At 39.9% G+C, this 72089-nt stretch overlaps 1 protein-coding gene across 1 annotated transcript; it reads left to right on the forward strand.

The window, feature by feature from the left end:
* The first annotated feature begins 16454 nt into the window (after nt 1-16454).
* On the forward strand, nt 16455-40030 carry has2 (hyaluronan synthase 2). The gene is made up of 4 exons (XM_036130088.1): nt 16455-17101; nt 33324-33950; nt 35044-35145; nt 35257-40030. Exons 2-4 carry the CDS (start codon nt 33324-33326, stop codon nt 36184-36186), a joined length of 1659 nt encoding a protein of 552 aa, XP_035985981.1. The 5' UTR covers nt 16455-17101; the 3' UTR covers nt 36187-40030.
* Nucleotides 40031-72089: the final 32059 nt, after the last annotated feature.

The raw sequence follows: 72089 nt of genomic DNA on the forward strand, positions 1-72089 counted from the left end.
CTGTCTCTTTGACTTGTGTCATAAAGTGTCAATTCTCCACAACAATATGACCTTGACACAGGGAATATTTGTCAGTTAAAAATAATTTAGCCTCCAACTGAGAAATTACGTATAATGGACAGTAGCAAGCCATTAATCCTGTGTTACAGCTCCTGGTTGTAGCAAGTGATATGAAATACAATGTCAAACCCTCTAATTTATAATAATGTTCATGAAAAATCACGTAAACAATCCCCTTACTGGCCATAAAATCAGACAAAAGAGAATTTATTAGAATAGGTTGCAGACACAGGCAGCCCAAAAATGAAGCGAGTATCACATTTCACACAAATGACAACATAGACATAGCTATGTGATCGTCTGCTTTCCAAGAGGAGAACATAAATGTAGGAAGTGTTTAGACAAGGTAGCTGGGGGCGCATGAAACCAAAGCTAAGCTGATAAATTCTCCCAGTCAATTAATGCAAAGTTACCTTTTAAGATTAATTTCCTACTTTTTTATTTCCAAGCACCTCTTGGTGTGCATGTTATCTATACTGTAAGTAATAATAATTATTTTTTTTATCAAAATCCTTTTAATGTAATCAGAATATCCTATTGAAGTATTTATGTTGAGACAAAGATATTCAAAACCTACCATGACATGTACTGTTTTACAAAAGTCCTCATAAAGTTTGAGCTTGGTTTCATTTTTTCGCATTACAACTACAAACTTCAGAGTTAGAGTTTAGGGGGATTTTATTTTACACTCCAAAGCAAAATTTTGAGGCTGAAAAATATTCTTTGTGGTTTTCATTATTGTTTGCAGATAAAAAGTTGAAACGTGTGCTGTTTGTTTTCCCCCCCCCCCCCCTTCCCGTACTCTGAGAACTCCAAGTAAAACCTAATGCAGTCATTTCATTTTCCTACCGATGTCATTTAATTATTTCATAGAGTCAACACGTGCGTAATTTAATCTCAGTCTAAATACAGCTGCTCAGTGAATGCCTCAGACGTTTGTTAGAGAGCACTAGTGAACAAGTGAACAAACAGCATTTGGAGAACTTTAAGGCATGATTTGGTTATAAAACCAGATCCCGAACTTTGAACATCTCACAGAGCCGCATTTAATCAATCATGTATGGATGGCAAAGAGTATGCCCCCCCAAACCAGGGGGGCCGTAGTTCAGTCCTCGAGAGCTACCATTCTGCACCTGTTGGATGCATTCATTCTCTAAAACATCTGAATCAAATGGCTGATTTACCTCTTCATCATGTCATTCAGCTCTGCAGAGGCCTCGTAACTAACCTTACTTTTCATTCAGGTGTGTTAGAGAATTAATGCATCTTAGATAAGGAGTCCTCAACTCCAGTGCTCAAGGTCCAGTGTCCTGAAACCTTTAGATGTGTCCCTGGTCTAATGCACATGAACCTAAATGGCTGAATTACCTCGTCAGAACGCAGTCAAGTTCTCCAGCATCCTGTGGATGACCTGATTATTTGACTCAGGTGTGTTGATGTTGCAGAGCAATACCCCTGGACGCACCCCAAACCTAAACTGACGGGTTGGACAAGCAAAGCTTTAAAAAGAGAAGCTGCAGAGAAGTCCTTGATAACCGAAGGATCAGCTCAGGTGGTAGTGATGCACTCCACTAATCTGGCCTTTATGGAAGACAAGAAGAAAGTCATTGTTTAAGGGTAGTCCTGGTTGACGTTTTTCAGAACCCATGTAGGGAACAAAAGGAACATATGGAAGAAAGTGTTCTGGTCACATGTGACCAAAACTAAATTTCTTTAACTTACATTAAAAAAAACACAGATAATATCTATCTGATTTGGCTGAGCTTGACAATGTGCCAGATGTTTAGTTTCTGGATGTGAAAAGTTAGTACAGCCATCCAACAAATTAAAAAAAAAACAATAATTTCCCCTCCACTTCACAATTGTGCAATACGCTGTGTTGATCTATGACCTAAATTCCCAGTGAAATGCATTGAAGTTTGTGGTTGTAACCATACAAAATGCAGAAAGGTTCAGGCTGAATATGAATCTTTTTGCATGGGGTGAATGGTGCTAATCAGGGTTAGAATTTGCATTAGCAGGAACTCTGCGCTCAGTCTCACAGTGCAGGCAAAACTTGACACACAAAAAAAAAAATAATGGGGTACACGGAGTGCTGTCTTGCATGAAATATTATATTCGCTCTTTGTTGCCATGTTGCAAACATATGGAGCTGTTGGTAAATGCAGCTCATTGTATTGTCGGGGGGGGATTGATTGAGTGCATGTCAACTGTAATTCTCCCAGGTTGTGGCCCTGAGGTCTGTGTGACCTCAAATAACACACAGCACTGCCCTGAGACGTCAGACTGATGGGAACAGACACCGATACAGGAGAAGAGAAGAAAAAGAAATGTACAGAAAGGAGGGAGGGGTGGAAGCAAGGAACAGACAGAGGTACGGGTTATCCTCTAAAGCTTGAAGACTGTTTCTCTAATTCAAAAAGATCTGGTCTGGTTTTGAAAATCACCATGGTAACCGCAGCAAAACAACAAGATGGGTGGGGTATTCCCCATCCAGTCCCTGTTTCCCTCTCGCTTTTTGCCTCTCAAAACAACATCTTCGAAACACTCATGTAAAGCAGCCCCTTTAATGAACATGCCGTCACGGAGCACATCAGCACTAACGCCACGCCGATTGCTCCAATCTCCTGCTCTTTGTGTCTGTTCCCTCCTAGGTGGTCACACTGACGTGCACACATGGGTGTGTGTCGCGTCACAGGTCCTAGCCACAGATGATAGCAGCTCAGCGGGTCATCGTGTCGTTGGTGGAAACTCTGAGCCATTACCCAGAGGAAGGAGGGTGGGGGAGGAGGAAGAGGAGGAAGGCCAGGGAGATGCTTTCCTCTTGGGATCAAAGGTTACTTCTATCCGTTACCACCACTGCTCCATCTCTACTGACTGTGTGGTGGGAGAGATTAACGCGCCTGTTTATGTGCGTGTTGGAGGAGGGGGGGGGGATGTGTGTGAGGATTCACCCCTCGCGGATCAATCAGGTATGTGGAAGGCAGTAGAGAGGAGGAAAGTCAATCTGTGGCACATGTAGAGTGGAATGGCAAAATATAGGCAATGTCTTCCAATTCTGGGGCATTTATAAGCTGCTGTGGCTGACTTAGCACTATACATCCATAGAGATTTTTGAATTTACTAAACGGAATGCTCTGTAACCTTTGCAGTGAATTAGAAAAACGATTTAACCTCTCCTGTGTTTAACAATTATGGGAGGAAGAGGATACATGCTCTTTAAAGCAGCACTGTGTAAGTTATGATCCGAATATTAGCTTAATTAGAGATATACTGAATGATTTTCAGGTCAATATACAACACTTCAAATGCATAGATGCTCCGTTCGGGCTGCCCTTCTCAAAAACCGAACTATATAACTTTAGAGGGTCAGATCTGTCGCTTAACGGGTCATGTGATCTACAGAGCCGCTCTAGGTCACATGACTAATTTTAGGTTACAAATGCCGTAACAACAAAACAAAACAGATGTAACTCTTACCTGATCAGACACATTCTTGGTTCTCTGATGTAGGATTTAATCTAGAGGGGTGAATGTGGCTTTGTCTTTACAAGTAACTTTAATTTTGCGACAGTGCAGTGTTGCCAGTGGCCTTCAGGGGCGCTAAACCTGGAAGATACTGGTCTAGCACCTCTAGTGGCTAACAATTACACAGTGCTGCTTTAATTTACAGTTTATAAAAATCTTATTCAACCTACTTGACTCTGAAGCCACAAGATACATTATTTTATACCACAATGAATTCAAAAGTAAAAGGTTTTCATCCAGGATTACCCTGCATTTAAAACTAAATAAGCTAGCCTTTTTGCTGAAAGTAAAGCGACCAACAGGTGTTTGTTCTTTACTAATCTGGTTACTTATCAATTAATTTGGTTACACTGGGTTTTATTTAGGGGTATCGAGTCAAGAGGATCAAAATAAATGCACAAAACACTTTTTTACCTTTTATTTTGTTTTTATGTTCCTTCTCCTTCATGACTATGTTTCCTGGTGTTTGCCCATCACATAAAACCCAATAAAATATACAAAGATTTATGGTTGTCAAATTGGCAAATGTGTATTTGCCCCTTCTTAACTCTACTATACCTAAATGAATTTCAATTCAACCAATTGCCCTCATAAGTAACCCATTAGATAGATAGAGTCCTCATTGAGGTGTTTTGTCATAATGTCACAAAAAGGAAAATTCATGGGCAAGGCAATGTATGCAAGTTTGGTGAAACAATTTTTTTTTTACATGACAGTAGAACTGGTTTATTTGTTGTGTTGAAGCCCTGTTGAATTGCACTGCAACTTGCAGACTTGGGGCTTGAAAACGTAAAGAAGGAGATCTTGTGCCATTTAAAACAAACACATTTCCATTAGAAAAACACACTCGCTGCTTGTCAACTATTGCATCTTCCTTCAGCCCCAAGTAAGCTTCTGATGAGGTAAAGAAAACAATGAGTAGGGGTGGGATTTACCACATAGGAGAGACCAACGGAGGGGGAAGGGTCCGACACTACAAAACACACATTAAGACTATACACAACCCACATGCTCCTAAATAAAGGGGTCTGGAGGAGGGTCTGGAGTCTATTCTAGCTGTCACTATAGACTGGATGGGAAGGGGTACACACTGGACAGGTCAGCAGTCCATCACTATGCCAACATAGTCAGGTAGAGCAAAAGAAATTCAACATCTGCACAGACACACTCACATCTAAGGTCAACGTAGAGCCACCAATTAACCCAACATGCACGTTGTTGGACTGTGGGAGGAAACTGAAGCACCTGGAGAGGATCAGCAGCAAGCACAGAGAAAACATACAGACGTCATCGCAGAGCTTTTACATGAAGACCTTCCTGCTGTGAGGAGTTATTGCTAAAAGAGGGCAAACTCTGCGGCTCCTATCAAAGCTTGGAGAAGCTCCAACCGAATGCAGTCCAGCCTGCTTTCTGATTCATTTGGCTAATAATTATTGGCCTACTTGTGGGTACTCGAATGGCAATGAGCTTTCATCCTGAGATGTTAAGTTGTTCCTTAAATTGACACAAAAAAAAATTACCGGGAGCCTTATTACATACTATACATTTTACACCCTTGACCTCAATATACACATTGCACACACAATGGAACACATCAAAAGTCACACTCTTTAGTAACAAAGAAAACGAGTGCTAACTTTCTTCATGTGTGGATCAGTTCTAACAGGCATTTTTTTCTTGGATGACAAAGAAATGTAGAAAAGCTAGAAGAAACATTTGCCTTTCCCAGAACTTAATAGGATGGTTTGTAACTCAAGGCTTTTAACAGAACTCAATAAATTAGAGTAAATCCAACAGTATGAACAACAGAAATAAAAGTAAAAACCGGCTATAAAACCTAACATATGCTACAACTTTTTTTGAATTAGTCAATACTGGTCTAAATAGACAGAGAGACAAGGGAGTGAAAAGGCTAAAGAGGAGAAAAAGCAGCTGTTCCACTGGTGATAGGACACCGGGGATTTGGCAAGGGCCACCCACTGTGGTACAAAGCCTGAGAGCAGACTTGGAAGCCTGAGCGCTGAATGAGGTTGGGTGTCATGAAACCTTGCACATTCAACACAGAGTCATCTCTATTAAGAATGTCTCTCCAACCATGTTTGAGTCTTTTTGTATAGAGACTCGTACTGTCAGATTAAGCTAGTAGTTGTTTTAATGTCCTTATTTGCATGAAAATTGCAGTTTTATTCTCTCCTCGATTCATTTAGATATGGAAATGGTCTTGTTAAACTGCCCTGGGGCATTTCCAGTGGGGATCCTACCCTCTGTGAATCATCCACACATCTTGATCTTTTTCTATAACTTTAGATCATGTCTGAAGGCCAGGAACACATGGAAGTTTAATATAAAGCATTTGTTGCATTACAAGAATTTTGTATGCTTTTTAAAGTTTTTTAATGACTGTATGGGTTGGTCTGATCCTTGAACCAACACCACCCCCACCCCCATCCCGATACACACACCAGCAAAATGAGGCAGCTGCACACCATTATTGAGTCTCTTCCTGATAAAAGAGCCTTTTTTTCTCCAGCATCACCATCGGCTGTGGTCAGAATTGGGGATCAAGTCCAAGTTCTAACTTGGTTCAGTTGCATCCCCAAGCTTTTCAAAAAGTGGCACAATATAAATATTGCCATGCCAGAAAGAAATGTAATAATTTGATTTAGATTATGATGTTTATGAACTGTAACATTATTAATTTTTCCATGGGTCTTGGACATTCCCTCTCTGTCCTCCCACCGCCCAAAGACACACAGTTCTGGCCCAAATTGTTACATCCACTCATCACTGGCATAAATATCACATTGATTTTGGACTGTTAAAGGTGCACTTAAACCATGCTTTGTTCAGACTGGAATAATTATACAAAAAAAAACTAATTCAGTGATATTTAAAAAGAAGTATTGGGTGTATAAATTAGGATGTTCTTAAATTTACACAGGTTCAGAGTTACATTTGCAGGCTCAACACTATGCATACACACCCCATCCTATAGTTAAATGGCCCTTAGCAAGTTGCACCTCAACCACATGATTTTTGTATCCATTAGCAAGGGTCTTGCATGATTCTGGCTGGATATTTTAGCACTCATCTTGGCACAAATGGATTTGTTTTCCTGCCACGTGGCTTTTAGGCAACCTCCATAAATTTCCAATTGGGTTGAGGTCAGGACCTCAGGGAGGCCTCTCATGAAGTTTAATGTAAGCCTTCCACGTATAGCTTTGATGTGTAGGTGGGATCATTTTCTTGTTGGAACATTATGTTCGAGTTTCAACCATCTGACTGAAACCGCCCCCTTCGCATAAAAGGATAGTTTTTTCTTCTTCTTTTTTGTTAAAACAAACAATCAAAAAATGGTTATCTGTGTAGATTTTCTTTCAAAACATACAGAGATGGGTCTGTTTGGCCACTATGACATATGTCTGGAAGAGACACAGTTAATGCTTTCACACTGTGCCATCTACTATGTATGGTGGTGGTTGCGTCGTGCCTAGGGTCTGTTCCACATGCTGCTGGTATGTCATTCCAAATGAATGGAACAATGAATTTGGAGCCAACCTTTAGTTTTTTCCAACTTAATGTCAAAATAACAGCCGATTGATTGAAACTTCAACACATCTGAGTGTTGAAGTTTCAATAAATACATTACACTTCTAAAATGGCCTGACCATGTTCATATTGAAAAGGTATGGACTGAGCATGGTCCATCCCAGAAAACTAACCAGTTAAAATTAGCTCTACCATTTCAAATGTGAAGGGTGGTTGAATATCAGGCCATAATGATGCCAGGAACTTGTTGATGTTATTGGAAGCTTGTGGTTTCTTTGCAACTTACTGAGGAACACTTGATGCAAAATTCATGGGGAGTATGTATATATTTGAGCCTGTATGGAGGGAAACAAATCCACACTAAATTCTATTTTTACCAATCCTGGTTTGTAAAATACATCAAAGTTGTTTGTGGTATAATAGATACACCCTGAAAACAGAAGAGCTCAAATGAACCATCAAAATGATTGTGATTAATTCCCACGCTGAGTATAAGTGTGCTGTTTCAACAAGAGCATATATTTGTAGCAGCCTGCATTTATCGACATTAATGATTTAGCGTCTCTGTGTTGGCCCATCAGCTTGAGTTGGCTTTGTTCTGTTTGTAACTGTGAATTTGTATACACGTATAAGTAATAACTGGATTTTAAAGGATCAAGTCTACTTCATTGTTCATCAACTGATGGATCTGCCAGTGAGCGAAAGAAACGTGATTGGAGTTTAATGAGACAAAGTCGGTAGAAGATTTCTGCCTTCCCAAAATATTATTCCATCCTGATGAATGATTGCGTTTCTAGGGAGGAGGACAAGCAAGATTTGCCCAATTTTCCTAGAATCGGCGGAATGACAGTTTGACAGATAGCACCCCAGAGAGATGTAAAGCCATCACTAATAGAAGGTTGTGATGAATTTAGGAGAAGAGACACATGGTACCAATTCAACCTGACCTTCTTCGAGTAACACTCTTTAAATCAGGGAAGAGCCAAGAGATCCGCTGTGTGTGTGTTGCATGTCTCTGTATGGCTGCATCGCACCCAACCCAGCCCTTTATGTTTACGTGTGCGTCTGCCCACCATGCCTCTGACATAACCCCACCAGCCGCAAGTCTTAATGTCAACATCCAGTCAGAGGCCCGGCTTTGGTGCCGTTCTGATAGAGATTTGCACGCCCTAAAACCACACCTCCAAAGCGCCCCTTATTTTACACTCAGAGTTAACTACGCTCAACTCAGATTTATGCCAGCCAACTCTTCAACTCATTAAATCTTTAACATTCTCAGTCAAACAAGCAAAGCGATGCATTGGAGCTCCGCTGTAAATCATTTTATGTCAAAGATACACAGCACACAGCAGTGAACCCGTTTACAAGCAGTAAAAAAAAAAACAACAACATCCAATCTAACACATACACATTTAGTAAATATGGTTAGGTACCATGCCGACCACATTTTATGGCACCCTCGGTGAACGATGTGTAAAAAGACTGAAAGAATATGCATCACTTATTCCAGTAACATAATTCTTTGCTAATTGTTTTGGGGGGAAATTCCACCTTTAATTTCGGTACATTTATTCAATGGGGAAACGATTCCATGTCAAGAAATATGTGTTTTCAACCAACGGCCCAGTGGCCAAATTATTGGTACCCCTGCCACCTATATATAGATGGCAGGGGTACCTGGCAGTATTGAGAAAATGGGGCTGTAGAAAATATATTTTCTACAGCCCCATTTTCCCAATACTGTTTAGTCTTCACCTATAACAGGGTTTAGCGTGCAGAGAAAGGGATTTTTGTCCTCTCCTTGTTACACAGTCTCTCTGGCTGAATCAGAATCCCGTGTCCTCCTCTATGCTCTCTTCTCCTTAGCTCACCTGGTATTTCAGTGATTTTATGATGCCAATAATCCCAACAAGGTTCGGAGACCTTTTAAAGAAAGAGAAAGAGGTCCTCAGCATTACTGAGCCGTCAGCGTATTTAGCCATGAAGTGCTTTTCCTCGTATTTATCCTTCGTGTCAAACCAACCGAGAGAGTTTATAGCTATAAAGCTAAATATTAATCTCATCTGATCAAAACACATGGTTCCCAGTTAAAGACCCAGTACCATTTAGCTTATTCTGTGTGGTTACATTTGTGATAATATGACAGAAGAGCGGTTTTTTTGTATTTTGTCATAGGCTTTTTATGGAGACTTGGACTCCCGAAGCAGCAGTACAGACCCTGTACAGACGGATTGTTGTTTTGCCTATAACATAAAGGTTAAGTGCTCCCTTCAGTAATTGCACTGATGGACAGGCAAGTCTTCCAGCTTAGAGAGTTCTCCCAATTAAAGACATTCTCATTGTTAAATCAAACCAAGCATGGTTGTTTGCCCTGTGTGTCTCTGTGTTTCCTGTGATGGACAAAGACCGCTGTACATCATCGCGAGTAATAAACCTTGGAAAGATAAGCTGGTATAGCGAATGGATGGAGGGATAGATGGTAGTCAAACCAAATTAGTTCTCACACAAGGATACATTAATTATGGTACATTTACACATTAAAAGTCTCCTAGCAGTTTGAATGAATGCAATTAAACACAACACATTATTTTTGCTTAGGTCAAACGCTTATATCGTCACTATATTCTCATCTTAACAGCCTTCACATTGGTGCATGAAAGTGCATGTCCAGTTTATGAGGGTGAAGATCAACCAATTCTACCATGAGCTGTTCCATTTCCTTAATCAGCGGTTCTTACTTCTCCAATGTTCTTCCAAGAACAAGGGATGAAAGCTGTGTTGTGCAGCGGCGATGAGACATAAAGGTGCAGTGTTTGGAAAATGTTGAAACAAAACTGAGATTGGTCAGGTAAAATACTGACTCTACATACCTGTACCCAGTGCTCTAAGTGGAAAAATTAAGTCATACAAATATGGAACAGAAACATGGGTAATATTCTAATACAGATTTATCTATAGAGCTATAGATCAATAGTTTATTGTACAGAAATTACAAAGAACAGAGGCAGTTATAAACAAAATTCACATGAGCCAAACTCAAAGTGTCATGAAGCCACTTTTATTCATTTCAAGCTTCATGGCTTTAACTTGGACATGGAAATTAACATTTAAAAACATAGAGATATAAAATAAATGGTCTTGAAAACAATAAAGAAGTAATAAATCTGGCTTAAGATTTCAGTAAGTTCACTGCTGTTACAGTTTTCCTTCTGTAAAATATACTTCATGTCAGTATTAGGCCTGGCCTCAACAAAGCCAGGCCACTTTAGCAGTCTTATCTTATCCAGCGCTGGTGCTCTGCTCACATGCATCACGCACTGTGTGTAGGGCACCAACTTCCAGAGGGCACTAAAAAAATTAGGCTTGTGCAAAATCCTAAAAATCATTATAATAATAAATCATAATAACACCATACGTAAAATAAAAATGTGTAAAGCATATTATTAGATATAAGCAACAAAAAAAATATTTGCTCAAGAAAGAGATGGACATCTCTCTGGTGCCCCCCTCCATGAACCCAGTATGTAATTGAGGAGTTTAAAAAGCTCCGCTACAGATGATACTTTAACAAAGTCATGAATTGATGAATGGAAAACAGTCTGATAACGTGAACGTCGAACAAATATCCAACTAAGGGTGTCACTGTTCACCTATTAATGCGGGTTAACACAATTTCTTTTTAATATTGTTAACTTTGTTAAATGTGCGACTAACATACAATTTTTTTTCATAATAGGTGAAACAGTTATCTTGTGTGGAAGTATAGGCATCATTGTTGATGCAAAATTAGTTTGTTGTTTTATCAAGATTTGAATTTCTCTTCTTATTTATTGCAACCGCTTTCAAAACATTAATATTGCAACATTATTTTGGAAATAAAGAGAAGCGCATTGAAGTCCTGGTATTTGCCGTATGCTGAAAAAAAGTCCCGGTACGCTGAGGGGTCAAATTTAAAAGTGCTGGTATTGTGTACTGGTGCGCACCGGCCCACTTAAAACACTCCCTGCACCACACCACTTTAGAAAAAAAGAAATTCAAAACAAAATAAGCTCATGACCGTAACACTTAAACTGCACTGCAAATGCTTTTAAACTGGACAAGGCAGAACTGAAACAAATAATAAACTACCAGAATGAGAGATTTGTGAACAAAGGAGCAAACAGCAAACCGTACCCCCCGTGATGATCGCACCAACACTCTGCTCCTCTTTGGCTTTAAAGCAGCTGACAGAGTCTGTAGCATTCATATGCATCTGAGGGGGATCTTGTCCTGATTTTCTATGGAAATGCAGCGGCTGGACTTTTGTTGAAACCTTACACGGGCACGTACATCAACCAGGCACCATCAGAACAACCAGGCTTTAGTGTTAAGCGTGTTCAGATGTTGCAGCTGGTTTCCATGAGTCTCTGCAGTTTTCTGACAGAGATGGTCATCAGTATCAATAGAGAAAAGTTGTGGAATAAATGTTGCAATGAATTCATCACAAAACCAGCAAGTGTTCTGCATGAGTAACTCTACCAGATGGTTGTGGGAAGAGTATTTTGTATGCATACAGTGCCCGGAAAAGTATTCCTGCTACTTTTTTCACTTTTTAATTGTAGCTTTTATGGGGATGTTGTGTGGTAGGACAATGCAAGGACAAGTAGTAATATAGTATATTGGTGAAGTGGAATGAAAGGGATACATGACAAATATGAAAAATATAGGATGAATTTGTATTTTGGCCCCTTTACCCTGATATCCCTAAATAAAATAGCCAGTAGTAAATTAATGGAGTTCAGCCTTTTGTAATTTAATCTCAGCATAAATTCAGTTGTTAGGTAAAAGCCTCCGAGGTTAATTAGAGAACATCAGTGATCAAACAGCGTGATGAAGACCTGTGTCAAGTTCCCACAGTTGGTGGTGTGGTGAGCTCGTCCATATTCCATGTTAATCACAAATTAATACAAAATTTGGACATTAAATATATTAAGAAGAACAGATAACATAAAAACTGTATGACTTGATTAATTGTTTTCTTTTTATTAAAGGCTCAAGCACTTATGTACTGAATGAATTAAATAAAATAAGAATGATTGCTTTTAATAAAGTAGATATGTTAGACAGGCTGAAAAGAAGAAGTATGTTTGTAACGTGTTCAGAAAAGGCTGTGAAGCAATCTTTAGATTTATTTAGATTTATTTATTTATTTGAACATGAACATGATACAAATATAAAAATAAAATAGTGCACAGTAACAAGAAGTGCATAAGAAAGAAGAGAAAATACAGATTTTTGTTTCAGTTAACATATCATGCTCATATCATCTTGGGTTTGACCAGTAAAAGTTAAAAGAGGGGTGATGGATGACCCGAAGAGGAAGAAGCCTGTTGTTTACCACAAAAAGAGGAAACCTGTTGACTGTGGCTGGTCGCTCCCTGTTGCAACATTAGCGGGGACTTTTGGAGTCTTCGCAACTCCCAAACAACGGCTTGCAACAAACACATAAAAGCGAAACTATTTGGGTGTTCAGTGCTCAGTTCTCATCACAGAAGACACATTACACGGAGCAGAAGAAAAGCAGATTCAAGAAAGAAGATTTAAGAAAGAAGACCCAAGACAAAAATAAGAAGATCCACTGGCCAAAAGATGACCATGGAACCCCTTGTCTGTGAGAACCAGTGAGGCTGAGTCCGATGCCCTTTCTCCGTGTTTCCTCTACAATTCGGGGCCAATGATCTATAGAGTCTGTTAGAGGTGCCGCTGTGGCTTTGGACTGGTCGATGAAAACACCCTGAATGTTCCAGAGATGGGAGTCTCACCCACCGGATGTCAGAGCTGAAGCTGAAACAGCTTGTCAAGCCAAAAAGATGAACCTCAGCCCATGTTGTCAGGACAGAGACTCAAGCGGTGAGTCTTTGTGAGCAGAACATTATCTGGACATCAGTGTTGCCATCGAGAGGAGGAAAGTTTTTCATCCAATCAACTCCTTCACGCAGAAATCAGAGACACTTTGGGTTTCCATCTGCGGTATGGGTCAGTCTGCTCCTCTAAATTCAAAACATTTAGTAAGCAGCCTTAGACAGAGTTAGGAAGTTGGTTAAATTGTAATTTGTGATTTCTGTAGTTGATTAATATTGCTGTTACTAATTCCCTGCTAAACACATACTAATTAAAGAAGCATTTCAGTTCTGTAAGGAGTTGTGGACATTCAATTATTGAGTCAACATTTATTGAGTTCTCGTAAAACAGACATGATGCATGGTTCTAAAATTATTGAGGAGGTCTTTAAAGGTTATCTGTAGCACATTTTAATAAACAACACCCTTGGGGACTTTTGAGTGACTAAAAATGAACCGATCCAATAAGAAGTGCCATTGTGTAAAAATAGGAGCCATCGTTAACTAGGGTGGTGGACAGGAAATAGGTGGCCTCAGGCTACTAGGTTGCCCAACATGTCTAGGGTGGGGCCCTAGATGGGAATTGGTTAGTAGATCGGTCGTGTCCTACCTATCTAGCTAAAAAGGTCTCACAGTAACTCTAATTACAGGGTAATAATCAGAGGTCTTTAGAACCCTAGCTAGTATGAGCTTTAACTCAAAACAGAGAAGGATGGTGGAGGGGGTTTAGTTCAAGTCGGACAACAACACCTGAGCTGCACAATATATCAAACTCTAGCTGTTATTGCCATCTCTAATGTGCTGTATCGTGATGGCAATGGACTGCTTGGAGAAAATATTAGGAAGGCAATTATATGACAAGTATCTTGCATCTACACACATTGAAAACAGGCTGGCTTTATGGATTCTACCCTCCCTTTACAGCCACCATAACGATAGGATCATGGAACCTGATATTCAAGCTAAACGCGGAGTCCAGTTTAAAAAGTTTAATGAGAGAAACAAAGTAGATGACTGGCAGGAGATGGCAACAAAGGCAGGAAATGGTTGATGGCAGGCTGGACAGGTAAAAGGACTGAGATTCACTGACCAGGAGATGAAAGCGTGGCTGTGCATGAAAAACATTGCGGTCCGTTTCGGTCAAGATCCAGTTCGGATCTTGACCAGAACAAGCAGGCCGATGGCTCACCAGAGAAGGCAGAGCTAATTGCAGAACCTCATAGGAACACAGACCCGACAGATGAGCACCCAGTCACTGGAAAAGCTCTATAAGTTAGGGCAGATCTTCATGCAGGAACATGGGGTCTGGCAGGTTGAGCAAACCCCAACTGGGAGCAACATGCAGGCAGTGCAAGCAAGACGTTCTAGCAGTGAGTGACTGTGGAGGGCAGGTATAAATAGGTGGAGTGACAGGCGAACTGGCCTGAATCTGATTTACTGCAACAGGTAGAACTCATCAAGGTGAACTGAGTGGCGGATGAGGAGACTGGAATAGATAACAGGGAAAAACAGTCAACAGTCCAAAAGACATAAACAAAAAGCCCAAATCATGACACCCACCCTCGATGTTTAGTGACTGAGATGAGGAAGCTCACTTTGTCTGAAGGGCACGTTGTGTAAAGGTAAAGAGAAAAAAAAGAGTAATTGCAATTTTCAGCGATGGTATCGTTGTTACCCTTTTCCTGATATTGTGAAACCCTAACTAGGACCAATGAACACGAACACGGCACACAGATCAGAGAGGAGTTATACAGCCATAAACCAAGCTCTGACCAAACCATCTCCAAATGGTAAAAGTATGGTACAACTTAACAAATCATGGCAGCCCATAAACAGAGAATTTGGGTGAATAGAGTGTTAAATCGCAGCAACAATCAAATCATCATGGGAACTCTGGAGAAGCTACAGAGACCAACAGCTGTCAGAGGGGCAGTCTGGTGACAGGGTAAGTACTAACTGTGCACTCCACAAATCCAAATCTGTATTTATGAAAAACTGGAAATAAGAAAGACATCGGGAAAAAAGAATACCCGAGAAGCAGCAACCATGTGAAATAAGTTGCTCTGATCAAAATGAAAACAATGTTTAACTCCTTTGGCCTTTGCTCAAAGAACTATGTGTGATGGAGAACTGACACTGCCAATCAACCTGAACCCTCCATTACTATGGTAAAACTTGTTGGCAGGCAGCATCCTGCTGGGAGGCTGCTTTCTTTCAGCAGGAACTGGGGAGCTGATGAGAAGATGGATGGAGCTCAGTACAGAGATATACTGAGAGAAAATCTATTATAGCCTGCAAAACAGTTGAGAATGAGGTGGATGTTCTCCTTTCATAAAAATCTAGTTAGTGTGATTATTCTGAGTATGTCTTACTTACTAACCATGGTCAAAACCTGATAATAATTTTTTGTACGAGAGGTGAAACGTCTTCAAGAAAGAGGTCAGGATGCCTTCTACTAAATCAATAGGATGCTTGTGTCCTAGATGATTCTGCATCAGCGTAAGTTTAGTTTCACTTCACGATAGGTCTGCAATATACTAGTTTCATTAAGTAACAAGTATATTGTTATATAATACATGTTTTCTGTCAGAGAAAGTAAAAGTTGAAAGCTAATCCTTTAGTTTTGAACCAATTATAAACAGTGCAAATGGACAAGGGGTTCCCTTGCTTTGATCCAATTCCTATACAACCCTTTTGCTTGAACAGTTTTCACAATTACTGCGCAAAATCCACTATCTTTGGACTGATGGAGTTAGACTTGAGAGATCAGATTTGCTTTTATTTTTAAATGCCACATGCAGCCTTGTTGTTGTGCAACATGTACATTTGCAATGTGCGAGGATAAAGGTTATGATACTGTGTTTGTGTTTCTATGATGCCCTTTCAGACTTGAGCAGCGCTACTGAATTGTACAAACTGGATTCCCTGCACTGCGTTCTGTAGGAAACAGCACTACCTGCTGGTGAAACCCCTGTACTGCACGCAGAGAATCAATGAAATGACTGAGATTCCGCCTTCCAGCTCACACGTGCGCAAGTGCGTCTCCCATACAACTCACACGGTCTTGTTCTCGCTCTGCTTTCAGAGCCTCTTCCATTGACAAACAGGTTTATGTTCTGGGATGATATATATTCACACAATACCCAGCATCCTCCACTGCCACTTTGCCAAATCTCCTCTGTTTTTCCCCTACTATTATGATTAAAAATCGGAAGGGGGGTTTCATTTGGGTGCATGGTCGCCCATTGTGTTGCCACCACTGGGAGTCTGAATGAGTTTAGATGGGACTCTTTTTTTTCTCTACCCTGCCGCCTTTTTATTCACCCCATGCTCCTCCTTACACCCCCCCCCCCCCCCCCCAAAAAAAAAAAAAACCTTCCCCCCTCACATTAAAACAACACGCCAATCTGCCTCAGCCCGGTAAAAAGGAGATTTCGAGCCACAGCAGCCATAAAGGAGGTTCCGCACAGACACACATACACACGCACCAGTCTGGAAGGAATTAGACAGCTGAAACAGCGGCTGAGAGAGACTTTGGCCACTTCTGTGCGCTCTGTGTAACCTGGATACTTGGGGAGACTAAAATACTTACCTGGATGCCGCCCCAAGAGAGCCGAAGCCGGCTGCAGAGATTTAATTACTGAAAAGTAACTTTTTTTATGCTTTTAGATTTTTGTCTTCTAAATTTCTCTGACTTTTTTTTTCAACTTCATTAACTTTTTTAAAACAAAAATATGACTGAAACTATCCGAAGTTGGTGAGGATTATTTATATATTTTTACAGCTTTGATTTTACATAAACTTTCCATATAAATGTTGCCAAAGTTGACTGACAAGCTGTTTGCACACTAGAGATGAATGTGGCCCCAGACTGATTAAAGGACACGCTGACTCTCTCATTCCCGAAGATAAGGATTGTTTTTGATTTTTTTTATTATTATTATTTATGAGGGCATCGTTGAGTGGATTCATGAGAATCGCTCAAACTTATTTGCCACTTTCTTCGCTTGTGGACCGCTACCAGAGCTGACGGAGGTGACCGCAACCCTTCTGCGGACCAACTAGCGGACAGCAGCTGCTTCAAGGTAGGCGGCCGCAGACAGTCATTGCGGTGGAGTCACCATGGTCCCGACTGACTGATAAATGTCAACTCAAGATAATATATATATATATATATATATATATATATATATATATATATATATATATATATATATATATATATATATATAGTTTCTATTAGCTTAATTACACATATAAAATACTGATTCTCTGATATGTTGTCAATCCCTATCATTTGAAGGCCTTTTTATGTATGTAAATATTTAAATATCGTCTGATATGAAAGTTTAACCAATGCTGAAGCTGAAAGCTTAGGTGAGCTGGTTCACCTTTATCTACCACAGCAAATAATGTAATAGCCATCACCATATCTGGAAAATAACCTATCTCTTTTTTTTCAATACTTTTAATTGCTTTATTTATCTGTTAGTGTTTATAGTCTCGGAAGCCTACTAAATATTCCGAAAGAATCACGGACCTTTGGAGAGTTTGGTTGAGAATAAACTGATGAGGAGTTGTGCGTCATTCCGCGATATTTCCGATCCAATGGGAAGGCTAGATCAGAGACTTATTCCACGGGCGCGTAATTTGATGTTTAATATCGGTTATAAACACGCGAGTGAGCGTGTCAGCAAAGCCTTAAAGGGACAGTGCCTGGATTTTTGAAGTGCGTTCAAGAGTAGGGAAGTAACAATGCATCCGGCTCACAGGAGGAGATAAGACACTACACTAGCTTCGTGAGAACCAGATGAGATTTTATTGATACTTTTGGATAAAACTAAGAATCAAGTAGCCAATTTGTGTTTCCTCAAATAAAGCAAAACTTTCAGAAATCTCCAACTTTGTTTCAAAGCCCTCTTGTTCAGTGAAGGATGATCAGGTCTAATTACTTTAACTACTTCTCTATTTTGAACTAGAGCTTTTGCAGATGCCGACTTTAGCACCATTAACTGCCAGTTGCTGGATTCTTTCAGGGCTTAGAAATCCCTTATATTTCTATGTAAAAGTTTTGGATGTGACTTTAGTGCTTTAGTAACCAAGGTGTTGGCATGTCTACACAGTCCTTATTAGTTGAACATATTCTACATGCATTTTCACTCTTGACTCTGATACTGGTAAACATGTGCAGTATGTCTTTGTTATGTGCTATAAAAAAGACTGGCTACCAGTTAGCCTTAGCGTTCAGCATCGGCATTAAAATGTGAGTCTATTTCGCAGTTTCTGTTTTCTTTTCTTTCTTTAGCATTTATCCAACTCCATCTTAGACTTAACAACAACTCAAGAACTGTTTATTCAGAGTCTCCAACACAGTACCAGAGCATCAATCTACACTTTCATAGTAATAGTTTGGTATTAAACAGCAACTAAGATAAGATAAGATAAGATAGGGCTTTATTGATCTCACAGTGGAGAAATTTACTTGTCACACATTGGCTTAATAAACAAAAAAGAAGGTGCCAAATGGAGGAAAGGTGCATAAGGTATATGTTATATACAGTGTGTCCACATATGTACTAGTAGATATCGCTTGAGGCATACTTCAGTTTAAAGAGAAGTACTGTGCTGTTTTAGGACTTCCATGATCTTGTTATACCGCTACAGCTGAATAATTTTAACCATTTAATATCTTACCTTATGTAAAAAGCTATCTTGGCATCTTTGTTCATTTTAAACTCAGGTTATTTGGTCCCAGAGGACAAAGCTAACAGCTAATTCGATTGGAACTAAAACCAGAATGGATTTCAACTGCGGTCTCAATATCGCCACAGTAGTTTATGCTAACACCATCTGTTGATGGATTTGGCTGTATCCGGACAAACTTTAGCCGGATAGGGGGTTCTGCCCAGGTGAAGTGGCCGTGAAACCAACAACATTCGAAACTGTTTCCCAGAGGGGAAAGTTTGAAGCCACGACCCCCGCGGTGGCTTCGTCTGGGCACCCCTATCTGCATATCTGGCAACAAACTAACTAACGTCTTTGAGCATTCGAGCCTAAGTAGCCCTCACCCCTGCCCTAACATGCATGTGCTAACTAAATTAACACCCAATGCAAATGTGGCAACAGTTTAAGGTAAATAAAATAGCATAAAAAAAACAGGCAAGAAGATGGACAAGAACCATTTGACATCTTTAACGTCAGGGTCCAACTAATCTGGATTTATGCAGAACATGGTCTACAGCAGTTAAGATGTTGACTTCTTAGACATATTTAAGAGGACCTCTTTTAAATGTTTCTGAACTATCAACTAAAGTAAAATAGACTTATTAATATTATTATATGCATCTGGGTTTCTTAATAACACAGGCGCCTCTTAGCACCCCTGCATGTTCCTAACTCGTGACAAAAAAATAAGATATGCTTATGACAGCCACACACACGTTATAGACATCTATGCACCATATATGCACATGAAAATGAACGTCTGTCACGCTCTGACCTATTCACTTCCTTTGTCCACCTACTGTGACGTCTCAGTGCCCAGATAGCCCACCACCATTGGCTCATATACTGTGTAACCCACACAAGGAATGCCCATCTGTGTGTTGGATGCCTAAGCATTCCTGACATTTATCCACGATGCACAAAAAAAGTTTCCATCCTACACATGGAATCTGCTTCCTACTGACCAGGGATATTGTTCCTTGATGCAGCTTAAATCCTCGAATGTGCACCGTCAGCGCCTGATGATGCTCACTTTTTAATAAAGCCGCAACTAACGACCCTTGTTGTTTTGCAAAGTACTGGTCAAAAGAAGATGCGCGCCGAATGCTCTGTTCTTTAACAAGTGCTGCACTTTTCAATTGACACAGAACAAAAATATGTTGATCCTAATCTCGGTCCTCGGGGGGAGTTCCCATGTTGAGTGCAGTCAGGAGGACTATCCCACTGTGATGCTTTTGAGATGAGTGATTTAGCCTAAGTTTGTTCCATAGGATATCTGGTAAAGGTAAAGTTGCCTACCGAGTACAGAAAGTTGAAAGAAATGTAGAAAAGTAGCATTTTGCTACCTGGCACAGTTATTCAGAAGTGCAGACTCATCAGTTTTCTGACTTGCAGCACTAAGCGCTTTACAACCCAACACAGGAAAGCAGGCCATGGCTGCCCTCCATTAGGCTTTGCAACAAGACTCACGTGCCATTTCTGCTCTCAGCAAGGGTCCTTCAGTGCACATTGCCTCTGGGTTTCACACTGCCAGGGTATGACTACTGAAGTTGGAGGACAAGAGTGCTTGTGTGTAGTCCCTCCCCTCTACCAGCAGCACCAGCTACCTCATGTACTGCGCCATAGTTTTCCCCAGCTTTTCATTGGTGAAAACGCAGTGAGGCACCACTGCCACCAGCCAGTAAAAAGGAAAATTTGGACGTGAGTGAGTGTTGGACCTGTGTTCCCACTACGTCATGCTGAGCCACGGGGAGCATCACAGGGAGGGTTAATGCCGGTTCACATTAAAAGCTGTACTGAGGTGTGTTAATTCATAGCTGCACATGAAATTTTGTTGGTCTCTTAGAACACTTCTAATATTGAAGGTTTTAAAATGTTTTTTGCTACAAGAAAGAGAAAAAGAAAAACTTCCTTAAATGTACCTGTTTGCAAAAATTAACCGTTGTTATTTGAGTTACTGTGAGTAGAGCCTTCTAGCCTGTGGTGGTGGTGGTGGTGGTGGTGGGTATGGGTGGCATCTGTTGAAGAGCACCGCCTATCTTTCTTTGTCCAGTGAAGACATATACAATGTTGATAAAATCAGAACTTTTTGGAAACTTTCATTGGTTTTAGAGAGATGAGTAGGAGAACCAACTGGAGTCATATTGCTTGAACTTATCAGAATTAAAAGGCTTAGTCAGATGCGTGTTAGGAAGGACGAGCAAACAGCTGTCCGGACAAAGACATTGCTATAGTAAGAAAGATTCTTGGCCGCACCACAGCTGAACATCTGGCTTCTCAGAATCTGCCACAGTGCTGTTGCTCCTTTGCCACAGCTGGCAGTGAAGAAACTACCAGGGCTTCGACCCCCTTTCACAACAAAAGATTAAAAACGAATCTCTTGATTTTTGTCCAGACACAGTTTCATCTTCTTCCCCTGTCGATGTTTAATGTGTGTAGAGGGTCAAAGAAGAACACTGCAGTGAGTAGAAACATGATAAAGCAGGAGGATTCTTCTGGAGCGCCTATGTCCGTCTCATCTCAATCATCTAGTAGCACTGTCACTCGTTGGGAGGTGCTGGCAATTAGTTCTGGCTCTTGTAATGACAAAGATCTCACAACAGCAGCACACTGTGACCACAGAGGGGGTTTATGAATGGGAATGCAGAAGAAGAATGGGATAAATGGTGTGGTGTGGGGGGTCTGCCACTGTCTGGCTCTGGCTTTGAAAACCCACTTGACCTTTTAGTTCACTGTGAGATGTCCATTCACAGTTGAACAACCTGCATAGTAATGCAAAGCTTGCTCTATAGGGCTGTTAAAGAACCAATTTTAAACTGGATCTATGGGCACTTTGAGACCAATAACCTTTTCGAAAAAGCGGATGATTCTGATTTCATATATGTAAATTTACAAGGACAGCTCATTTTATGCTTGAGCGTTGTTGTTGTTTTTTGTTTTTTACACATTAAGGGTGTAGGATCTGCATGTGCAGCTTTAGAAGCATGTTTATGAACAGCAGATCTCATCACAAAAAACCTTCTGCCTCTATTCAAAGATAGTCATAGTGGGGTTATAATATATTCCCTATACAAAACTAGGATTGAGTGATTTTATAGTTTATGATGCATTTTGCAATACTCAATTACCTTCAGTGATTATATTCAGCCAAACAGATGCCTGTAAATATAAATCTGATTGCTGGCTCCATCCTGCTGCCCTTCCTGTTGTGCACAAGAGTATTTTAGAAGCAGGAAATATATATCTCTTTGGGAATTACATTCTCTAGGAATTACATTGCAATTTTTTTTTGGAGTCAGCTGTAACAGAATCTGTTGCGCATTTAGAAAAAGGGAAGCTGTGTAGCAGATGTCAATTTGAGTCTTGTTAACAGCCGACGGTTAGCGGGTGGCTATATTTCCCGCGGTGCGTCGTTAAGATCTTGTCTGTCACTCTGTTATTATTTGTATTTTTTTCTACTGAATGCTGAAGTGTTGCATCATGAATGATTTAAAAGTGGCAGAAAGACTTGTTGAATGGGTTGTCAGCCACAGCGACGTGCAACTAAAGAACTGCTTCCTGTCTGACTCTAAAATAAGAGTCTATAACTTAGATGTAGGGTACCAAGCCTATAGCATCTCCATATTCAGGGCCCAAAACGACTGATTCAACTGAAACTGCATCTAGAGCAGGGTCACCAACATAGCACAATTTTGCATCTAAAGTGTTATTTAATTCAGTTGCTCCTCCTTTTTAATCATACTTGTATTTACATAGATTTAAAAATGATGAAAGCATTAAAAAATGCATATATTACATAGAGTTAAGGTGAGCATGGACTCATATAGTTCAAAGGTCAGTACAGGTAGCCCTTCGTATGACATCGTACCGATGAAGTAGCTCTCAGTTTCAAAAAGGATGGTGACCCCTGATCTAGAGAGTGCGCTGAAAAAACTTTACTTTCAGGAGAAATGTTTTGGCATTTAAAACAGTTTCAGATCTACTACAATTTTGTTTTCCAACTATATATAATAACATGATGTTTAAAAGAATTATTACCTGTGGATTACACATGAGATGTATAACAATGTCAGACACTTACTACTGGGATTGATTTTAAATCTATACCTGGGATCTTTGTATAGAGGCAACCATGAATGAAGCAGGATTGTTTTCGCCTTAACTGCAGCTAGTAATTGCTTTCTGTAGACAAACAGCACTGGGTGTTTATTAGAAAACGTTTTTGCTGTGGCTGTAACTTACTTACATCAGCCTAACAATGGATTGCTTTCTAAATATGTATTTTACCTTGTTTCATTGTTTGTGTAGTAAAGGAGCAGTGCAGAGTGATGCTGTTTGCTTGGCACCACATTTTGAGACACAAATATCCATTTGTAATGGCTTTGTGAGTAAGTCAGATGCAGGAACATCAATGAGCTTTTTAGGTGACGATTGAAGGGTTAGCATTGATGATATTGATAAATTGAACCACACTCAAACTCAATTGTAATTGTTACATGAAGCGTTGCACCTGGTCCAGCTTTAAGGTTTCAGTCTCTCCACATTCAGCTGAGTTTTTTCTTTCCTGATGTTTGTCATAATGCAGATATTTGATCTTGCAAACAAAGTAGCAAACTATCCTGTAGTGTGGTTAATATGTGTGAACCAGATAGCAACACATGCTCAGGTCATTCCTAACTGTGCACCATCTTGACTTTTGCTCCAGGACATCCCATCCTTTCACGCACCCCAACAGCCGTGGGAATCAAATTCATATTCAATCTTCTTTTTTTTTTATGCACCCTGGTCTTTTGCAGTTAGGTCCACACACACATTAATGCTGTCAACTCAGTACTCAAATCAAAACAACCTGCCATTTTTTTATTTTTTTTGCACACATGTTTTTTGTGTTGGCAGAACTGTGATACACTTGAGATTCTAAACATGTTCCAAAATGTTCTTCGTTGATCAAAACACTTAATACAATTGACTGATTCAGTATTTTTGGTAGTGCATATGTATTATAACTTGCATGTTATTGCTGAATACTAATAGCATTTAAACAATTAGATTACTTTGCCTTTCCCTTTCAGACCGGCCAAGATTTCTGAAAAGTTCTCATCTGGCCTGAGTTGTTGATTTGCGAGCTTTCCACTGACTGCTCTGAAACAAAGGTCCGATCAGCCTTCCTGAGACCAGCAAGATGTCTCTCTTGGCTCTGCCTCAGATTTACACCCTGTGCAGACTATACAGTAATGATACATACGCTCACATACATATGTGACAGGAACCACGTCCAGACACATGCACAAATTCTGGTGAGCCTTGTTATATTTTACGTTCCATCACAGCCCTTGAACTGGAACCCTGCTGAAAGAGACTGCCCTGTGCTCCTGTGAGTTGAATTAAATGGTCTCCTCTTTTCTGCAGCACAGACACAGTACATTTCCTCAGGTATGCATGTTCACACAAGGGCCACAACATAGACTTTGTGCAGATCCTTGTTAGATACATTTATTCTTGCAACCCTTGCCAGTGCTCTGTAGCTGTGAGATGTGATGACTTTCACTTTTACATGCCCTGTATATTTGACAGTGGTCTCCTGTTCTGTAGCATACTCGCATTACAACATATGTTTATTGTGTGCACACTCCTTTTTGTAACATTTTGTCACATTACAACCACAGACTTAAGTGTATTTTAGTGGGATTAAACTGACACTGTACTGCGTAGTTGTGACGAAAATTTTTGGTCATCTTTCAAAAGCATTTACTAGCAAAAAATCCAAAAAGTGTGAGGTGCATTTGTAGTGAGCGGTATTAGTTTTCCTCCACACATCGTAGGCCACAAATTTCAGTAATAATCTCTTTGAACCTGAGAACGTTCTTCCACTAAATCATTCATGTTTAATGGTTTTGTAACTTTGCCCCATTATAAACGTTTCTGCAACTCACCGGTCTGCTTGCTTGGTCTTCTCAGGTCACAGAGTCTACCACATAACAGTCCCTTGCAAAAGTATTCAACCCTCTGGCTTTTTACCTATTATGTTACATTCCAACTTGTACTTTCAAAGTTTTATATATATATATATATATATATATATATATATATATATATATATATATATATATAAAGATAAGATTGACATTTGCATATGTCAGCACCTTTGCTATGGAACCCCTAAAAGGTTTTGGTGCAACCAGTAATTTTAAAAGTCACATAAGTAGGGAAATGAAGTCCACCTGTGGCCAGTCTCAGTGTCACATGATCCGTCAGCGTAAACATAGCTTGGCTGAAAGGCGCCAGAGGCTGCAGCACCACTAAGCAAGAGGCATCACACCATGACGACCAAGGAGCTCTCCAAAGAACTCTAAACTTGCCAAGAGAGGGCCGCCAACCAAAGCTCACAGGCCGGGCAACAGGGCATTAATCAGAGAGGCAGCACAGAAACTTAAGGTAACCCTGAAGGCGCTGCGGAGCTCTACAGCAGATACTGGAGGATCTGTCCATATTACCACAATAAGCCGTATACTCATTAAAGCTGGTCTTTTTTGCAGAGTGGGCAGAAAAAAAGCCATTACCTAGTGTTAAAAGGGATGTTTTGAGTCTGCCAATAGGCACATGGGCAATTCCCGAAAGCTCTGGTCAGATGACACTAAAATGTAACTTTTCGGCTACTCTATGTCTGGCACAAGCCCAACACACCCCATCCCACCAAGAACACCATCCCCACAGTGAAACATGGTCATGGCAGCATCATGCTGTGGAGACGTTTTTCAGCAGCAGGGACTGGGAAACTGGACCAAGTTGAGGGAAAGATGGATGGAGCTAAATACGGGGCTATTCTTGAGAACAATCTGTCAGTCTGCACGTGATTTGAGACTGAGATGGAGGTTCACCTTCCAGCAGGACAATGACCCAAAGCACACTGCTAAAGCAACACTGTAGTGGTTTAGGGAGAAGCATTTAAATGTGTTGGAATGGTATGGTTTCAGCTGCAATTGCTGCAAAGGGTGACTCTACAGAGTGGTGACTTTAGAGGGAAAGAACAGGTGTGCATGCTGAAGTTTTCTTTTATTTTGTTCTACTTGTTGTTTGATTCATGATAAAAAAAAATAATGCACCTTTAAAGTTATAAGCATGTTATTTAAATTAAATGGTGCAAACAGCCAAACAATCGATTTAAATTCCAGGTAGTGGGGCAACAAAAAAGGCCAAATGCAAAGGCTGTTGGATACTTGCAACCCATTATATATTGACACTGTATACCCAGTCCTCTGAAGAATGGAATTAAATACTTTTTCTCCATCCATCCATCGTCTTCCGCTTATCCGAGGTCGGGTCGCATGGGTAGCAGCTTCAGTAGGGAGGTCCAGACGTCCCTCTCCCTAGCCACTTGGGTCAGCTTCTCCGGGGGAACCCCAAGGCGTTCCCAGGCCAGCCGAGAGACATAGTCCCTCCACCGTGTCCTGGGTCTTCCCTTGGGCCTCCTCCCGGTGGGACGTGCCCGGAACACCTCACCATGGTGGCGTCCAGGACTCTACTCTGAGTCCTCCCCGGATGACTGAGCTCCTCACCCTATCTCTAAGGGAGAGCCCAGAGACACTACGAAGAAAACTTATTTGGGTCGCTTGTATCCGGGATCTCGTTCGTGACCATAGATGAGGGTAGGAACGTAGATCAACCGGTAAATCGAGAGCTCCGCCTTTTGGCTCAGCTCTCTCTTCACCACAACGGATCGGTACAGCGCCCACTTCACAGCAGACACTGCACAAATCCGCCTGTCAATCTCCCGCTCCATCTTCCCCTCATTTGTGAACAAGAAACTTGAACTCCTCCACTAGGGGCAGCACATCCTCCCCAACCCGGAGAAGGCACTCTACCCTTTTCCGGTTCAAGACCATGGTCTCGGATTTGGAAGCACTGATTATCATCCCGGCCACTTCAACTCGGCTGCGAACCGCTCCAGTGAGAGCTGTAGATCACGCCCTGATGAAGCCAATAGGACCACGTCATCCGTGAATAGCAGAGACGCAATCCTAAGGCCACTAAAACGGATCCCCTCAACACCTTGGCTGCGCCTAGAAATTCTGTCCATAAAAGTTATGAACAGAATTGGTGACAAAGATCAACCTTGGCGGAGTCCAACTCTCACCGGAAACGAGTCCGACTTACTGCCGGCAATGCGGACCAGACTCTGACACCGGTCGTACAGAGACCTGACAGCCCTTATTAAAGGGTCCGGTACTCCATACTCCCGGAGTACCCCCCACAGGATCCCCCGGGGGACATGGTCGAATGCCTTCTCCAGATCCACAAAGCACGTGTAGACTGGTTGGGCAAACTCCCATGCCCCCTCCAAGATCCTGCTGAGGGTATAGAGCTGGTCCAGTGTTCCACGGCCAGGATGAAAACCACACTGCTCTTCCTGAATCCGAGATTCGACTATCCGACGGACCCTCCTTTCCAGAACCCCGGAGTAGACCTTACCAGGGAGGCTTAAGAGTGTGATTCCTCTGTAGTTGGAACACACCCTCCGGTCCCCCTTTTTAAATAGTGGGACCACCACCCCAGTCTGGCAATCCAGGGGAACTGCCCCCGATGTCCACGCAATGCTGCAGAGCCGCGTTAATCAACACAGCCCCACAACATCCAGAGCCTTAAGGTACTCAGGGCGAATCTTATCCACCCCCGGGGCCCTGCCACCGAGGAGCTTTTTAACAACCTCGGCGACCTCAGCACCAGAGCTGGGAGAACCCGATCCAGAGTCATCAGGCTCTGCTTCTGCAATGGAAGACGTGTTGGTGGGATTAAGGAGGTCTTTAAGATATTCCGCCCACCGACGCATGACGTCCCGAGTCGAGGTCAGCAGCACCCCACCCCCAGTTAAATACATTTTTTTTTTTGCAGATAAACATATTTCATCAAAAACAAATCATTCCATCTCTGTGCTGTTTCTTATGTGGGGGAGGGATGATGAGAAAGGGTAGCTGGGGACATGATCAACTGAGGACATCCATAGGCAGTGACGACAACAGAAAGGGACTGACCAAAACTGCCAGACGTTAAGATTAACACTGAAGATGCCATAAATAATGAACGACACCTAGAAAACCTATTAAAGTGGTGTTAAATTAAAATAATCCAATTTGGGATGTTATCTTAGAGAAGCAGTGGAAAGTTTTGCCCGGGAGACCAATAGAAATGTCAGAGACCAACCCCATTCACAGTCACTATAAAACTGGTCACATGGAAAAAAAGGCTATCCTGCTGGGGACCTACAGTTTTTCCCACACAAAAACAAAAACCTTGAGTTGATATCATGCCGCGGTAATGACATCCAGAGCTTGCACAGATAAATGTCGTCTCCTGACACACACAAAAATGTGTCAGAAGAGACTGCATCATTGTTGTGTCGATGACACCTCCACGGTCACAGACAGTGCTCCCTCAGAAGTTTTATCTCTCAGGGACTCCCTGCGGCCTGCAGATAATCTTTCTGCTCTCTGAGCTAATTGTTAGTTTGACCTTAGCAAGATAACGCACACACCCAAAGCAGCAGATGTGATGAAGATCAAGGCTTTCTGATGTTCATTGTGTTGGTAACAATGTGAGAGTCTACGCTTAAAGGTCCTATATCATGATTTTTTAAGCCTTCCAAACTCAACAATAGGAAAATATATGATGAAATATTGCTTTTGGCACTATGGAGTATTCATCTCTATAAAATTTTAGTTGTTTTCTGGTGCTATTTTTCCCAACCCAGAAGAAATATGGCACCTCTTCACATGTGGGGTCGCCCTAGAGCTGCTGCAGCGTGGCATCAAAAAAGCGCAGTTGCTGTTGCTGTGAAAATTGGGTGCTAAAAGAGCCTCTTCATCTCAACTTTGAGCAGAAATGACCTCGCTCTGCCTCACGTCACTGCTCGTTGGGCATTTTCTTTACTGGGCAGGGGGAGCCCGGTCAAGGCACGTACTCCCTGGAAGGGGGCGGATTATGACTGCTCTACGTAGACCCGGTCATGGCTGCTCATTTTCCAGGACAGGGTGGGGCTGCGGTTCAGATTCTGTTCAGCAGGATTTATGAGGATTACTCAGACATGCATAAATTAAACAAAATACCACTTTGGTCATAATTTTGATGAAGAAATGGCATCATAACATAGTTAAAAGCTCAAAAAGTAGATTTTGCAAAATACAAGCCCTTCAAGGCCTGCAAAGTATAAACTGAATGAACATTTGAAGAGTTAATTTGCAAAAACAGATAACTCCTTTTTTATACATTTTCAAAAAAACTTTTTATTATTTAGTTAAGGTGATACCAGTCAAACTAAAGGTTGGTGAATTTGATCAAGTAAGAACTCAGCAAAATAATGGCATCTCAAAAATATACCTTTTTTAAAAGGACCCCCCCCCCCCCCTCACATTTTAGTTTTTTTGGCTAAAAATGGAGTTGTCTGTTTTTGCAAATTAACTCTTCATTTGTTCTTTGTACTACTAAAAATGTATGCATAACAAGCATTTTATATTAAAAAAAACGTGTAAAATAAGAACCAGCGGTTCAAATCTAGAGTATCTTTGGATGGCTCATCTATTAATCTGGATCATGTTTTTCCTAAGCATGTTCATTCATAACGGATTCATGGAGGCAGGGTCAGAGAGTTTATTCTGCTCTCTCCGATGTTGCTGTAAAGCAGTATGCACATATGTGCTCACTCACATCCAAGTGCAGAAGCCGGTGGAGGTCAACATAACTCAGTTAAAAGTGTATGTTCTCACAGACAGACTGACTTTCTTGTGGAGGCGTAATGGGCTTTTTAAAATGACCGTTTTGTGTGTTTGCATGTGCGAGTGTCAGGGGTCTTGTAAATGAGGGGCTGACGTTAGTAGCCCTGCCACGTGCCAGAGGAGTCCTGCTATGCTGGTTGTGGTCTCCTCACCCAGTGATAAACTTAGCAGCACTATATGTCTGAGCCTGTATGTGTGGTTTTTTTTTAGGGGGGTGAGGTTGCTGTTAACTGAGGTCATTTCTTGTCTGTCTATCTTTTTATCTATTTCCTTATCTGCTGCCTTTCCCTTTTGTTTTGTTCCCCCTCCCTCCATCTGTCTTGTGATTTTAGGCGCGACGTGTAGCAGTCTTATCACAAGCAGCACTTGACTTTTTGTCCAATCATTTTGATGACTGTGTTTAACATATTTGAGGTGGCTCCCAAAGCCATCAAATCCCTTGAACCTTTTTACGTTTTTTAAAAAATATATTTTGAAGATTTGGATTCAATGAGCCCCGCGACAGACTGGCGACCTGTTCAGGGTGTACCTCTCGCTCATTGACAGGTGGAGACAGGCACCAGCACCCATCGCGACCCCACAAGGGATAAGCGTGTAGGAAAATGGATGGATGGATGAAATGAGTTTCATGCAAAATGCATTACGTTAAATAACACGGTCAACTTATCCGTATGCAAATCCTTGAGAAGTATTGCCTTTTTCCGCATGTTGCAACCATAAACTTAAAGTATTATTGTTATTTTAATATATGCTATCTGAAAAGTGGGGTGAGTAGTTGTAAGAAATAAAATCAAGTGCAACTACTTCAGAAGTCATCTAAGAATTAATCAGTCCACTCGTGTGTAACTCAATATCAGAATAGTTGTTCTCTGGAGGAGCTGCTGAGGTGAGAGAACGGCTGGGCTCAATGCAGAACTGGCCTTTTTGGAGGAGTCGCAAGAAGCGGCCGATGTTGAAAGACGTCCATAAGCAGCGCCGTTTGCAGTTTGCTTCAAGCCGTGTTGGTGACACGACTGAACGGAACGTCTTGGCATACCTTCAAAATGCACCCTGGTGGTGGAAGCATCATGGGGAGACACAGGGGAGCTGAGTTGACTGGAAGAAGAAAAACTTTAGACTGCAATGGAATCCTAAGTGTTTCAACAGAAAGCAACTGGACTTCTCATGTTTCATCTCTCATCTAGAAGGCTTCCTCTGTTGCATCATGGGATGGGAGTATTGCTCTGGCTATAAACTGTAGCCAGAGCAATCAAACCGAAAAGACCTGATGGCTGGGCTTCTTTTTAAGCTCTCGTGTAGACCTATACATGTGCTGAGGCTAAGATTGACCTTTTGGTAGAACAATGATCCTGAACACACTACCTGGGCTACAATGGAATCAATGGGCACCAAAGTCAGTCCTCAAAAACTGGTGCCCTGGACGTTTCAGATGCTGCCCTGATTCAACACTTCTGAATCAAGAACTGGAGCTGGACACCCCTGGTTTAGCTCAACCAAGGCCCAGTCCAAGCCCAGCTAAGGATCTGTTGCAAAACCTTAAGAATATCCATGAAGGACTGCCTTTTCAGTCTGACAGAACGTGAGCTATTTTGTAAGGCATGGGCTCTTGATGTGCAAACCTGGTGAAGACACAGACCTAAAGGCTAGCAGCTACAACTGCAGCGAAAGGTTGTTATATTTTCTTTTATTATTATTATTCAGGGGTTGCACACAAATGTAGGCCTCAACTTTTAGATTATTTGTAACGAATTCTAAAAACGTCTGTCACAAATTAAGTTTGTGGCTTTTAACATGCAACAACATGCAACAACATTTTAAGAGACATTACTTTTGCGAGGCCTGTATGATTTCAGTTTACATTTTGGTATCAGACTCATTGTGTGCAAACATGTAACAGTGCCTTCATCTAGTGCGCCTAAAGGGTGCTCAGATTGTTGAAATTATGTTGCAGAAAGAGCCACCCCACTGAGTCGCCGTCTCAGTAGCGTCAGACCTAAAGGTTACTGAAGGAACTAATTTTTCTATAATAATGTTTATAAGGAATCACAGAGGGGAAGAAGCACTCTTGCAGCATTAAAAGATTTAAGAGATCTTGTCTCCTTCTTCCCACGGAGATACAAACAGATGACATAAGAGGGTGGTCCGCTTTGCCTTGAGCCTAGCCGAGCCACGCAGAGTGGGTCTCCGTTGGTCTGCCAAACAGATGTTGGTAGCAACATAATGAGGGCTGGAAGCAGAACTCAGGAGTTTGAGCCGTAGATTTTTTTTCTTCTTCTTTTTTGTTTTTGCAAAAGGATCAGACACAAAAACAGGACAAAGGTCTTATGACGGCATTCTTAAAAACAAACAGTGTAGCCAACATACTGCTTTCAAACTAGATTTCATACTCTGTCTTCCTCAAAATCATCAGTTTTCTCTTAAATGTAGAAAACTAATATCAATCAATACTATTTTGCATTGCTCTCTGTTGGGATAGTTGGCTGCAGCAGCCAGTGCGCTGGTTAATTGGGTCAAGAAAACATGTAATGTGCGCCCACCCACATTAACAGGGACATGGTGGAGTTGGCTACTCTCAGCTGTGTGACATTAAGACAGGGATTCTGGGGAGGGGGAGCAAGCAGGAGAGAGAGAGAGTGAGAGAGAGTGAGAGAGAGAAAGAAGGAGTACAGAGAAAAGAAAAATACCTTCCTTCTTTATCTGTGTTTGTGTGTGCTGTAGAAAGGTGGAGGGTACCACATTGCATTACAGATAATTTAAAATCTGTGAGGTGAATATTGAACAAAATACTACAAAACAACTAGGTATTAAAGAAAGTAGATGCGAAATAAAATACCAAGTAAGCAAGCAACAGAAAGATTATTGGATCTGTTGATGGTCTTATGTCTAGTCACCTTTAGCCTAAAAAGTTCAGTGCTCTAACTTAATATTTATACCAAAAAGTAAATATGTTAAACAGCAAACCCAAGTCTTTGAATCATGTGAAAACCATAGAGAGCACGGAGGGTTTTTTTTTTTTTTTTAGCATTGACTGAGTTTTTTTTTTAATTCAAGAGTTGAAGAAAAAGACAATTATTGGTGCGTTTACAAACATGAGAATCCATCTTGTACCACTCCTACTTCAACCACTTGTGACCGAACCAAAAACGGTTCTCCTTGGTCTTTATTTCTGAATATACTTTGAGAGGTAATTTTAATCTTTTGTTTAATGGGTCTTTAGCACCCAATTCTTTTTGCAATAAAAAAGAGTTATATACCACAAGACCTTTTGTACCAAGCATGCATCCACTGATGGGTGCTTCTTACCTGCTTTACAAATCAGTAACTTGATGTAATGTTCTATTGTTTACTCCCGATCTGCGATAAGTAAATGTGGTTTTGCAACTCAGATAAATCGTTTTTTTATATCGCCAGGAGGTTGCTAATAGTTATTTCAGGGGACCGTCAGGTTTCATAACATTCAACAGATCCAAATAGGGATCAGAACCACAATCAATAGAACTAGGGTATAGTATAAGGTCTTCCATAAAGAACATACAATAACTTTTAGGTATACATAGGATTTGAGCATATATTAGTATTATTGAACTCCATAAATTACCAGTGATAAATATACTGAGAAAGAATGTACACGGATCCTAAAGGGTTTATTTTTAGGAATGAAATGGAAGAAAGTTTTTGACATCATGGACACTGCACAAAATCTGAACATTTATATTCCTTCGTTACAATTAAATTATGGCTAAGATATTGCTCTCTTTATATCCATTACCCCACCGACCAACTTCAGTAAACATATTTCTTTCTCTTTGCCCCATAGATGAACTGTCAGAGAGTCCTAACCTACCTGAGGATATTTGGGACCACCATGTTCGGCGTGTCTCTCCTGGTGGGAATCTCCACAGCCTACATCATGGGCTATCAGTTCATCACCACAGCCCAAAATCATCTGTCCTTTGGCCTATATGGTGCTATCTTGGTCGTCCATCTAATCATCCAGAGCCTCTTTGCACTCCTGGAGCACCGAAACATGCGGCGCTCCTTGGAGACGCCGATCAAACTGAACAAGTCCTTGGCCTTGTGCATTGCAGCCTATCAGGAGGATCCAAGCTACCTGAGAAAGTGCCTGGTGTCAGTGAAGAGGCTGACGTACCCGGGGATCAAAGTTATCATGGTGATCGATGGGAACTCAGATGACGATCTGTACATGATGGAAATCTTTAAGGAAGTAATGGGATGGGACAACTCAGCGACGTACGTGTGGCGGAGTAATTATCACATCAAAAGTCCAGAAGAGACTGACGAGAGCTACGCTGAGAGCTTGCAGCAGGTCTCCAGACTTGTTCTCAACAATAAGTGTGTGTGCATCATGCAGAAGTGGGGAGGCAAAAGAGAGGTCATGTACACAGCCTTCAAAGCACTAGGAAGGAGCGTGGACTATGTACAGGTAAGGTTCAGCCATTTAAACACGGATAGAAGGTATCAGTTCAGCCGATTATCTTAACTACCCCAAATATTAGAGGGCAGATAACGAGGGAAACAGTGTAAATTAGACCAGGGCAGCTGCAGTCAATGGACACATACACTAAGCACAAGGAAGAAGAAGAGGAGAAAGACATGTGCCACGAGAAAGGAAAAGTGGGCTTTCCAAAGCCAAACATGAGGTCCACAAAGAGGCTTTTGTGTTGCTTTTAGCCAGACTGTGACTGGATGCATCGTGTCGTGAAGTGAGGCATGACAAAGGGCAGCAGCAGCTGATGCTTAAGTGTAATAACAGATCGGTTTCATGGTGTTCAGGGTTACATCACATCACCTATGTAAAAGACTTACTGAGTCTGGCTGTGTGAGACGAATGGCACGGGTATGCTTCAAGTTAACAGCAAAAGTTTGAATCTTGCGGTGGGTTTCTACGGGTAAAAACGAAGTGGCTGAAACACCAATTGCAATCAAATAAGTGTTTTCACATCTATCTATATTGTATTGTATACTATATAACATTTTTTTTCTTTTTTAAATGTGATTAGGGTTTGAAGCATAATAAAAAAAACAAATAAATTAACAGAAGGATTTTATCAATTCATCAATACAAAAAAGCTAGTGCAGGTTTGACACCTGCAGCCAACTTATGCCTTCCAAACACTTGTTTAACAGAGATTTTGAAGGACCTCACTGTTGCACTGCCAGAAGCCATGCCAGTAATCTCCAGTGTTTAGGAATTAGAGAGAAAGCCCTGTACTCACACTATCATCAGGTTCAGTCTGTAACAGATTCCTTTGTTAATGGGGTTTTGGCACCAGGTTTCTCTTTTTTATCAACTGATTTTTTTTTTGTCAGTAAAACTACCTTTTATAGAAGAAAATGGAGCAAGCATCTGTAAAAAGAGTGAGCAGGAGCGCCAATCTGTAGTTGTAAGCAGATCTCTGATGGTTTTGTAAGGGATAAACTGACGGCCATACTGTTTCTTTTAAGTAAGATTGTGAAGATTGGAACTTGTCTTTGATGTAGAAATGCAGTTAACCCACTGCTGGTTTTGTTCTCAGGTGTGTGACTCAGACACCATGCTAGACCCAGCATCATCCGTGGAGATGGTGAAGGTTTTAGAAGAGGACCCAATGGTTGGAGGTGTTGGAGGAGATGTACAGGTAGAACAACAGCACTACAGTGTCTATTGTGTGTTTTACACCAAAAATACTAATCAGCTGTTATATTTTAAGCCTAATGTCTGTTCATTTGTATTCTAACCTTTTCTATAGATTTTGAATAAATATGAATCATGGATCTCCTTCCTGAGCAGTGTCCGCTACTGGATGGCCTTCAACATTGAGAGGGCTTGTCAGTCATACTTTGGTTGTGTCCAGTGCATCAGCGGACCTCTAGGAATGTATCGTAATTCTCTCCTGCATGAGTTTCTTGAAGACTGGTACAATCAGACCTTCATGGGGTCCCACTGCAGCTTCGGGGATGACCGTCATCTTACAAACCGAGTACTCAGCCTTGGGTATGCAACCAAATACACTGCACGATCAAAGTGCCTTACGGAAACGCCTATTACATATCTACGATGGCTTAATCAACAGACTCGATGGAGTAAGTCTTATTTCAGAGAATGGCTTTACAACTCCATGTGGTTCCACAAGCATCATCTATGGATGACGTATGAGGCAGTAATCACAGGATTCTTCCCATTTTTCCTCATCGCAACTGCAATCCAGCTCTTCTTCCAAGGACGACTCTGGAATATTTTGTTGTTTCTACTCATTGTGCAAGCAGTGGCATTGATCAAATCGTCATTCGCCAGCTGCCTCAGAGGCAACATTGTCATGGTGTTCATGTCCTTCTATTCAGTACTGTACATGTCAAGCCTGTTGCCAGCCAAAATGTTTGCAATAGCAACTATTAACAAGTCAGGCTGGGGGACCTCTGGGAGGAAAACAATAGTGGTGAACTTTATTGGTCTGATTCCAATAACAATTTGGTTTACCATCCTTTTCATTGGGATTATTTACACTATAATCCAACAGACTAAAAAACCTTTTCCTCAATCAGAAGAGATTGTGCTCATCGTTGGGGCAGTGGTCTATGCCAGTTACTGGGTGATACTGTTGACACTATACACTGTCCTTATAAACAAATGTGGAAAGAGGAAGAAGGAAACAGATTATGATATGGTGCTGGATGTGTGACCTAAAGGCAAAAACGCCACTAACCACTAAACTGATTTCAGTTTTTATATTCCTGTTTACAATTTTTTTCCCATGCAGAACAACTCTGGTGGCAAAATTGGTTTAGTTCTACCACAGTGGACAAAGAAAGGGTTGAGCTGTAATAATTAAATCCGTGCTCTTGGACGTTAACAAGTAATGGCTAACTGGACATCTTTTAGATATTTAGAACGGCAAGGTTGCCATTATTATCAAAGTTGGCTAAAAAGAGTGCGAGGCTTTGTAAAATTAGCTACCTCTTACTGTCTCATCCACTGGGCATCTGTCTAATGTAGGTAACTTAGTCAGAGAAACTGTGGATTTTTAGCTTTTCTATTGGGGTATAACTTGACCAGGAAGAATATTTTTCTCCCAGAGAGTCATTGTCACTAAGATGTGTCTGTACACCACAAACCGAGAATGTTCTATGTGTTTCTGCATTGAAAGCGAGCCCAATGACTGCCGGTTTGGGCCCACTATCAAAAAACTGCACAAGGAGTATTGCAAGGAGGCACCTCCTCTGAGCAACTAGTGTTACCAAAGTGTCCAAATGATCTCTTTGTTGAGGTTTTACCACACCACCATGCAATGGGGTAATACATGAAAGATGGAAATATTTGTCTTAGTAAATACTTTTCTAATAGGGATATTGACATGAAATTCACACCAGGTGTTGGTTAAATAATCTAAGATAATCTACACATACAAATAAATCAAAACGATTTTTCCATAAGGAATGTGTAAGAAATTAAAATGAGGGAATAAAGATTTAACATGCTTGCTGAATGTATTTAATACTAATAGAAAGCCTTTTTGATAATGACAAGCTCAAGACATCTCCTGTTTTAAGAAACTACTCTTATGCAATGATCAGATAAACCAGTCTTCCACACAAACTGTCTTCAAATTGCTAATGTCTAGCTTCACATCGCAAGATTTTAGCTGATTTTGAAAACCTGAGAGACACTAATCATAATGATAAAAAGCATAGCTGTAACAGGTTTGCTCGTATAGTGTGTTGTGTCCGGTCAAAGGGCAAGCACACAGATGACCGGATTTTTCTCACGAGCATTCAGATGTCAGTAGGGGAATCTCGCCTAACAAACCTCTTTGACACCCAACATGAGAGTTCAAACTAAACAAACATGGACAACGATGAAGTACAATGGCGATATTTCTTGGACTAATTTTAACAGAGATATTAATTGATAATCTTTATTGGATTCAAGTCTAGTGTTTATAGCAGATTTACCTTGTCTGTCGAAAAGCAGTTGAGTATTTTCCCTGGCTGTGTGACCATTTGCTTGCTGAGAAATCCCCCTTGCATCATCTTGTTAAAAGTCTCTTTGTACATTTCTTTATTCATACCTCAGTCATGCAGTCAGTCAGTTATATGAGGACTGCCAGTGCCACATGCTGGAAAACAGCCCTGTACCTTGATGATCCTACCCTCAAACCTCACCACTAGTGTGGTGTTCATGGGTTATGTGCAGTCCATCTTCACCTCTCGGCCTCCAAAGAGTTTAATTCTGGATCTATCTGATGAGATTATATCCTCCCAGTATTTTAATGGTGAGTGTTCCTCCATGAACTTTAAACAAGTGTCAACGGGCTCTTTCTTCAGCAGTGGAGTCTTGTGCAGTGACTGTATACAGAGACCTTGAAAATTAGAAACTAAATGGCCAAAATGTGCCAAGCACCTCTTGAGGATGACCGTTCTGTACTTTTTGATAGTTTCTGTTTTCGGACACACTTATTTTGATGTCTTTGTAGGTGTAAATTACATAGCTTTTTTACTGATAGTTGGTGTGAATTTCATCAATACCACATTAGCATATGCACAGAAAAATATTTCCATGTTACATACCTATTTCCCCAACTGTACGTGCAAATTACATTTGTTTTTTCTAAAATGTATCTCTGCACTGGTTCAGTCAGTTTCAGTGTATCTGATGCATCCAGGGTAATATATTGGTGTGCCTTCTCAGTGTTTTAACAGTTGCATACCAGTTTACAAAGCACAAAAGGCTTTACAATTGAGAGCTGCTTTCAGCTGCACTCATGTCGTATGGGAAGCATCCGTGAACTGCACCTGCTTTACCAGGTCAGGGATTGTCTCCAGTGGATTCCACTCTGAGAGGTACCAGCCAACCTACACGGTTCAACCCATAATTATCTTACTGTGAAGAAACAATGCTGCTCATGGCACTGTGCTGCAGCAATAGTGGAAGGATTCTGTGCATCATACAGCAGCATCTTCACGTCAATTTTAGCAGAAACTGTAAGCCTCTAAAACTGACAACAGAACAAGGTGACGCTCCTTGATTTTGGTGCCAAGAAAAAAAGAGCCCTAGCTGTTATTGGTAGGTCTGAATGTACTCTGAAGTAAGACATATCATCAATGACAGTTAATGCAAACTTCCCTCCTCCGTCAGTAGGCCTAAATTCAGCAATGACTGGTGGTCATTTTAAGTGAATTTAGGATTAGCATGACTGTTGAATGTAAATCGGTGTTTTACATGGTGACAGACAAATAATGTTCATAAACGATCCCATATGACATGACTGCAGGAGTCTCAGTGTTTACAATATGAATCATTGTTTGAATTTTTTTTTTTTAACTTGACCAGATGTACATGTAACCACAAGCAAAAGACTTTGCATTGCTGCTGCTGTGACTGTAATTTTTGCGGAAACAATGACTATTGTTTCCAAACCTTGTCGAATATAAATTAGGACTGTATGTTACACAGAAAATCATTTTAAGCAGTCCTACTGATATATTTATTTCAACCTAGTTGATGGATGACCACCAAGCTGAGGAGGTGGAAGTGTTACAATCCAAGGACTGTGATTTTTGCTTTCTGCGTACCTTTGTTCCCTTAAGTTCTTCAAATATTGTGTTAAGGAGAATGTGGCCACACCTGCTTGCATCGCTGGACTCTGTGCAAGGAATCAAGTATAGAAGAAAGAAAGAATTTTATTGTGGGAAGTACTACCTAATAATAGGAATGGAAATAAGGGCACTTGACAGAAGGGAACATCATTTTGGGATAAAACAAGTCCAGTGTTTGCTGTGGATCAGGAGCTGATATGAGTTTATATGTTATGCACTTTTGCGTCTCCCCTGTTCTCCAGCCTGATGCTTGACGTAACCAAGATCAAATACCTCTCTGGATTGCATCAAGGTGTTGCTGTCCAAAACCTGATGCAATAGGATGGATTTCAAGAGTCTGTTTGTGATTTTAAATATAAAACAGTGCATGTTTTTCTACACAGTTCCATATAAAGACTGAAAGAGCTGGATTTTTTTCTATTGTGTGTCATTACATTGATGTAGCTGTATTTTTACTTTGTATTTCAATGCCTTTTGTAAGTAGACATTTTTGCTTATATGCCAAAGAATTTGGTTTTTATTTTCATTAATATTTTTATAAGAAAAAAATATTTGCTGTACTTTTAACTGTTCCAACAGTTTCTTATATATCTGACCAAACAATGTGAAAATATGAGCTGGGTGAGTGAGATTTTTTTCTGCAATAACAATGGAAAAATGCAATTTGTCAGAGTAAGTTATTGTTTTTTTTATTTGTATTTGAATAGACAAGCATCATATTTATTTGAGATGATTCTGTGCTTTATAAAAAAAAATCTTTAAAATATTGTCAAATACATATCAAATCCTCAGATCACATTTTTACACTGCAAAATAAAATTATTATTTTCAGATTGTACGATACTTTATACAGGAAAATAATTGTTGGTCTTTCTGCATCAATAGAAAAAAATGGAAACTACAATAACTAATAAAGGAAAAGCGGACTGATCAGCTTGTGTTTCCATTTTGTCTGAGAAAATGTGATTATCTGCTAATTACTATACTCTGTCTGAAAGTGCCTTACGGTGAAATTATATGTAAAATAAGTGGGTTTCAAAGGTTTGGTATTAATTTAAAGTATTATAAAGGATTCAAAAAAGATAGATTTCTGTTTTGCATAACTAATACTGGGTCGTGATTTACTAAATCAAGCTTTGTGTTGTTACAAATAAATCTTCTTTGTTGACTTTCATAATTTCATGTAGTGTTTTCCTCTGTAGTTGTAAATCTGAGTAAAGATATACAAAAAGTGTAAAATAAATTAATCTACTAATCCAGGGAAATTTGCTTATACTAAAAAATCCAAGCTTTAATTTGACTACACACATTCAAGGAGGAAAAAAATCCAACTTTAAAGAGGGATTATCCTTCTTCTTGCAAAATTAAAGGTCCCACACTGTTTGGCCTTGAAAATCTCACTTTTTTAGGATTAATCTGAATTTAAAGAAACCTTTAGTAACCTATGAATTCATCATTTCTGGTTGTGTACATATGAAGTAACATAGGGCCTGAATTCTTTTCAATTATCAGTTTCCTTCCAGCGGAACCAACTAAATTTTTGTCCAAAGTTTTTGTAGTGGCTTTGGTTCTCCTGAGCTACCTCTTTAAAGATACAAGAACCTACTACTCCCTGCCTATAAATTGTCTGCAGGTATACTGGCCATTAAATTTGATGTTCCCTTTATTTACAGAAGTTGCACTTGGTCCAGCATTTCAGTGTAGTTGTGACACCCTCATAGAGAGGCTGGTAGGAACAGCTCATTGGCTGAGCTGTTCCTACCATAAACTTTATGTTCTGTATCTGTTATAAAATGTGACATGTTGTTTTGTGTTTAACCCTGTCTTCTAGACAAAGCTTCATTTTTATATCATAGATTTAACTATTGGCTCTGAGATTATCTTTTTAGTTGTATTTTATCTTAGATAAAGCCAATGAAAGAGCTACTGCTGCCATGAGCTCATTTGTTTATTAACATACCATATTTTTCGTACCATAAGGCACCCTGGATTATAAGGCTTCATCTTGTCGGGAGGACAGAGTAATTGGACTACACTCCCCTGTTTCTAAAACAAGGCCAAAATAAACGTATCTTTTATATTGAATTAACTTACCAGGTTTATTGTTGCTAGTGCACAGGCTGCTTAAAGGTTCCCACATACTCGGGTGTACTGTGCTTATACTGTGAGCTGCGTGGACTCTGCGCTGACTCTCCGTGGACCGTTTACCCTTCATAGTCGAGCGTACTGTTGCCTAGATTTCTTGTGGCAAATTCCTACAATTCCCACACCTTCTGCCAGTGGGAAGAAGCGATGGAACGGATGGTAAAATGTGTGATTAGCTAGCTGAGCACCTAGAGCCGTTTCTTTCCCAGCAGACTCCCACCTGTCAGTGAGAACAGAGAGGGACTGTGATGCTGCGCATCCTTGCCACCCCTGGCTTGGAGCAGCTCAGTGTATCAAGCTCGGTGTCACATATAAAACAGTTTGATGTGAAGACTTCTTGCCTCCTAGAAGTTTACAGTGTGACACGTACCCGTGTATGCGCAGAGTCTGCCTCGAGTACGTCTTCCACGGAGTGAACTACACCCGAGAATGTGTGGGCCTTTACATGAATGCACTTCTAGTTTCAATATTACAGTCAGGCAGTCTTGCAGACAGCTCAGGTTCCAATCAGGTACCGTAATGCTCCGAATATCCATTGAGCGGAGCGGCTTCGTTGCTTACCAAAGTCGTACTTACACCCTTTTAACAAAGATTATTGAGCACATTGTACCACATGAAAATTGGTCAGTAAACACAACTTTAATCATATATAAGGTGCATCATAAATGTTTGAGAAGATCTAAGGATTTTTAACTGCACCTTATAGTCCGAAAAATACAATACTCTTTGACCAGTATATCTGTTTCTTGTGTGTCTGTGTGGGCGTATTCCACACAGGCAAAGTGTTGACTCCAAGACGTAAGGTTCTCATTGCAGAGACAACAGAGTGTGTTTTTGAGCTACTGCTTCATCAGCTCACATTGGCCGTTGGATCTGAGGGTGGAAGCCTGACGAGAGTGGGACCTTGGCTCTGAGGGAGTTGTAGAAGTCTCGCCAAACTTGGGAGATGAGCTGAGGTCCTCGATCTGATACATTTCATAGAGTATCCTGTGGAGTCAAAAGATGTGGTGGAACAAGAGTCTGGTGGTCTTGGTGGCTGAAGGAAGCTTGGTTAAACCGATGAAATAACAGATAAGAGCCCATTGGAGGACACAGGACTGCATGGATGCAGGAACGTAGCTACGACCGGATGGTCCTCCCCAGGGATCTGGCTCAGTGACGAGGGCTTAGGTAATGCTTTGTTTCATATCCCAGGAGAGCAAACTGATGACAATGGAGGTAAGAATGATGGTAACAGTTTTCTGAACCTATTTTTCTGAAGAAAACTGTTGAGACAGGGAATCAGGCTTGGTGTTCTTGGATTAGGGTCGGTAAGCGATGGTAAAGGTAAAACTGAAACGTGATAATGACAGGGACCACCGAAACTAATGTTAATGATAACTGCAAAAAACATTTGTTATATTTTCCAGAACATTTTGGGTAATCAGCTTAAAACCTTTCTCTTTGCACAAAATAAACATAATTTCTAATTCTCCCTTTAAAATTACAGCTGTATTATGTTGTTTCTCTTCTATAGCTGTCCTGAGGCTGTGTTTCTCTGAAAAGAGCATTTGTCATGCATGCAAAAAAAGAATATCAAATATTGGCTAAGCCGCTTTGCAGAAGAAACAGCCAGACTTTCTTCTCAGTGCGTCAGTATTTAACCCCATCACAGTGCCGACGCTGCCAAACACATTACAGCACCGCTCAGCACTGCTGCTAGTAAGCTAAAGGCTCCCTACAGGCACACTGTCTCCAGCAGCTGAATAACTTTTACTATGCTGCTACCTCTCAGCTGGATGCCACTTTTTTCACGGTTACAGATCCAACACCACAATCATCTACCTATGACTTTACACCAACACAACAACTCAGTCTTGATCTTCGCATGAGTTGAATGACTTACAGCTCATTTAGCGTCACAGCTCTCCATTGGGGACAAATCTTTTTGCTGGTTTAATAAAATCAAAAAAATCCATTTAAGGGTTTTCCTTACCCTGACCACACCTTGTGCGATACACTGGTGTTAATTGTCAAAATGTAGTTTAAAAAGTCACGCATAAAGAAGTGGCCTTGACGGAAGCTGTTATTTGTTGTAATTTTAAAAGATGAATTTCTGTGCAGTGATAAATGGCATCAGTATCATAATGAGGACATGAAACTCTTTAAACACACCAACAGCATAAAAATATTATGATTCTAGATTATGAATCCCACATGACTAGGGTTCTAAGGGTCTCCAGGGCTTCATAAATATTTTTTTAAATACATTTGTCTAGATCTAATACTTTTTTAGACAATTTGTATTGTGTTTAGTTTTTAATAGGGGAGTAACCATACAACTTTTTCAAAGGACAGAGAATAGGAACATGCTGTCTGAATGTCTGAAGGGTTATTGAAGGAATTGTTTTTTTCATCTGCTGGGACAACTGCATAAAATTGTTTACTGGCATGCTGATTGAGAAGGCTGGGTTTTTAAACTGATTGCCAAAAACAAAGTTGCACAACACAGATTTGGCAAAAGAAAAATTGTGAAATATAACCTGCAAGAGAGAGTATTATTTGACATATGCACAATGTCAACAACTGGGAGAATTTGTAAAACTTTTTTAGTTCTAAATTTGCATTGTCTGTGATGGACTGAATACCTGCCCAGTGTGTCACAGTGGCCCTGAATTGGATAAAGTGGGTCTGTAGACAAGGATGAATGCATGAATGTTTTGTATTGTGTTTGCTGTCTCAATGGTGCCATCATCATGAGCAGAGGGATAGCTATAAATGATGGCATAGACATATGGAAAAAATCAAACCAGAATCACTAGAAAGACTCCCTAGTCTAGTTGAATTAATGATGATCTGTGGAAAAAGATGCAGCTGTTGCTTTGTGGTTTTTGCTGTAATACATAAATGAAAAGCAGTAAATGGTTAAAGACACATCTTATTCACCGAAACGCAGCATCTGTGATGCATACTGGATTCATCAGGTGTTTAGATCTCACAACACTATACAATCTCACCCAGGCAACGCACCGGGTTGATCAAGGCCTGAGTTGTATCCCACCAGAATCCAGGTATAGTTAACTCTTTTTAGTCTACAGCCAGTGTTTTGAATTAAGAGGCAGAAAAAAGAGATATGCAGCTCTTTAAGATCCTTTTGTTGAAGGCCAAATGGTTGTTCTTCTGACTGGCCTGATAATTTCTAAGAAGGTGTGCCCTCTGTAAAACGAGTAGCCAGTGAACCTCTTAAAGTTAAGACTACATGGTTGCAGTATGTTTACCTGCATCGTCTCAAACACTCATCTATAACACTCTTGAATGCATCTTCTACATAGTTTTCCCAGGCAATCCTCATTCTGTCAGAGTCATCAAGGCAGCTTGAGTTGAACTCAACTATACCAAACTGACTATACCAATATGCAAACATGTTGATCTAATGTGTGCCATAAGATTAAGTGGCTTGCCCAGATTGATAATACTCTACCAGACTTTTGAGGAGAGAAGGTCAGCAGCATCTACAGGTTGTTGTTTTGGTTGCCTTTCTGTCGTGCTAAAGGGAATTTACTTTTATTATTTTTGCGATGCAGCATGAAGATCCCAGAATTGAATCTTATCTATCGGACAGATTCCAGTTTGTTCATGTTAATAATAAATCTTCTTCAAACTCTAGGGTCACCTGTGGAGTACCACAGGGTTCAGTCCTTGGACCAATTCTATTTACTATATATATGCTTCCGATTGGCAAAATTATCAGACAGCATGGGATTAATTTCCACTGTTACGCTGATGACACTCAGCTATATCTAGCCATAAATCCTGATGAATCCAATCCATTACTTCGACTACAGTCATATTTTGATGACATCAAAAGCCGTATGACTTTAAATTTCCTACATTTAAATTCTGAAAAGACAGAAGTTGGAATCTTTGGACCAGTGTCCCCTAAAAATAAACTTCTTAATCAATCACTTAATCTGGATGGCATTAACCTGGCCTCTGGTAATAAAGTAAAAAATCTTGGTGTTATTTTTGACCAAGACATGTCATTTAAATCCCATATTAAACAGGTTTCTAGAGTTTCCTTTTTTCACCTCTGGAATATCGCCAAAATTAGAAACATTCTGTCCAGGAGTGATGCTGAAAAACTGGTACATACATTTGTTACACTAATGCTGGACTATTGTAATTCTTTACTATCAGGAAGTCCACAAAATGCAATCCAAAGACGTTAGCTGATCCAAAATGCTGCAGCAAGAGTTCTGATGAAAATCAACAAGAGGGGTCATATTTCTCCAATTTTAGCTTCCCTTCATTGGCTTCCTGTTAAATCAATAATACAATTTAAAATTCTTCTTCTAACATATAAAGCCCTTAATAATCAAGCTCCATCATATATCAGAGCTCTGATTACCCCGTATGTTCCTAACAGAGCACTTCGCTCTCAGACTGCAGGTCTGCTGGTGGTTCCTAGAGTCTCTAAAAGTAGAATGGGAGGCAGATCCTTTAGCTATCAGGCTCCTCTCCTGTGGAACCAACTCCCAGTTTTGGTCCGTGAGGCAGACACCCTGTCTACTTTTAAGACTAATCTTAAAACTTTCCTTTTTGACAAAGCTTATAGTTAGAGTGGCTTAGGTTACTCTGAGCTACCTCTATAGTTATGCTGCTATAGGCTTAGGCTACTGGAGGACATCAGGGCCTATTTTTCTCACTCTACTGATTTCTACTGTCCTCCAATTTTACACTACTTGTCCTCATTTCAGCTTTTAACTTTTTGTTCTCTTTCTTTTTTTTCTTCATAGTAGGTAGCTACACCTGATCTGACGTTCTGTTAGGTGTGACATCATCCAGGGAAGACAGATCACCCGCTACTACCATCTAATGTAGAACAGATTACTGGATCAATGTGTGCTTCTGTGCTTTTTGTCTCTCTTGTTGTGTCTCTGCTCTGTCTTCTCTAACCCCCAGTCGGTCGAGGCAGATGACCGTTCATACCGAGCCCGGTTCTGCTGGAGGTTTGCCTTCCCGTTAATGGGGAGTTTTTCTTTCCGCTGTCGCTTCATGCTTGCTCAGTATGAAGGATTGCTGCAAAGCCATGGACAATGCAGACGACTCTCCCTGTAGCTCTACGCTTCTTCAGGAGGAGTGAATGCTACTTTTTTTGACCAATCTGTGTAATCTGACCCAATCTGTATAATCTGATTGAATTTGATTTTGTAAAGCTCCTTGAGATGACATGTTTCATGAATTGGTGCTACAAAAATAAAATTGAATTGAATTGAATTGAATCTTTGCCTGGTTGAGAACCCACACATTGTCATGGGTGTCTGTGTTACCCTGTCATGGACGGATGACCTGTCCAGCGCATACCTCGCTATGGGGTGCTGTTTGTAAAGTTACACAGTCAAAGACTGAAAGCAATAACTTGGGTTATTTAGTCTGTCTTAAAATAAAAAATATATGTTTTTTTTAAAGTTTAACCAAATCATACTGTGTCATTTACATAATTATAAATATCACAATTCCAAATTAAATATTTAATTAGCAAGCTAAATATTTAGATTGTAAACTAAATATTAGCAAGCTTAATATTTTGTGTGCAAACTAAATATGTAGCTTGCTAACTACATATTTAGTTTATAAACTAAATATCTGTCCTCCAAACTAAAGGTTTAGTCCCAAACAAAATATTTAGGTCTGAGCTAAATATTTAGTTTACAAACTGAATACTTAATTTACAAACTAAATACTTAGAAAGCTAAACATTTAGTTTAGACACAAAATATTTAGCTTGCTAACTAAAGATTTTGTTCCAAACTAAACGTCTAGGTCCGAGCTAAATATTTAGTTTACAAACTGAATATCTGGTTTACAAACTAAATACTTAGTTAGCAACCTAAATATTAAGTTTAAGCATAAAACATTTAGCTTGCTAACTTAATTATTTAGTTTACAAACTGAATAATTAGTTCACAAACAAAATATTTAGTTAGCAATCTAAATATTTAGTTTACCCACAAAACATTTAGTTTGCTAAGTAGATATTTAGTTTCTAACTAAATGTTTAGGTCCAAGCTAAATATTTAGTTGGGAAAATAAAGTTTTAGTGCAGAAAATAAATATTTAATTTGGACCTAAACATTTAGTTTGGAACAAAAAATTTATTTGAAAACTAAATATTTAACTTTGACCTAAATATTTATTTAGTAAGCCAAATATTTAGAAAATCCCACCTCTCGCTCCTAGCACCAACTCCCAGCAATCCTACAAGGACAAGCAGGTGGACAGTGACAGTTGATAGATGACTGCTTATCAAGGGGTCAGTAGGCCTTTTTTGCTGTTATGGCTGTTGAGACACTCTCAACAACTATATTTGGTACATAGTGATGGTGTCATCAGTATTGACCATCCCCTACTGCTTTTGAAGAACAATTAAGAATCTGTTTCACAACCACTCTCCCTGAGGAGATTGGGCAGGGTGGCAAGTTTTACCCCAGAAATGGATAGTTTAAGGGGTTGCTAAGGTATCATATATTCCATGGACAACAAACTTAACGGATTGAGGTTTCACTCACCAGATGTTACTCCATATGGGCCAACTTTTCAATGCACTCTTGCCCCTAATTCATGCTCCCTTTTCCTTCATGCTTGTTATCCTGCTTGTTTCCCCCTTGTCCATTGCTGACCTTACCTCGTGTTGGAGAATCCATCAAGTCCTCTAACCCTGTGACGTTCTATTTTGAGACACTAGGAGGTTTCTTCTAGCAGAGATTCCTGTTGCCACTGTTCCCATGACAACTTTGTGCATTAATGGCAACTTCTGCTGTCTCCACCTCCCCAGACTTGACTTTCTTTTGGTACAGATTTTGATCTGATTCCAGCAACATTGGAATCAATGGGAATCTTTTCATTCTGATACTTCTTTGGTTTGTGTAATTAATCCTAAAGTATTAAACATGTCTTGCAGAAGATCCAGAAGAAGAAAGAAGACAAGTGTTGCATCAGGCCACATTAAAATACCTTTATAACCTATTTCAATCATTATGTAGGCAATCAAGTAAGACCATATGTGAATTTTCAGCACCTTCAACTTAGAGAGGACATGACATATAGCATTCAGAAACATTCACCTGATAATATGCTAAATTTGTTGTAGATTTCCACCAGAAGTCATCATTCAGATTGTTTAAATCCACTTCGGTGTCTCAGCTCTGTTCACTCCTGTGGATTGTGCTGTTGTTGCTGCTATCTTTGCTTTTTGTTGTAGAATAATGTCAGAATAATTCTGCAACCCTGTCCTACCCTCTCAGCTCATAGTTGTTACAGGTTTGTGGCCACCTCCAAAGATGGATCAGAGGTGGACCACCATATCAGACCTTTCAGATTCTATCAAGGCACATAGAATAATCTTTAATTGTACGTATGATCTGAAAGAGGCTTCCACCTGTGAAAGACCTCCTGTCACAATCCCCTGGTGTTTGAATATCTTTGGATTCCTGGGGATCATTGTTAGTCTTTCTCCTCTTAGTTTTATTTGTTAATGTGTGGATTTGGTTCCTTCCTTCTTGCTGCCTGTCATCATTTAGTAGTCTGTTCAATATGGATTTAGTTAGTTTATTCCTGCTTCTGTTAGATCTTTGTTTGCCTGCCTGTCTTCAGCTCATTTGGCCGTGAATTTATTTTCACATAGTTTGTTTATTGTATTCTGTTTCCTCCGTGTCTCTGTCCTATCATTGTGCACCCTTTCCCTCTGTTCACCTTTCATGACTTCCACCTGTGCTTTCATTATCACCTATATTGCTCCACTTTTTCCTCCCACCTTTACTCTCCCTCTCCTGGTAGTATTTAAGCGGTTTTGGTTTCATGGTCAAGCCAGCGGTTCCTCCTGTTTTCGACCTCCAGTTTATCGGCGGCCTACAATCCATGTCATGTTCTGCCTTTAGTTTTTGTAAGTATTAGCTTGTCATTAAATATCCTTCTTTGATCTTCAACTTTCTCTGCATCTGGTTGTTCCTTCAGCAAATGTGACACCTCCAGGTTAATGATCTTAATGAATCCAGATGATACAGTTGCAATGGATGCCGATGTCAGCCCTTCCTCATTGCATTCCTTTGTGTTCAACTTTTTTTCAATATAAAAATGGAACATTAAGTAGATATTGTACAGCAGTCCCAGGGACATGTTTCACATCCACTTTTACCACCGTTGTAAAGTATTTGTCTTACAACGGAGCCCACACTGCATACAGCAGTGTGGGCTGAACACAACAGGGCAGAAGAATTCAGCTAGCTGAGCACACAGAGACTGGTAGAGGCACGGTGACAGTAAGAAGCAAGACTAGACATGCTGGCAGTGATGAGTTGGCTGGGGCAGGTACATGTAGGCAGGGGAACAGGTGAGCAGAGTTAGCAGTGATTAATGGCAGCAATTGGAGCTGATCTGAGCTGATTGATGGATGGCTGGTGACTGAGGATGGGCTGAGCTGATAGGATGGTGGCTGATGGCTGAGAGATGACATGGCTGATACTAGAAAAGTCCAGAACAAACAAACAAAAAGCCTAAATCATGGCAATATGGTTATACAACTAGAAGAAGGCAGCTGCTGGGAGGAGGCTGCTTAAGCCTATTTAAAAAAAACCACTTCCTATCAGCACTAAGATGCGCTTTTGCTATTTCCACATGTTTTATGACAGAACTGAAAAAGCAATGTGGTTGTGGTGAACCCGCGCCTTTTGGGCTCCTGATTCACAAAGCGAGATAATTCCTGTCTCTTATTAGCTGACATTTTTAAGGCTAAATGTTCTATCTGTTTTGTGGAAGTGACTTGAGTTATTTTGGTTGGATCGCAGGTCGTCTATCATTTTAAGGAGGTTCAACTGGCCCTAAAGCGGACGAGGACCAACATAAATGGAAATGTGGAGTAATAGAAAATTATTACAAAATTATATTACATTTAAAAATCTATCTCCATAACAAATGGGAATACTCACCAATAACACACACAAACCCCGATGTGCAATGGACAAAGAACGCCTATAAATGGAAGGAGAAAGGAACAAAATGTAGGGGGTGAAATGGCAGTACATGTTGGCAAAGAGTTCTTCCGTGTTCTTTTTACTTTGTAGTGTTAATCAATGATGCTTTTCAATAACACTTTGCAAATCTGTTTAGCGTCTTTAAAAACACAACTTCCGCCCTGGATTTTAGATCAGAGTATGATAACTGATGCAGGGGGTCATGGGGTCTGGGCAAATCCACACGTCAGCGTTGGGTGTTTTTCTCAGCGTGATGTGTCCCAGACACTGCTGCCCCATGGGGTTTCTCGCCATGTTTAGGGGTTAAAGGAACTATAATTTACTAAACCTAAGTAGACCCTCTACTTCCTATTTCAATCCCAACACTCCTGCTTTTCCTGCAACATGACTCCCCCCTATGCCCTGTTTTCTCACCCATGTCTTTCACCAGACCCCCTGCCCCCTTCCTTTCTACCAGTCTTTCCAACCTACTCCATCTTTCCCTTCTCTTCCTCTCCTCTAAACTGTTTAACCACATAATGGCCTGCATTCAGCAGGGTTAATTGTTTAAAAAAAATCCGTCAGCTCTCATGCTTAAGAAGAAAAATTGGTCTCAAAACAGCGGAAACATGTGTGTTAATTCAGTATTCAATTCAGCATTGTTTTTTGAACATTTCTTAAATGCTAGAATTAAATTAGATGATAAAAGCTTACAATTTTATTTAAGTTCCAGTAAAAGTTGGTAGTTTTAACTTTTGTGTGAATCATTAATGAGTGACGTTGGCAGAGTCCAGACGTCTGCTGCCTAAAAGGTAGATAACAGGCCACCCAAGCTCGAAGAAATCCTTGGTTTTAACACGGCATGCTTTGTTGCAACACCAGATCTCTTTATTATATCAGTTCTAATGGGAAGTGACTCTCAACCTATGAGGTAGATTTAAAAATTGCAGCACCAGAAAGTCCACCTGAGTGTTTGAACAAACTATTACGGCCGTCATCTTACTGAGCATTCAGGTTCAATCAGCAACGTCAGAAGTGAAATGAGGACAAGCTAACCAGTCCCAGATGTAGCAACAAATATGCTTCTTTTATGTTTTCCAAAGCCCAACTTAAACCAAACAGGCCATATGCATTTGTGAGTACAAAAACTCTTTTTATGTGAAAACTCATGTTGATAAAGTCTATATGCGAGAGGCCTAAGTAGACAATGAAACTTGCCTGTATGTTGGCATATTGTAGCTTATTTTTTCCACTATCTGCTCACCCTATAGTAATTTAAACTATATATATATATATATATATATATATATATATATATATATATATATATATATATATATATATATATATATATGCATGTGTATATATAGCTTAGTTCTTGTTCTTCTGCTCATGAGCTGACCTGTCACTATCAGCCATGTGTTTGGGACCATGGGAAGCTCCACAGTCTCAAAAGACTGGGTCACACTTCAGGGTATGTAGAGACCTATTAGGTGGGTACAGATGGCAAAATTTGCATCATACAGGCTTCTGGGGTGTGGGGACAATAGCAAAACATGGAAGTATGAAGTGCTGTAATTCTGTAGAACTGAACTCGCAAACCAATGATGGTTAAGATACTGCAGCCTGTCCTATCCATGTTTTTTGACACCGATATTATTTTGTTCCATTTGGGGTTTCTGCAGTTTCGCCTCCGTATGTTGACCACAGGTTAACTCAGTAAGGACAGCTGTCCGGTGTGTGGTCCGGTGCAGCAGAGGTGTGTTGGAGGGTGCGACAGGCGGACGCCAGCCACAGGTGTTTCTCATCACCACCAAAGAGCATTCAAAGCTACTGGGGATGAAAGGAAGGCGTCAGAGCATTAGCTCACCTAAGCAGTACCTGATCAAGCTCCTTGTTCCTTGTTTGTTCCCTGTTACAAATAAATACATTGTCTTATCCAGCGCTCTTCTCCTCTCCAGATTCACCTGATTTTCAGCACGTTCCGGCCGGTTCTTCCTTTCATCTCCATCCAGTCCTCTGAAAGTTTTAGAGCCTTCCTGGCACCCCAGTGGGTCGTTGCTCCTCCATACCGGCTGGCTTCCTGTAACATCTCCGCGCCTGTCCACCCTCCGTCAAGAATCATCCCCTCCTGGGCGACAACTCTGCTCTCCACTCGTCACCACAGCCCAACTCACGACCTCCAGTTCCTCCTCCATCACCCTACTCCGTAAGGCAGCCTCTGCCACATCAAATCACCGACCTGGCTGCTGCTGGTGCTCATTTCTCTTTCATCATCTTCCCACAGTCCGCAACCAGAGCTTTCCCAGCCGGCCAGATTCACCTCCATGTTCCAATCAATCACTGTTATTTCAATAAACCATTTGACCTCGTCACCTTATCGTTCATCTCTAAGGATGAATTTCACTGGATTGAGTCTTTAATAAACTCACATCGTGCTCCTGCTGAGGATGTTTCCATTTTTCTGATTCAGTAAGCTATAACTAGCCACGAAGCTTACAAATCTTAAAAGAAATACAGAGATTAGTGCATCGGCTGTCTCTCCTACACAGTTACATTACATTGACAGATCAAGAACTGCAGCATTCACTGTCATTGTAAATCGGGGGTTTCCTGTTTTTTTCCCCAGAATCCGTAAAATCTTATGCGTCTGATAGATTTCCAGAGATTGTCTTGTTTTGACTGCCTTCCATCTGTTTAGATAATCTCTACTTACTGTTTGTGACACGCACAAATGACACATGGTTAATAACTGAAAGGCTAAATGTGTCAAATTTAGCCCCGTTTTGTCCCAGCAAATAGGTTGAAATGAAAGTGTGCTGTATATTCGTGGAGTTTCTCTCTGCCTTATGAGTGGAACACTCCAGTGCAAAATGCTTGAGCTCTAATTTAATAAAAGCAAAGTGAATTTGATCCTTCCCCCGTGGAAGCTGATTAAAGAACCACTAACTCATTAAAGGGAGGGTCTGCTGAGAGGCCTGGTGTCCACTCCACATTCTTGCTATGTCTATAAAGATAATGACAGTTTAGGGACCCTTTTGGACAATAACGACATCATCCTGATTACTGTGAGGCAAAAGCTTAATGAGTTGAGGCAGAAAGGTAATTCAACCTCTCTAGAAATATGATTTCTAAAATATTGGCAAAAAATGTGCTTTAATAAGCCAATAGTTTTTTTTTTATATATGTTGCAACAGATACAGATAATTATGCGAGATAACATTGATGTACACAGAAAGAAACTAATTATAATTGTCAAAGTCTTGAGATGTTAATGATATGTAAAGGAAAAGGGAAGGCTTCTTGTGCTTGATCACTCAGTCCCCACTGGAATAAACAGTGAAATAATTGTTTAGCAGCAAACTCTTGCTGTTTGCTGGGAAGACACATCTCGACAACAGTTTATTGCAGAACTCAAAGGGAAATGTTCTGCTGTGTTTTGTACACGTCAGGGACACCACCGCATCCCCTGCTTCCACAGTCCACAAAAACCCAATCAGGTCTCTCAGGACTGTGATCCAGAACCTGAGCCAGACCAATGGGGAAACCAAACACATATTTTCACCAAATTCTCATGAGTTTTGTCATTCTTTTCGTCACTTTTGGAATACATTTGACAGATATGCAAAAATCTATTTGACCACGACTCTCCACTTGATGTGTGGATGACTGGGCCAACTTTACTGACAGATCAGTGAAATGTGGTTAAAAGATCCAAGGAAAGCTTTGACTTGGGGGTTTGTCTATAAGTCACATTTTTCTCCAAGTTCCCCCTCTAGTTTTATCCTGTTTTGTTTAACTGCGTGTATCAACATTTGAATGTTGGATCAGGGTCCAACGTGGAATGAATTAGCCAGTAATTGGAATAGTTTCTTGGAACAGTGTGACAAGAGACTGAGATTTTTTTGTCAAATGTATTTCTGACATTATTAAGCAAAAACAAACTAAAAAAGATAAAGGTATTCTTATCTAGCACTATGGCACAGAGTCAAACTGACAACTTATGTTATATTTGTGCTTTTAATTGCAACATTTTTGTGTTTTTGTTGTTTTTTTAAACATGTTTTATACTCTCTCTTCAGAAGTTAAAACCCTGAAGAAACAGTTTTTGCACAAAATAAAACTGTTAAGGTACAACTGTACATATTCACTGATACCCATTCAGTGAATGGGGCTCTATGAACATGCACCTTTATACAGGACTGTCTCAGAAAATTAGAATATTGTGATAAAGTTCTTTATTTTCTGTAATGCAATTAAAAAACATGAAATGTCATACATTCTGGATTCATTACAAATCAACTGAAATATCGCAAGCCTTTTATTGTTTTAATATCGCTGATTATGGCTTACAGCTTAAGAAACCCAAATATCTTATCTCAAAATATTAGAATATTGTGAAAAAGTATACTAGTAGGCTATTCAACTAATCACTTGAATCGTCTAATTAACTCGAAACACTGCAGGGTTTCTTGAGCCTTGAAAAACACTCAGCTTGGTTCAGTAAACTAAATCACAAGTATAGTAGTGGTTAAGAGACGACATAAGATTCTCACAGTAACTGGTGTACTGACCATGGCATTACTGTCCTTGATTGGCCTGCCAATTCCCCTGACCTGAACCCCATAGAGAATTTGTGGGGTATTGTGAAGAAGAAGCTGAAAGACACCAGAGCCAACAATGCAAATGAGCTAAAGGCCGCTATTGAAGCATCCTGGGCATCCATAACACCTCAGCAATGCCACAGGCTGATTGCCTCCATGCCACGCCGCATTGATGCAGTAATCTGTGCAAAAGGATTCCCAACCAAGTACTGAGTGCATTAATGGACATTTTCAAATGTTTGATTTTGTTTTGCTGTTATCATTTTTTTTTTTACTTGGTCTGAGGAAATATTCTAATATTTTGAGATTTTTGAGTTTTCTTAAGCTGTACGCCATAATCAGCTATATTAAAACAATAAAAGGCTTGCGATATTTCAGTTGATTTGTAATGAATCCAGAATGTATGACATTTCATGTTTTTTAATTGCATTACAGAAAATAAAGAACTTTATCACAATATTCTAATTTTCTGAGACAGTCCTGTATTGCAGAGAGTCTTTGGTAATGATAAGTAAGCCACCTGCAGAGACCTGCACATTTATTTTTTTCCTCAAGGAAGGCCATTTTGGTCATCGATATCTGTTTTCCAGAGCCACCTGGTATCTCAAATAAAAAAATATATAGTACCACCACGTGCTAATTAAACTTCTGGTATCACATAATGCACGTGTTCAATTAGAGAATAGATAGATAGATAGATAATTGGACATGTGCATTACTTAACAGGAGCTTAATTAGCACTTGGTGGTACTATATATTTTGAACGTTCCCTGCCACTTATTAAATGTGTATTGGTGCAAAATAAAGCCAGTCCTTAAAATACTTTTTTAAAATCCTGCCAATAATACTGGATGCTTAATAAACAGCCATCATTTATACTGCGTATTCACACAGGGTTACTGGTGCCTATCTCCAGCAATCACTGAACAAGAGTCAGGGTACATCGTGGACAGGTTGACAGTCCATCACAGGGTAACTTAGAGACAAACAACTGCAGACCAACACACTCCTGAATCAAATTAACCTCACATTTCCCTTCCTGATCCTTCCTGCCTGCAGCCATCACCATTCACAACAACTCGTTCAAGAAACCCCTGTAACATGAGTTACACCAGCATTTAATTTCCCTTTGGGATTAATAAAGTATTTTTGAATTGAATTTTTAGGACTGTGGGAGGAAGCCATAGTACCCAGAGGGAGCCCATGCATGCACAGGGAGGGTATGCATAAGCCGCTCCGGGTGTGGATTGGAACCCAGGACCACTTACTCCAAGGCAACAGTGCAACCAACTGTGCAGCCAGTGTGTCAAACATCTGCTGGCATGTGTGGAATTGGCAGTGATGCTGAATAAACACCAGGTGGAGCTGGACCGCGTGACCAAAATAGCTTTCCAAAATAGCAACCAGGTGCATTCAGCATCGAGCGACCAGGCTGTCTGGCCTTACTGAACAAATTAGCACATCAAAATTCTTAAAATTCTTTTTATCATGGAAATGTATTTCATGATGAGAAGTCATGCTTTTTCTTTAATAAGTTTTAGCTTAATCTGGCAATTCAGTTCTAAAAGCTTTATTTGATTAAACAGTTTATGTTAGTCATCTTGAAACATCCAGTTGACAGATTATTAGCACTCGCTGTGTGACAAGACACGTAACTGTTTTTTTTTTCTTTTTCCTCACGGTCTGATATAAAATCAGACTAAATGCTTCTCAGCTTCGAGCAGTTTGGATTATCTAAATTATTCTATTTGCTGAGTGGCAGAATACACAGAGGTTTGCTTTTAAACAGATGATGAGGTCATTTCTTTGTAAACTTCTAATAATCCAAAACATTGAAGTTCAATGAATGCCCACCTCTGGAATCATTTTGTTTTGCCTGATTTATTATATGGGTGTATAAGCCATTCAAGAAAGGAGATGGACTCTGTGTCCCAGTGTTTAGAATATGTTTAGTAACCCCCAGAAAAAAACCAAAGACCTTGTGAAGATCCTGGCCGAGGCTGGTAAAATATTCATGGTCAACAGTGGAATAAATATTAACTGATGTAAAATATGACAAATTTAAACTAATGTAAGGTCAGACATTGAAGATAAAGTAACATGTCTTTTCCTATAGTGTATGTATCAGCTGCAGGTGAAGTTGGGAGATGACCCATCAAACCGACGGAGAAAGAGCAACGACAAGCTACTATCGCAATGACATTTGCTGATTTCACAAATATCTTGTGTTATCTTAAGAGTTGATATTTCAGAATTTGCTCCATAGGTTTCTGTTGAAGTTTTATTTGAATACTTGCAGCTCGACCCTGAGTAGCACTCTTCCTCATTAGAAGATCAGTCTTTAACATAGAAATGTTGAGAAAGTGACATTAGTCATAGTTGTCATGATCATTTAACACCTTATCCATTGCATTTTGTTAGGCATCACAAGCCCTCTAAAATACCATATTTTCCCAAATTCCAATGCAAACATCTTCAACTCTTTACTAATGCCTTCCCTGCCTTTTTTGTTGAGATCCGGGAACTTTTATCACACAAAATCCAATTTGGTAATTGTTCTGTACCGGTTTACAGCCAATTTTACAAACCGCTCTAACACAAGTCACAAGGATTGGCTAGGACAGAAATATAGTATTTCTTCTGTACTTCAGAGGGAAGACAACCATTATCAGATCACAGTTATAGCTGTAGCTATCAAAGTGGGAGGTGTATGTTACATACACATCCATATAACCACGGCTAGCTTCGCATTCCACGAGTTGTTAAAATTCCTAGGAATGTTTTCCACTTGCGCTGAGGTGGACCAGCAAGAAGCCTCTCTCACTGGCTTTATTTAGTTCTCAAAAATGTAATCCAATTTCCTCCCAGCACAGCAGATGGGTCTTATTTAAAAAAAATGTGATATGATTACATATCTACCACATGTTCACTAACTTAGTCTCAGGACAATGCATGCAAGCCAAATTAAGAGGGTCACCTAACTTGGAAAACAACTTAGCGCAGCAAGAATATACCATGGTACTCTTTAACGTGATAGCACAAGCACCAAATTTGGCACAAATGAAATACAGGACCCTTTTTTTAAGGAACGCATGTTACCCAACTAAAAATCAAAGTTTTCCATCAGTTTTCAAGATGGCCGTCTTGCAAATGAGGGAAAAACTGTTTTCAGCGTCTAAATAAAAACTTGCTATTGATCCAAACGTTAAATCAAGTGGATTTTGACTGAAAATTCATATTTTTGACAATTATATTGTGGCCACATGTTTTCAAGATGGTGGTCATCGCATGGCTCGAAATCGGTACTTTTGAAGTGATCTTACAAAATGATCACAAATTTGGTGCTTGTACCGCCAAGTGAAAGATTATTTTAACAATCACTAACTTGTCGACTTGAATCATAATCATAAGCACAAAGTGTTACTAAGTTACCAATCTAACCCAAATGTATTCTCATCCATTGGCTAAAAGGAGCTGTCAAGATAGTTTGATTTTGGTAACATAAAGCAACACCCCCCCCCCCCCCCCCCCACACACACACACACACACCACCACCCCACCCAGATTTCTATCTTTGTGAATTTAGCCACCGTATCATACAAAAAAAATGCCACAACATAGGAGTGATGCAAGTAGGTTCAGAGGCAACTGGAGGTCCTGTAAGATTCATTCATAATCAAGAAACATATCCTGCAGAAACTAAGTGAAATGGCATAAAAATGTGGTTTTCAATCTATTTAAATTGTTAAGATCAAGAAAAACTATCCAAAACAACTTGGCTCCATCTGAAATCCGAATTGTCCCTTAAACATGATAATTAAACTTTGACTGGACAAGTCCAAAGCCTTCATTTTGTATTTTTGAGATGAAATGCTTTGGATCATTGTCCAAGTAGGTTAGACCTTTGGGTCCCAAACTGAAGGCTTGACATTTTCCCCCAGAATGTTCTACTACAGCATTTGGAAATCACAGTTCCAACAATTACAGTAAGTCATGCAGGCCCTGAAGCAGTAAAGCAGCCCCAGATCATTAATGTATCACCTCGATGTTTGACTGGTGGCTTGTGGTCTTTTCTTTTTTAAACACTGAGTTTGATGCCAGAAGTGAATGAATACTATCCAAAAAGTTTTTCTTTAGTCCCATACGTTGACAGGGTGTTTTCCTAAGGGTCTTACGGATTATACATGTTTTGGGAAAATCAATTTCCATCTCCCATAGAAACCCTTTTTGCCCCGTCTCTCTCATTGTTGTATCATGAGCACTGATGTTATTTGAGATAATTTAACTCTGAAGTCTACAATGCTTTAGATGTTGTTTAGGATTCTTCTTTTTTTCTTCTTCTTCTTAATTAATTAAATCATAATTTAAAAACCCTGTGCCACTTGCTGCTAGGCATCAGGATCTTATGCAGTTATGTTATTTAAAAGCACATAAAAACAAAGCTCCACAGGTTCTTGGTGGAGCACAAATGGAGCTGGATGTTGAAAGTCAAAGTTAACTTTTACATCTTTATTAAAACAACAAAAGTAAACGCAGAACAAAGACTTTACAGTAAGGTAAAACAACAAATCCTTTATCATGCACAGAAGAGAAACATGGGCCATCTCACTAAAACCACAGTCCATGCTAAAGAAAAGCAGCAACGTTTTCTTTTTCTATGGGAGCCATGAGACTGAAGAAGCATAAAAAATGTCTTCTCAGGGAGGTTAAGAGGAGATGTCTGGGGTCAGACTACAGGGGAATCACCTCAGCCTCTGGGCTCCCATGTTCTCTTCATCAAGCATGTCTCATTTGGTCTGCTACTGCCCACAGGAGACTCAAATGCATTACCTTATATGTCTGCATTTAACAATTGTACTTATGACAAGGGAGTTGGTAAAATTCACTTAAAAAAATGGGGGCAGGTTCTGGACTGGAACAAGCAGTTTGTTTTTCATTATCTATCTAAATTACAAAAAGAGAAAGAAAAAAGTTGTGAAATTTCTCACTCATATACCTTACAGACATACAGTAGACTATGTCCAGCACTATGTTACATTTTAGTGCGGGCAGTGAGCTGGCTGATGATTTAGTGCTGAGAGGGGAACCTGGGAATCAGGGATGTGCTCCAGATGTTGAACAAAACGGGGACTTCCTGGTTCCTGAAGGACTGAAAGTGTCCTCTTGAGTGTTTTCATATTTCTTTTGGCATGTGTGTATGTCTACAAGAGCTTCAAATGTCCATCAGCAAAAAGTCACCCAGTGTTTGCGACATTGGAACATACTGCTGCTGTAGAAAACAGATGCATTCACAGATGCATTCATATCAAAAAGGAAGAACGGTATCTTCTGTCAATTTAAAAATGATGTCACACTATTGTATAACTGTCTTTTATCTCTGGTGTCCTCTCTGTCTAGATCCACAGTTCTTTGTGTTTTAGTTCTCACTTGTGTTTGTATTTAGATCGTCTCAGTGTTATTGTCTTTAGAGTCCCCCCATATTAGTTCATTCCTTTGTGTTCAGTTTCTAAATTCTCCCTGGAGTCCTGTTCTGTGCATTTTGGCTTAGACTCTTATGTTGGCATTTATTCTTAGCTTTTGGATAGTTCCTTGGATCATCTGTGTTTGTTTCCATACAGTTTCTCCTGTGGCCGTTATTCATCCGTTCCTTTGGTCCCTGCTTAGACTGAATTGAATTGAGTTGAATTGCTTTATTAGATTCCTTATTAGATTTTCTCACAGCTGTTCTTTTTAAACTTCATTTTTTTTATTGAGCTTTATCATTTTACAGACAACAAAAAAGAGAAACAATCACTTTATAAAACAGAGTTATCTTTTGACAGACCATCCATTTAACCTACTAATTTTGGCTGTATTACATTAGTAAAATTTTTACATTAGAGTATTACTCCCAACACATATCGAATACATTTGAATTTCTCTCAGTTGTGTTATTTTCTTTATTTGGTACAAGTTCCAAATTGTTTGCAACCACAAGCTCCAGGATGGAGTTTCTACATTCAATGAATGAGTTGTTATGCACTGTAAGGGTAAAGCATGTGATAGACTGAAGAGCTAACTCTAACCCGAATACATGGGTCATATCTTCTATGGATAATGACATTTTAGCATAAGCTGGGTTTATTTGGATCCAACTTTGACTGAACTTTTGGAATTCTTAAAAATCTATTCTTTTCTAATTTAAGCTCTTTTCGTGTTTCAGAATTTGTAGACAGACAAGCTTCAGTCAAATTGTCTCCCAGTCCTCTTCAGACAAAATTATTCCCATTTATTTCTACCAGCTCTGCTTAAGTGCTTAGAGAGTCATGGACACAAAAATATTGTATTCAGTTTTAGTTTGTTCCTGCTCTTCCACTTGGACATCAGTCAAAGCCTTTGTAGTAAGAAAAAAAACTCTTTCGTTGCTTTCCTTAATTAGCAAGATATGTCTATGATTTTATGAAAGTCAAAATTAATTTTCCTCTCATGAGAAGGAGAGTAGCATTGGGATACATCAGTCCCACTGAAAAAGGTCTGGTCTGATCTCTGCTCCTCCATTCCATTCTGTTCTACCTTGGCAAAACTAATCCGTCCCTTATCAGTGGTTTCTGATGCAAGATGTCACACCACAGTTTCTCACCATCTAGCATCTGCTGGAAATTTCCCAGGTCCCAGCAAGAGAAAAACAATAACGGTAGACATAACCAACTCTGCAGCTGCAATTCAGAAGTAAATACCAGTGTTTTCTTCAAAACCTTCTTGATAGGAGTTGCAGTCCTGATTTTATTCTAGTGCTTATGTGACATAAGGTAAGATCTTAGCTGTAAGTATCTCAAATGATCAGTGTTGGGCAGTTGCCCCTGCCTGCTCTGAATCCTGTTGATTTTACTCACCTGGTTTCATGTCACTCTGCACTCCTTGTTAGTATTTAAGCTCCTGGGTTTCTTTGTCTCACTTCACCTCTCCCGAGTTCCAATCCGCATTTTTGGTCCCGTTTAAAAACCTTTCGTGAGACCTTCCATGCATTTGAGTCATACTGTAGCATGAACAACTTGATTACCAGATAATCCAAGCTGCCAAACCTTTTTTGATATGTAAAAAAAATGTATTAATCTGCAGCATGAGTCCCCCATATCTCCCATGGCATGTTTACTGCATGTGAGCTGCACTGCTGAAGAATTGACAAAACTGAAACTCAGATATTGCAGCAATAACTGGATTAACACCATCACTGAATTTAATTAGTTATCCAGTGACTCATTAACATGTTGGATGCCTGAACCTTAAAGTAAATCTGATGGCAGGAGTTGTTTTTGAATAATTTGGCAGATTATTATCTGACTCCTCGCGGACATTCATAGAGCAGTGAAATTTCAGTCTCAGACTCGTTTCTGCTCCTTTTAATGTGAAAAGAAATGAGACACAGATCGGAGGGTAATGAGCCCTCTCCTGATGCAGCCTATTATGGCGACATTACTTTGGGTGTGACAGGACTTGACGTTCCCCAGAACCCCGATTCTTTCTTAAGATTTAAATCCATGTAACTCTTGGTTTACAATACACCAGCAGACAAGGCAAGTGAGGAAATATAGTGACAATTGCTTAACAGTTTCACTTAAATATGTGATTTGGTAGTTGCTGGATTTCTCGATGTATTTATATCAAGTGCAAAAAAAACTAGACACAGCAAGTTTCCCAATGTGATTATATTTATACAAGACAAATGCCATAATGGAGGAGTTCTAAAAATGTTAGATACCCAGAGGAACCATAAAATCCTAGAATCTGAAGGGTGTATACATTTTCTGACCTTCACTGCTTGGAGGATCAGCTACACTACTTTGTGTATTGAAGTATTAGTAAGAAATAAGGATTTGACAACAGACTTAGATAAAAAGAAAAGAAAGAAAACAAGAAAAATGGCAGTATGGACAGTATTTTGGCTCTAGTTGGCAAGTAGCCACTGAAAGTAGGGCAATTTAAATGAAATAATGAAAAAAAAAAAACAGGATATGGTGATTACTTGTAAAATGGCAAGACAATTATCAGGGTTAAATGTGATATTGGAAAGAGGAATGGTCTTAGTCAAAAAAGAAACTCTCCTAAATTCAGCTTCATACTGAACCTTCTGTCCAAATCGTGCTATATTCTCAAGTTGGAGGACATACTAAAACTTTTCCTCACTCTGCTACTTTCTCCTACTTCTCTTCTTCTATGAGGCATTCCTGTGAGGGACCGTCAACTAACCTGTAACTCCAATAGCATCTTGTCGTGTCTATGCATGATACATTTGCCCTATCTTTCAGTGTGTAGCCTTATCGCTTTCGGCTACTAAGCCAGTGAAGGAGCTATTGTTGCAACTAACTATACATGCTCTGTTCATCCATCTTATACAATCATATTCAATAAATTAGAATATTATTAAAAAGGCAATTTGTTTCAGTAACCCATTAAACATTATATACTGTAGATTAATTACTCACAGACTGATGTTTTAAAGCCCCTGTTTCTGATAATAGTGGTAGCCTGATACCAGCGTCAAATACTCGTACTTGTAAAAGCAACCCATACTCTGAACCGATACCAATTTTGTGCTTGAATTTCTTCGTGGGCTGGGCTACGCTCCAACTTAAAGGCTAGACGCCACTCTATACCAGGTAGTGGTGCTATACACCAAGAGGTTGTTAATTGAAGCTCTAACAAAATCCATCACCGTTGATGATCAGTTGTCTGCAGTGGTCAATGATATTAAGTGATGCGTGATCTATAAGTACCAATTTCTTAAGTACTCAGTACTAGTACTTGGAATTGGCAAGTATCTAAACTGAAGTACTTGTACTCAGTCTGGAAAAAACTGGTATCAGGACACTACTAGTTAACAAGGATGATTTTTTTTTGCTCAAATATAACAAAAACACAACATTTACATTGATCCAGAAATGTAGGCTAATGACACGTATGTTTAATACTTGGTTAAATGTTATTTTCAAAAGGAACTTTTAATCTGACAAAAGAGCCTCATTGCAACCCGTATTTAATTTATTGAATATGACTGTAGATTGTAGTACAGGCTCAGAGCTTATCTGTTTAGCTGTGTTTCTCCCCTAGAAGCTACAGTTGTTATTACTGTGACTCTGGGAATGTGCCCTTTAACATGGAAAGTAGCCCTGGACCAGTGATTCTGTGCTTCTGTTATGTTCATCTGCTCTGTCTTTTTTTAAAACCTAGGCCATCACGACAAGAGGGTGCTTACGCTGGTTTTTCTGCAGGTTTCCTCCCATTAAAAGGATGTTGTTCTTGTCCATGTTATTCAGAATGAGGGACTGCTGCAAAGTTAACGGCTTGGTACAATTGACTGGGTTGCTTTGGATTGAAAAATGTTTACTAACTTGCATAAAGTGAATTGACTGCATTTTATTAGATGTGGATCAAACTGGAATGTATGTAACTGAGTTTGAGTCTGTCTATATGATTGGACAGGTCTGATTTTATAATTCTGTACACAAACTGGATCTTTTGTATGTTGTAAACTGGCACTTAAAATTACAGTTATTTAGAATTGGCTGTAAATGAGTGAACAGAACTGACCTTTGAATGACAGAAGAAAACCCACGTTCAGTACGGTTAACGAAAGACGACCCTGTCATCATTGCTCCAGAGGTAGTTAGTGAGTGAGTCAATTTTACCTTCCGTAATCTGTACTGTGCAAAAGTATCAAACCATGAAGGTCAAAAATGTTTCCTTTGATATTCAAACTGATAAGTGTAATCATTTTTATTTCTCCTTTGGAGTCATGGGACTCCAGTCTGTAATCTTACCTAATATCTCTGTTTTCCTTCACTGACATATGTTTTGTAATGTCTGTAATCTTCCTGTCAAAAACAAAAGCTAGTTTTGATCTTCAATGTGTGCATTTGCACAACGACTCAGATTATTTTTTTATAGGTTCCAGCGGAAGATCTTGGATACTACTGGTGGGGTTTTCCTCTCAGGACAATCTGTTCTCAATAAAATCAGAAAGCTAGAAACAGATTTGATCCATTCCCTTCAGGAAGGTTCATTTTGATATGTTCTCTTTGCAAAATCAAACTGGTGACATCTAAAAGACTTTCATGCTTTTTTTCTGTAGGATTTGCATTTACATAGTTGCAGAGTTATTTTAGATAGACCCTAAAGAACGAAATTCAAAGGGGCCTTTAGAGCCAGTCTACCCTTTCAACTTCTGAACAACTTAAACGGAGTTGAGCAGCAAATACTTTGATATTCAAGATCATAGCATTGAAGCTTTGGGAATACAATGAAAGCATATCAGACAGATTTTCTTTTTAAACTGTTCCCTTTTGAAACATGGCAGCATTTTACATGAAGCCCCTGCTCTTAAACAACTGCTTGATTTGCTTTTGATGTTGCTCTAAATGCAGCATTGAAAACAAGTGTCTTATCAAATGGTTAACAGGAAAGAATAAATGAAATATGAATTAGTCTCATCACGGTTGATAGAAATGAATTCATATGTTTCGAGGTAACTATAACCGTTTTATCACCTTACTGAGGTTTATCTTAATCTAATTTTTCACATTTTGGCTTGAAACTGACTGAGCACTTGCAATTTCTTTTGAGTCGTCTCTTTGTGACCAAATCTGATAATGAAATATGCTGAATGATATTATTTTGAAATCAAATAAAATTATTTTAAAAATCAAATGAATGTGCCATGGCCTACCACCTAGGAGGCTGCCAGCGCATTATGCTGATGGAAGAGATATGGTCCAATCAATGAATTTGAACAAAATCTAAGAGCAGAACAGAAATATCATGTTTTGCTGTGCAAACATTTCTGTCTAACCTGACCCTGTACAGTCTTCAGATGCATTTTAGCTTAGGTGCTTGCCTCATTGCTTGTGTTTGTACATTGGTCACAGTTTTTGACTAAAGCCAAACGGGCAGCATTAGAAAAGAGGCGCTTACCTTTTAATTGTGCCCTGAACAAGTTTTCAGTTGCTTTTTAGCATGTGCGTCAAGGGGGAACAGGCGTCCACTGCTCGCTGCTGTGAATAGGGACCGCCACTGGTGAATGTCCATGTCAATAAAGCTTTACTGCACTGTACTCTGGCAATTAAATTTATAGAAGCAGAGTACTTACATCTAGACTTAAAATGTACATTATTTACTCTTAAATGTAAATGCACTGGGGCTTGCATGTCGCTAAATCGGAAATACAGTGTAAACACCCTGAGTCATCCATCATCAGCTCAGTGACTTTCGCTGAGTTTTTGGATACCATGTAATAACATGAAGCCCTTCAAACATCAGCTGTTAAGGATCGAGGAGACTTATAAACACACTCAGGAACTCTAAGGACCCTTTTACTGGAAATTGCGAGCATATGTGTGTGTGTGAATGTTTGGGTGGGGAGCTTCTAAATGGTTTCTTGGGTTCGGCCCTAGCACCGGCAGACGTCACAACAGCATAAGCACCCTCACACACGTGCACACACTCATCAGCTCCATGACTTAAAAGAAAAAAGAAAAACACAGAAACAGTTAAAGCTGCAGGCAGAGGGCTCACATTTTAAGGAGGGAGTTCTGATATGCTTTAACTTCTAGAAAGTCTGCCAGAAAAATAATAATTTACTACTTTATGTTGGGAAATCATCTGGACTGGTTTAAATACATGCATGGTTCATTATAATTAATGCCAGAATTTTTGCAAATCTGCACAATCTAGTACCCAGGTCACTTGTAAGTGACCTGGGTACCAAATTTTTTATTGTAATTGTGCATTCTAACGAAATTTGGTTTTCTGCATTTAACCCATCCCTTAGGGAGCAGTGGGCAGCGTTCAGCTCCCTGGTAGCGATATGAGGCTAAGGGTCCCAAAAGTCCCTTTTAAACTGGCTTGGCCAGGTTCTACTCAGCTCCTCCCACTTTGCAAACATTTCAGCAGCAGTTTTTTTTTTTCCAGGGCCAGCCTGGGTTTCTCTGGTCCTGCTCAGGAGCAGGGTCAAACAGAGCAGACTCGAGCAGAGTTTTGATGTGAACACACTGCTTTTGAGTGATTGGCGAGGATAAATGAAGGTTTTTCTCTGAGGAACTTCAGAAAAACTGAAGAGCGACAGCATTCGTATTAAGGACAGCTATGAGTGGGTACTCAAACTGAAATACAGTTTCACTATTTACAAACCATGAACCACACCTGATGGAAAAAAAAGAAAAAAAGCTTTCCATATGCAGACATGCTGTTTTAGGTCTGCATATTTACCAAGGTATTCTCTCATTCTAAACACACTGAAAGCTGCTAAGTTTAGTCTCTAAAGAGTGTTTGGTCCAAAAATGTGTTCATGGCCTCTGATCCATCCACTGTGTGTGGGAGGAGCCAGAGCTGCTATCTCACTTTCCCCACTGCAAGGGGAGCTGCCTTGTGCTCTGACCAAAGATCACTCAAATATGCAATTATCAGCCTTGATGAGCAGTACGGGAAAAACAGACGGCCCATGAAGGGGCCTTCAATTTAGCCCCGCCCCCCGACGGCAAAACAGTGCCAGCTTGTAGTGACATTGTAGTTGAAGGAACTCTGCAGTGACACTGAACACGTCTCTCATTGCAAAAACTGCAGCATAAAATCAGAATATCATCATAAGTTTTTACTTTCTAACAATGTTTGACTTTTCAACGTCTAATTGTTCGATGCCATATCTCTTTTTCGAGGTCACTGCAAGCTGTCACTGTTTTAGCTCCATATCAAACCAGGTACTTGCAGCCTCCTCAGAAGTATGCTGCTCTAACCAGTAGGCCCTCACTTGGTCACCATTTAGTACCACACAAAATGATCATACAGCCATAAAACAAAAAGTGACACTTCTTCATAGGCACTGATTTTTCTAACCCATTGAGTCCTTTAATACTGAATGGGAAGCAAGAAAAGAGGAACCTTCGAAAGAAGGACCAGCTTGTTCTTCCATCAACATATCAAGGACTCGCTTTGTAGTGACTGTCAAACATGTACTGCCTCCTTTGTAATACCATCTTTTTTTATGCTAAGAAATTCGACATGACAAATCATTTAAAAACCTTTTCCTCCGTTTGTGCAATATATATTCTGTCAATTGATTTTCAGCTGCAAAATGAGAAAATCTTTTAGGAGCAGAAATGTAAAAACTTAAAAAGAAAATCTACTGTAAAAAAACAAACAAAGCAAACATAAGTTTGTTTTAACAGTCGACACTCTTTTAAACTTAAACTATACTCAAGTTCCTTTTAGTTTAATTTTAGCAGAATTTGATTATCCCGAAATAAAGTTTAGCTGTTCCAGCGGGTAAAATAATCCCTAAGTCCTGGGACATTTGCACAGGAGTTAGGAAGTTTGTCCTGCAATAGGCAGGTTTGATCCCCCGCTCTGACCGTCTCAGTCATTGTGTCCTTGGGCAAGACACTTCACCCGAATTGCCCGCTGTGGGTGGTGCAGATGCATGTCAGCCTGCCCCAGAGCAGCCTGGGCTACTAACATAGCTCACCACCGTAGTGTAAAGCTTTGCCGTTGTCAAACTAGTTAAGGCGCTATACAAGTACAACCCATTTACCATAATTGGAAACATTTGGAGATCTTGGCAAATTTTCTCAAACGAAGATGTGGTGTGCTGAACGTACCACAGAAAACTGAAATTTAATCAAAAGGTTCTTTGCCAAAGTATTGGTGTTTTTCTGTTGTATTAGACACCATAAATTCCACCTTATATTTGGAAAAAGATTTGAAATGATTACTCATGAGCTCATGTTTTACATCATAGGAAGGACTTTTTCAACATAGATAAAAATTATTGATCTTTTGTTAGTATGATCTGCACAATAACATTAAAAAGGCTGGTCAAATTAACATTTTTATATAGAGCTACACTCCACACTTATTCCAGGTTGGTACTATATTGACACCATCAGCTTGCCAACATGGAGTGGGGAGTATTCGAGGGGGCAGGATTTAAAAAGTGGTCGTCATTTCACATCTTCAGTGGATCGACTAATAACTGTCGTCATTCTGGTTGCCTTAGGCGACCAAAGAGATGAAATTATATAAAGTGTTTCTTTTAATGGGACCAACGTTCCACATGAAACAATATCCACCAGTTGATTCGGTAATTATTCTGGCTGTGTTTCCAGCAACTGTTAAGGGACATAGTTACTAGATTTTCCCTCTCTATGACCCAAACATGGGCAAGTAGCCTGGTTGCAACAAGGTAGTTATACACAGGCAGCTTTTTATTTCTTACATATAGGCAGATTAGTGTTTCATTTGTCCAGAACAGACAAAATTTAATTATGGGTATAATTCTGTTATGTCAAAGGATTGGAATAGCACGCAACCTTGCCTGACTTATCCTTAATGTTCCAAGATAGAAGTTGTGAACAAGCTTGTTTATTGGATACGACAAGCACATACTTTCTTGGATGTGTTTTGCCTTGCTAAAGCATTTGTAACGCTTTGCCTTAAAGGCATACAATGCACCTGGTTGGAACCTCTTTGGCTTTTGGAGATGTCTTAATTTCACCTAATCTGGATTCGGAAAGGTGTTGTAAGCATTCCTCAGAGATTTTGGTCCACTGCAAGAGATTTGTCGGCTGCACATTCTTGATGTAACTCTCCACCACTTCCCAAATACACTCTATTGCACCGAGATCTGGTGACTGTGGTAGACATTGGAATAAACTCATTGAACTCGTTGTCAACTTAAAAAAAAAAAAACATTTTGAGATGATTTTGGGTTTTGTGGTAAGTTGTGAACTCTGGTGGGTGAACACACCCACAGGAAAATTAATATGGATGACTGTGAATCAATGGGTTGAGTAGTTGTCTTCCAATTGGAAGATTGTAGGTTTGATTCCAGCTTCCCTCACATGTTGATAAACTCATGTCAATGTTCCCATGTGCAAGGCAAGTTACCTGTTTGTGTATGATGTGTGTGCAATTGGGTGAATGTGGCTGTATTGTACAGCACCTAGAGTGGTCAGTGTGACTGGAAAAGCGCTATATAAGTTCAGTCCATTTACAATATGGCTGTAAAAGGGTTGGAGATGGTCATCAACAATCCTGAGATTGTTTGTGGTGTTTAACTTGCCAAATTGTGTCAAAGAAACCCCTCCACCATTGTCCTTGAATGCGAACACAGGGCTTTCCCATGCCAAATCGAGACCTAACAGACCTCGGCTGTGTTTTTCCTGTTGTTCTCCAGCAAATTATAGCCCATTTCCTGTTCTTAGGTGAAAGGTCACGTTCTTGTTTTCATCCACTGTTCAGTTGAGTTTAGGCCTCAAAGGTGACTAGTTTTACAAATCACTGCAATTCAATTGGGTTTGGGTCACACAAAACGTCTGTAAGTATCTTCATATCAGATTTAGTTTTTCAAAGAACAAACTCATGCAAAAGTTTTCTTCTGATGATTGAATTCAAAGGTACACAACTTGTTTAGAAACTGGACGTGGCCCTTTGGCAACTGAACTGAAAACAATGTGGAAATTAAATTATGGCCAAATCCGACGTGGTCTCTGTCAATGGAAGAGGGTCATATTAGGTCCAGTTGGCACAACGTATGAAAGCAAGAACTGGGCAACCAATCCGCAGTATACAGACAATAGTTTAGGTAAGACTGAGGAGCTGATAAACAATACAGTGAGGGATGTCCAGAAGAACAACCCTCTGTCAGATTTCTCAGGTCTCTCTGGGTGGGCCTGGGGAAGCATTCAAATTTAAATCATGGCTGTTTGACTGGTGTTATACACAGCCACTCTCAAAAGCATCAGCACAGAGGATGTTTACATGGCCAGCAGCAGTCATAATGTGTTGAGTTATGCTCCCTGTGCTTTATGGTTTTTGTTAATGTCAACATCTGCTACAAAAGGCCCTCATCTCCTCTTCATTCAAAATCCCATACTTCGTATAACGGCCTCAATTTTTCAACATGGATCAATTTAGTGATCAGCAAACCTCGTTATACTACATTGCTATCTCCTTGTATTACCACCTGTAAAAAAGATGTGTCCTAAATCCTATACATAAATTCATATTTATTGCAGTAGCATAATCTAATAGATAAACACTTGCTGTGGTTCTCTAACAGTGAACTCGGGGGATTAATTTGTTTCAATGCGGTAGTCCTTGTCCAGCCTGGTGTTTAAAAACTTTAACTGGTTTAAGCTTTTTAAATATTGTTCTGACCGTAGATATGAGCATGGTGAGTCATTGTTTTCCTTATTATATTTCAAGCTTAATGAAAATCAGTCTGCCTGACTAAAATGGTGTGCGCGTGACACATTTGAATTTTGAGCGAATTTCGAGAGAGAAATAAGTCTTTATGTGACACATTTGTACCCAATAGATTCAGGAAATAAAGAATTGCTAATTAAGCTCCTTGACACGCTGCTCAATTTGAAAAAGTGGAGGGTAAATAAAAGAAAAACCTGTTCCATTTATTTTGTAGGAATTGCTTGTGATGCTTTACTTGTGCCACCAGTGAGTTTGCTCATTAACAATTATTCCATAATTTAAGATGTTTTCTCCCTATTGAATTACAGTACTTCCACTGAAGGTTGATTTTGTTTTTCCAAACAGATTCAGAGTGAGTTTACTGTGCTGCAATAAAAAAAAGCTTGGATGTTTCTGGATTGTACAAACATAAGATGGTGAAGATTCTCAGTCATCCAGGTCATGGTCATTACAAAAAAAGTAAAAAACAAAACAACTGGACTTGTTTTTCGTAGTTGAAGCTGTTTCGCCTCCTCTCCAGCAAGCTTTCTCAATTCAAAAAATCTTCTGGAGTAATGTGGAGTAACAAGCTTTATACTACTGCCTAACAAAGGCCTTGTTTGTTTTTTTACTTTTTTTGGTACAAACATAAGATAACATTTACTGAACATATCACAAAATAGTAGATCTGATTTTAAGTAATCTGCTGAGGCATACAACGCTTTGCAAAAACATTCATACCCTAAAGAGTTCACGTTATTTCACATTGCAACTACAAACATTCATCCATTGTCAGGCATGCGGTTCTGTGCAGTGGAAGTATGGTATGTGTTCTCACCTCTCTCCAGCAGGGGGCAACATGTGGATGCCAGCTGCAGGTGTTTCCGTCCACAGCAATCATGAAGAGCATATTCGGTGGCTGGAGGCAAATGGAAGGATTTCGCTCGTCCAGAGCGGTACCTAACTAGATCCAAGCTCCAAGTTGTTCCTGGTTCCTTGTTCTTCCTGGCTAACTTTCTGATCTTCTCTCTCAGGTGCTAT

Source organism: Fundulus heteroclitus, chromosome 3 (genome assembly GCF_011125445.2).
Source record: "Fundulus heteroclitus isolate FHET01 chromosome 3, MU-UCD_Fhet_4.1, whole genome shotgun sequence".
Lineage (NCBI taxonomy): Eukaryota > Metazoa > Chordata > Actinopteri > Cyprinodontiformes > Fundulidae > Fundulus > Fundulus heteroclitus.

Coding starts and splice junctions, on each gene's coding strand:
- has2 (XM_036130088.1), top strand. CDS start 33,324: ATGAACTGTCAGAGAGTCCTAACCTACCTGAGGATATTTGGGACCACC. Junction 33,951..35,043: donor GGAGCGTGGACTATGTACAG/GTAAGGTTCAGC, acceptor TTTTGTTCTCAG/GTGTGTGACTCAGACACCAT. Junction 35,146..35,256: donor GTGTTGGAGGAGATGTACAG/GTAGAACAACAG, acceptor CCTTTTCTATAG/ATTTTGAATAAATATGAATC.